The sequence below is a fragment of the Lepeophtheirus salmonis genome, chromosome 11 (genome assembly GCF_016086655.4).
Source record: "Lepeophtheirus salmonis chromosome 11, UVic_Lsal_1.4, whole genome shotgun sequence".
In the NCBI taxonomy this organism is placed as follows: Eukaryota; Metazoa; Arthropoda; class Copepoda; order Siphonostomatoida; family Caligidae; genus Lepeophtheirus; species Lepeophtheirus salmonis.
Window position 1 is genome coordinate 5620142 of NC_052141.2, and position 72089 is coordinate 5692230.

Here is a 72089-nt window from a genome sequence, read left to right on the forward strand (position 1 = left end):
AAAATTAAATTTGTGAAATTAAAAAAACTTATTTCTTTAATTATAACATTTCAAATATTAAAAACTTGGGACAGGTTGAAAAGAGTATATGTACATATATATAAATAGGTATTACTAATATATTTTATAGCATAGGTAAGTTCTGCATGCTTTATAGTATATAATTCGTCATAAAAATAGCACTACAAAAATATGTACATTTTAAAAACAAAAATATTCCAGGAATTGCATTTTTACAAATTATATTTATTAATTCTAATAATGTTTTTGTCGAATTTACTATGAGAATATTTTGTAACATTTTTGAACGAATGAAACGCAATTAATAATTTGTCAAAGGACTATATAATCTTTTTCTCCTATACTCGGATCTTTTTCTTAGAGCTAGGGGGGTTAGAAAATTTATTATTGTAGCCCCATGTGCGATACAGCAAATTCAAATGACTTATTAAACAAAATGGCCTTTTGTTTTTTTGCAACCAAAGGTTTAAAAAAAGTTAAAGCAGTCAAAATGGATCGTCACCATAGAAGAATGATAAGTTGATATATTTGATGGTTAACGGGGTCAAATTGGAGACAATTAAGTCTCTTAAACTTAAAAATAGGCTCTAAACTATCGATTTAATTCATGATATCTAGACTCATATCCCAAATTTGAATACAAGACCTTTATAATTGATTCAAATATGTAGCCCGTAGGCATAGAAGAAAATCTGGAAGGTTATTTCTCAAAATTAGTTATGGATGTACATTTGTATTCTACAACAAGGAATCATCAACAAATTATTCTTAGTAACACTTTCGATGTGGCACAAATTGCACTCAGCATATCGAAAATGGATCGTCAGATTTTTAAAAAAAATGAAAAATTGAAATACTTAATGGTTGAAAGAGGTCATATCGAGGTCCATACAAGGATCTCAAATCAAAATTGATTTTTAAAGTATAGCCATAAGCCTTGGGTATCTCAAATCATCCCAGAAATTTGAATAAAAAGCCTCTAATTGCCTCAAAGATGTATATGAAACATTGAACTGTATTAGGATAAATGTGGATTATTTTCGTTTCGTAATTTTTGTTCAAGATTGTTTTGATGTTGACTCACCACATATATAAGTCTTTTAAATCAAACAAAGCTTCACAAATATAGCACAAAGTTTTTTTGTATCTTAACTCATCCCAGGAATTTGAATGATATGCCTCGAATTGGCTCAAAAGTGTATATGAACCATTGAACTGTATTGGGATAAAGGTGGATTGTTTTCGTAATTTTTGTGCAAGATTGTTTTGATGTTGAAGCAGCACATATGATATCCAACAAGAGCCTCTCTTCCTCCCTGATCAAAGGGGTTTAAAAGAGAAAAGAATGTATGTCATAGTCCATAGGAGGTATCAAGTTACAGACATTCATATCTACGATTAGAACTTTACATAATATAACATTGCTCCTATACTCAGAGTAGGGCGGTTTGTTTTTCAACATTTTTGAATTTTGATAATGATTAGTTTGGAAAAGTTGTCAATTGGTAAGGCAATAAACTATGCAAAATTTCCTTTTCATACGATGTAATCTTTAGGACACACATCTAGTTCAAAGTTTGAAAGGAGACAACAGTTATTTATTTCCTCAATAAAGATTACAATATAGCATTAATCATTATTTTGCATAAATTAAGTATGATAGACATTATTCTAACCTATAAAAAATCTTTTTAAATTTTTTCCCTAAGTCTACCCTATGGATCGCAAAGAAGATTAACATAAGAAAATTTTGATTTTTACTTTCTGAAAATGCACGGATAATCAAAATCTTTTTTTTCTTTTTTTGTTCAACAGAACAAATTTAGAAGGAATCTTTTTCATACCTTTTTATAAGTTAAAAAATATCCATCAAAATTATTCAATGCAAAATAACTAAAAATGTATACCAAGTGAAGAGTTTTTGTCTTTTTTCATAATTTGATGGAGTTTTGTCACCTAAAGATGACATTGTAGACAGGGGCGTCCGCAAGGTGTGGGGTGGAGGGGCTGTACCCCCTCTCTAAATTAAATTTTTTTTTCTATTCACTATAAAATTTAATATTTGAAATTTTTTTCCAAAAAATTTAATTTTATTTGAAAAGCTGTAGATTTTTGAATTTTTGTTCGAAAACTTTTATTTTTAGAGAATAGATGTGAATTTTTGATTTTTTTTTCAAAAAATCTACATTTTTAATTTAATTTTTGAAATTTTTTTCCAAAAAAAATAATTTTTTTGTGAGCAGCATTAGATTTTTGATTTTTTCAAAAAGTTTTATTTTTAGAGAATATTTGTGGATTTTCGAAAAAAAAAAAAATTGATTATCGAAATTTATTTTTTGAAATTTTTTGCAAAACAAAAATATTTTTTTGTCAACTGTTGTGATTTTTTAACATACTTTTTCCAAAAAGTTCAATTTTTTGAGAATAGCAGTAGATTTTTGATATTTTTTCAAAAAATTTATATCTTTTAATTTTTGACATTTTTTGTTACCAGCTATAGATTTTCGATTTTTTTTTTTCTAAAAAGTTTTATTTTTAGAGAATAGCTTTGAATTTCTGAAATTTAATACTTGAAATCTAATTTTTGAAATTTTTTTCCCAAAAAAAAATATTTTTTTGTAAACAGCTGTGGATTTTTGAATTTTTTTAAGATTAACTGTGGATTTTCAACAAAAAAAAATTTCCAAACAATTTTATATTTGATTTTTTTTTTTTTTTTAAATCCAAAAAAGCCCCTAGTAAGAAAATTGCAATTTTGCGTAAGTCATTGTCATACCATATGACAACTTTTCCACAGTACCCGTATTTGAAATTTCGAAAAAAGTAAAAAAAACGAACCGCCCTAACTGATAGCCTCCCTGTGAAAATAAAAAATGTAGAAAATTAAACACTCCTAGTGAGCACCACCATCTTTTTTACATAGTATTATTAAAATAATAATAATTTCAGCTATGACGAATCGGACATTTCCTTCTCATATTATCATCATCATCAACCAGCAGAAGTAATAACCCTTTTTCTTTTCTTTTTTTCTCGTCCCCCCAAAAAAAAAAAAAAAAAAAAAATTAAGGCACTTTATATATATAAAGCTCATATAGACAGAATTATTGTTATTTCCAGTAACGGTCCCGACACCCTCTTCTTCTTCTTCTCTTCTTTTCCCTCCCTGCACACACATTATTTAACGAATTTTTAAAAAAAATAATATTATCCTCTCTTTGACTATAGTATTAACAACCACTATTTAAATAATTTCTTTGAATAGTTGGTAATCCACTTACCTTTTGCCGAAAAAACATCGGAATTATTTTTTTCTTTTTTTTTAATTTATGGCTAGTTTATAATCTATGAGTGACTTTATATACATATGTATATCGTGGATTCATTCATTCCTTTGGGAAAAGCTCCATTGGATAGGTGATGATTAGAGGGTTTTTTTGCAACTCTGATTTGCCTTATTTTAATTAAATTATTTTACTCCAAAATATAGTCAAAGGAAACTGCTATTTGTTAGATGAAAGTAAATTATATCCGAATTTTTCCTATATCCAATGTATTTAAACCCCCATAATTGATGGATTCTTATATAAATAATATAATTCTCGCAAATGTTTGCTATTAAAATGTGATATTTTTCTTTTAGGGGCACTCTTGATATGTCCCATACTATTGAATTATCTTTGTTCTACCACGCAACCTTTATTCCAAACAGGAATAGAAAAAAGTCTCGAAATTATTTGCCAAATAAGTCAATCATACCAAATGCTATTTATTTCTTAAGTAATCCCAAACTATCATTTCCATATTATTTCTCCCCAACTTTTTAAATTAAATTGTATTTTATTCACTATTGAATAGTAATATTGCTTGATAATATTTTATTAAAAGCGTAGCTATACATTTGTATATGATAGCCAAAATTTCTTCATAGCTATAATAAAATGGCTAATATATATATTATATATATGACAAGGGATCAGTAATAAATTGTATTCCTGTACTTTTGGAAACGGGGCATAAGTATCACTTTGAAATAGCCATGACGTATCAAGTGGGACGATGGAATCGACAGCTGACAACTAAATAAATAGAGTATTTTTGTGTTAGTGGGGTATTGTTGTGCGATTGAACTAAAGTGTTTGACCCGGCTTACAATTTGTACTTATAAAAGAAGAAAATCCTCATGGAAAGGCTTCATATTAATTTCTTCTCATCAGACTCGTGTATTTTCTTTAAGTTGATGCCCAAAAAGAGAAGAATAGTTGACTTTATGGGGATTTTGTACCTCATTTTTCTTCCATGTGAAGTATTTCATGAAGTCAAAAATTGGCTTTTGAGAGACCGTTGACTAAAAGTGTATTTTTCAACATCTACCAGTCAAATAATTCAATGGTATCAAAAATAAATATATATATATATCTGAAAAAAGTTATAAAAATCCTTTTTCTGACGTCTTAAATTTCTTGATAAACACTTAACATAGGCTTAAAATTACACTAATTAATCATAACATCAGATTTGGGGATCAATAAGATATAATTTGTGGCTATTATAGTTGAAATATTATAATTTCATTTTCGATAAAAGCTTCATTGAAGCAATTATTACTTTGAATGAATGAACTTTTGATACTAAAAATGGCCTCATTAACTTCGATGGGATATATGTATATAGGATAATAGCTGATATTAAATTTGTAGCAACGCGTATTCCTTAAATTAATAAATAGAAAATAGACAAAGCAAAAAAAAAAAATCACTTAAAAGTCAACAAATAAATCAAATTCACTAAACTTTAATTAAAAATTGATTAAAATAGCGGATGGTTTTAATAAAATACATTTTTGCAAAACAATAAGTTGCATTTATTCTGAAATATCTTTTAGGGGAATATTAATGCTGTTTCTAGCATTAAAAGTTATTTAAACAAAGCATTTTAATCAAAATCGGGGCTGCAGAAAATCCCAATTATCTAACGAAAGGTTACAATTTACCGTTTTTTAAACAATTGTCTCTTGTCAACAATATCAAAAAGTAAGCCCCCCGAAAGTTAGGAATATGTTTGTCAAGTCCTATGATCGGATAAAATACCATTCTACTCTCCTCTCCTAGTCGTCAGTAACACAAAATATTGGACGTTTAAGTAAAATAGAGTCCCCACAGGAAATAAGTTTGAATGTGTGTTTACGTATATCAACATCATCATGTGACGTTCCATCATTGCCACTCGGTACTTTTCATTTCTTTCTATATATTTTATTTTTTCCATTTGGAACACGTCAGTTGTTAGAAGCTGTAAAATATATGTATGGTTTAATAACAAGAGGGGTTTTTGATAGAGTAAAAAAACTGAAATCCTGCAACAAAAAAAAATCAATTAGTGAGTACTCACATTTTGACTACAGGGGGGGGGGAGGCTATATCTACTCATGTAAATTCTAAGCAATTTCTGTATGTAGAAAAAAGAAACTGCAAATTAAACAGGGTAACCCTGACATTTGGAAGAAAATTTTAGAGGATAGCATCTTAGCTGTCAAGACGTTTCATTAAATTAGCTGTGATAGGAAGGGAATACAGACAGGTTTTATGACGAGGTCGTTCCAGAATTATATAAGAACTTACACGTGTCCCTAGTGGTCCATTAAAATCTAAACACTTTGAATTTTAAACGTCAATAAAATATAATTTATTAACACACGATAGAGTTTCAACCAAATTAATATTATAAATAGATGTGTGGCTGTGGTCTCTTAATCATTAATGTAGCCCTCCTTAGCGGCCTAATAGCTTTGAGGGGCTCTGTATTTGGATGGCAGACACTGCAGGTATTCTCCTCTACGACGTTGGCATCAGGGTTGTGGGGGGGGGGGATGTCAAGTAAGAGTTATAAAGAACTTGAAAGACTGATTCAAAACTCTTTCAAAGGAGTGTTGCAATGAGGGAGATGTTTTGATAGCTTTCTGGAGATTTTGGTATGAAACCATGAGATCTCTTGCATGGGCCCTCATGGAATTGAAGGGAATTGGCCTGGGTTGTTTTCTTTAACTCCTTCGGATCTAATTTGGTCTTTTCGACAGATCCCTTCTTTCTCTCCAACGTTCCGGACTTGCTGACGGCGTAGACGGTGGTCCTGGATACAGCAAACTACTTGGAGTGTACGAATGAAAATTTGTCAATCACATACAAGCGTCATTTTCTAAACATGTACGCAAGCTATAGAGCTTGGGTTTGTTTTGCTTTGTAACTAATTGTTTATACTTTAATATACCGACTTATGAATTAATTTCAATTTCTGTTATTTTTTTTCTTTTCCTCCTAATTACTGTTCTGAACGTTGATTTGTTGAAATATAATTATCCTATTGTTAAGCTGTGAGCAATCCCTATTGGGAAGAATTTTCCAAGAGCAACGGGCCATTATTATCCGCCATACATTATTATTAAACTACAATGAACGACGTCTAATCCTTCAAAGAAGAAACACAATATATTCGTGACAATAAAAAGGACAGTTCAAATAATAAGCGATCCCTTGACCAAGACGAATTGTTGAACGAAGTACGGCGTACACCTATAGCATTATAATATGTATGTTAGGTGACTTCTTTAATTGGCTCTACACCTGCATGCACCTTTTTATTAGTACAAGTCACAATAGATCATTTTCTTCTTTTAAATCGTACTCTTTCTTTCCAAGTTGTAAAATTCGTCACAGAATGGTGGTGATGAGAGAAGGGAGGGGAAATATGATCAGAAGGTTGAATTCAAAGTCTTCTTACTCGGTGCCCACCTAAGGAATTAAAATATCCTAATCCCCTTCTCCATAGACGACTCTTTTAGAACAGTGACTCTCAAACTTTGATCCGTGTGTACTAGTGTTTTTACAAGGGCTCAGAAAAATAGGGGATCATATGATTCACAACAGTCTTGGACCACCTATATGACGACGATTTAAGAGGTGAAGCGTTCACCGATCACACTTTTACATTGCGAGATACACATAAATAAAGCCATCCATAGAAAAATAATTGATTTCTTTTCACTACACCTATTACAGGGAGCGGGGATCAAAGTGTCGCCTACTTTAAACCTTGATAACTTGAAGACGACATTATCAAATAAAAAACCGGTTACCAAATAGGAAATCTTTCTTGTCAGCTGACGATACGTAGTTCAGTTAGCATCATGCCGTCATCATATGAGGAGATAAAGAGCTACAAGTGGAACGAGGAGCTTTCGAGGTCCGCCGTAGTCATGGCATTGGTTAATAATGAAGGTGAAATCTCCAATTCAACGATTGCTTCAACCTTAGGAGTGAATTTACGGACTGTTCAGCGTATCCGTAAGAAGCTAAAGGACACCTGGGATGTTGATGCCACCATAAAGAGGGCACCCAAGGAGGAGGGCGCCGATAGGAAGGTCAGGAACACCGACTTTGTCGACAAGGTGAAGAAGATGGTTTAGGATGACCCTACCAGGTCCATGAAGGCCATAGCGAGGGATCTGGGCTGCCATGAGAAAACAATAAGGGACTGTGTATCTGAGGATTTAAGGTGCAGGAGCTACAAGATGCAGGTGGGCCAGATCTTGACCCAGAAGGCAAAGGACAACAGGATGATCAAGTCAACAAAATTGCTCAACAAGCTCAAGCACCCAAAGCATCCCGGGATGCTGTGGTTTTTCTCTGATGAAAAGAATTTCTGTCAAGATCAGAAGGTCAACAAGCAGAACAACAGGTGGATAGCCACCTGCACCACCCATGTGAGGAAGGTAATGAAGACCAAGTTCCCTGAAATGGTCATAATGTTCAGGGTGGTCAGCAGTGAAGGTCATGTTATGCCTCCCACATGTTTGAAACGGGTCTAAAGGTCAATACAGAGGTCTACCTGGATGTTATGGAGAAGGTGGTTCTGCCCTGGATCCAAGGGGTGGCCGGAGACAGGCCCTGGGTGTGGCAACAGGACTCAGCACCCTGCCATGTGTCCAAAATCTCCATGCAGTGGTTAACCGAGAACTGTTATGACGTCGTAACCAAAGATTTGTGGCCTCCTAACTCTCCCGACCTTAATCCTTTGGAATATTTTGTCTGGGGCTATGTTTAGAGACATACCAACAGACATCCCCATAGCACCAAGGCCAGCCTGATGGACTCCATCAAGGAGGTATTCGGCAACATGGACAATGAGATGGTCAGAAGAGCCTGCGGCCGGTTCAGAGGCCGTTATTGATGCCAACAGTGATTATATCGAATGAATGGCTACTCTATACCTATATGCTCGTCATAGTTTTGATTTTCAATAAAAAGTTAAAAAATGTATATTTTGTGTTGTTTTTTTGTAGAAAATATGTATATTAAGAATTCCATGTACCACGATTATGAACAGACATAACATACTAGTGAAAGCTCACATTTATCGTTGTCGCTAGAGGGAGCTCACATACCACTATTTTAGAAGATATTATGAGTGAAATTGCATCCCTATTCAAATCATAATATCCAATCCAAGGTTCATAGAAATACAAATTTAGACCATCGTGTAATGGGACTTACTATAATTTTCCCTCTGATGTATTGTACCGATAGGCAGATTTTGACGAAACACACTACCACTCATAGTCTATGACGTCACTATTGCTAGAATTTTCAATTTAATGTATTGTACCAACTGCTGGTAAGAAAAACAGATTGTGACAAAACACGCAACCATTCATCTGCTACTACGTCGTCAATATTAAAAGCGTCGTGGAAGTCAAACATAAGTCGTATACGCGTTATGGTATAACCTTATATTTCCATTAACCTTGATCCAATCATAGTGGATTTTAATACATTAACTATAGAATAGAAAGAGAGAGAGAAAAAAAAGAAAACAAAATGGTGGATCTTCTTTTCATGTCCTTAGTCCAACATTGAGTTGAGGGAATAATCATCTAACGTTTTACTCCTCTTGGTCTAGCTCGACTATGGTAAAAAAAATGAATAATTATCAGTTTACTCTTTCTCGATGCCCAAATGGCTACTTTTAATAACTACAAAACGAAAGACACTTCACACCAGCTCTTTATGTACTAGATATATATATAAGTGTTACTTGTAATCAAGGCTTTCAATGCTGTTTTCTCTGACGTCACGTCATCTCTTGTACACATGGTATCATGCAAATGATGTATACTGTATTATATACAAAAAAGTAGCACAAAGTAATTGAAAAATAACTACTTATAGGACATTATGTCGCGATTTTTATATTTGATTAAATACTAATCATCTATTATGTTGATATACAATATAATAATATTATAAACTACGAAGATCGTTTCCAGTTTCCAGCTCATTGTTTCTTTGTACATAATATGTATTGTGTCAATATAAAAACAATCTTGAACAAAAATCAAAGATAGGAAAAAATCCCAATTTATTTTTTACCTCATATATTTACAGAGTGGAGTTTTCAAATCCGGAACAAGTTAGGACTTCCATACTTTGGCAACCCTGAGATCTACGTTAACGAAAGTTTGCTCATCAAATTCAACTGACTAAACCGTATAAGTATAAATCCTTGAGATATTCTCCAAATACGAACAACGTGTGGTCATTATTGTGTGCTGGGTGCACGCCCAAGGCGATTATTGAGCTTACAAAGCTTCCCAAATCAACTATTACGATGATGTGAGGGATATCAATGAGTCCGATGGTTCGAGAATAGCTGCAAAAGAAAACACATAATCGTTTTGGGATAATAAATTATATTAAAATTATGGATTACATGATTTAAATGAATGGACATGTGGCCTCCTAGCTAGGCGGATCTGAATCCCTTGGACAACACTGTGTTGAGCGTCTAGGAAAAACGTACACATGGTACTGTTGACTCGATTTGAGCTTCCATTCTCGATGCAGTTGCCATAATGGACAATAAGTTCATCATCTATGCATGTACCAGATTTAGGACCAGGTCAGAGACTGTGGTTGAAACTAGAGGGGGTTAAAGTGATTGGCTTAACTATGGATGCCTACATGTAAGAGGTAAAGATTTCTGAATTGCTTAATGAACTTTGGTAAATACATTGTAGTAAACATTATCCTTAAATTTTCCGGATATGTAACATACAGCCCAATATTTCATTGGCAGATTTTAGTTAATTATAGGGGCTTATTATTCAATTTATTGGGTAGAGTTAAGATACCTAAGAATTTTAGCTACAGTTTAAAACCTTTATTTGATTTAATAGACTTATATTGGCCCCGATATGGTCACTTTCAACCCTAAAATACATCAATATCTCATTCTTTTAATGTGACAGACTATTTTGGCTACTTTAAGTGCAATTTACAACGCACCCAAAGGGTTAATAAAAGATTTGTTGATTGAAATTGACTATAATTCGACATTCAAGAATTCAAAATTCATCAGTTAAACATAAAATATTTTCTACGAGTATGTAAATATAAAAGAAAACGAAAATGAACGTAACACGACGTAGCTAAACTGATCGTCCGGTTGTGAGAAATTATTCTCTTAAAATCATTGTGCATAGGTTCGCGTCTTGGTCGTTCCTAGAGAAGGAAATATACTTAAGTTATTTGGACTTTAAAGACGATTCCTAGATTAGATTGAGTATATGTAATACTATAATGTTTACATATATACTTAGTCAGTGCAACAGACCTAAATACAACAAAGACATATCAGCTGAAATTGCTCCTAAAAAAACTACAAAGACTTATATTTACAACCAGTTATGCTAAACCTTTGTGGCCATGTTGAAAAAAGAAACCGTAAATCAATTTGTAGAATGTTTAAAAGGAGAGTAGATTATATATAATGAAGCTTCATTAGATAGGCCACAATCAGCTGTGAGGAGGGCATTGACAAGAATTACTCCGATATTGATCCTCAATTCTAATCAGAGTCCAACCAGTACTTACAATTATAATTCAACAACAAATTGTCTTTTACGAGCGCCCGCAAATATAAGAATGATAGTTAGTAGAAAAGGACGCTCACTCCTTAGGAAGTAAATAATAGTAATGACAACGACGTAGAAAAAGATTACTCAATCTTCATTTCTTTTCCAACTCAAAAAAACAGGCCAGCTAAAAAATCCACCCGATTTTTATCGCTAATTATAACTCCCGCGCAAATCCTCATTGACCATTGTTAGTCTCTGTCTTTTATGAGTGCATAAAATAGTTATTACTTTATATATAGATGTTCTGTCTCTAAGAAATACGCAATAATAATAACAGCTTTATAAAATAATAAACTCTGGTCAAGATGCAACTACAAAAAACCGCTCATCCTTACTTTGACATATTTTATACAGCTCTGTATGTCATCCACACTCAATTTTGATAATGACTATTCTTGCTTGTTTTTGTGTTGACGGGATATTTACGTTATTTGATTATTATTAAAGACAGTCTTTGTGAGCCCCCTCATTAACAGATAATTAAGGGGAGCGCCTCTTTCGATAAATAAGAGGATTTTGGCTTTGCAGGAAGGAAACAAAAGAAACATGTATAAATAAAAAAAAGATTATTTCTTTAAATTAAATCAACAGCTACTCCTATTCAAGAGTTACACACACAACAAGAAGTATTAATAAAAAGAAGAGCCTCAAGGCTCTTCAGGAAGATGTCAAACAAAATTATGTGTAGAGCGTAGATATTTAAGTACATACAACAACTACTGGCAGAGATCATTTCACTTAATACAACATAGTACAATGTACATATAAGGGCCAAGATAGTTACATAATGGGGCGAGAAACAAAGTCAGGGGTTTGTTATTACGAATCCAGGGCTGGGCTCCTGTGTGTTACTAGCTCCATTGTTATTTTAAAAGTATGTGATGATTCGGCAGAAGATTGGGAGGATTTTATATATTCTCGAGCATAGAGACAATGATTCAGAATGTCAGAACTCACTAACACACGTGCACGGAAAAATTCCCTGGAAAAAGGCTATATTGTAAAATTGCCCTTTGGAAAATTTCCCGCCATTTACTAACAAAGTCAAAATACATCCGCACAAAACTCATTTTGTGCAATGGTAAAGCCACCGAGCTGGTTAAAAACCCCGACCACCCCTTCACAAAGCACTTAAGCTCCCTCCAAATACCTCAAAATGAACCCCAGGCTCGTGGTTTTTAACCTGCTTGGTGTCTTTGCCGTAGCTTTTATCAACCCACGGGTCTGAGATTCATTTTGAAGGGGCCATAAATGTTTTGCAAAGTGTTGGCGGTGGTTTTCGACCAGCTTGGTAAACCCTGCAGTAATATTAATCTACTCATGGGCCAATGGTTCATTTTGGAGCTTTTGGAAGGGACATATAGGCTTCGTGAAGCAGCAGCGGTGGTTTTTAACCTGTTTGTTGTTTTTGCCGTAGCCTTAATCGATCCATGGATCTGGAGAAGTACTTGAAGGAAACCTAAATGGTTTGGTAAGTGGTGGCGGTAGTTTTTGACCTGTATGGAGTACCTGGCGTAGTCTTAAACTACCCATGGGATCGGGGTTCATTTTTAAGTATTCAGGGGCCCTTAAATGGTTTGTGAAGTGGGGATGTTGGTTTTTAAACTACTTAGTGTCCCTGTCATTGCACACAATAAGTTTTTCACACTAAAAAAGTTTCTCGAGGGCAATTTTCCCCAATGACAATTTTCTTCATTGAAATTTTTATCAATGCCAATTTTCCACTGTGAATATTCTCGAATGCAATTTTCCTAGAACCCTATAACATAACTGAACATGTTATCTACAAAATGAAAGATCCTTCCATTAAATGAGATGAGCTCCAACGATCATTTTCCCTGTAATAGAACATGAAGAGACGATCAGAAAGCGTGCGGCTTGGATATACAAATGGAAAAATATGAACTTTTACGAACGATGGATATATGCAGATCCAGGCATAGAGGGACATTTTGAAAGTCATTGAATTAATAGTATTAATATTCTATATTGCACTGAGGCAGGAGGCAAACTATGGATTCTTTTTTTTTACAATGACTTGGCCTATAATTAAGAAGATCACACGCAACAACCGTTTTTTCCTTCTTTTTAAAATTTTAAAGGTAGTTTTTTTTTTGGTACGAAACATGTCGACCAACCTCAAGTTTCCAACCTCAACGTGAAGATGGCAGTACTCATAAATCAAAGCTAGTTAAATCTATATAGCATCACTTACTTACCAAAGTTTCAGCTATTTCGGGCATTCAGTTGTTATCTAACAGTTGTTTGTGTGAGCGTTTAGTGAAAATAGACAAAATATCGAGCTGCCAATGAATGTTTATCTTGAAAGTGATACCTTTAAATAGATTCAAACAATAGCAGATATATAAAGGCAGGTTGTGTCAAAAATTGACTTGTCTAAGTCATTCCAACTCGAAGTGGAAGGAACCAAATATCGTGGAGACCATGTGCTTCAATTTGAGGTACCAAAAAGTCTGTTAAAGGTGGCGAATCGATTCTTTACGATCTCCGGCTACAGCCGCAATATTTTCTACGCTGCGAGCTGTACGTGGCCTATCAGACGACAGGACATCCCAGCAAGTTGCTCCCCCTTCAAATTTTTCGATTATTCTGCGAATTGTGGATTCTGAAGGTCCATTATATGGACCATAAGTTGGGCGTAATTTGCGAAAAACTTCATTCACAGAACGCTGATTTTCAGTGTACAATTGAACAATTTGTACACGTTGTTTTGGCGAATATCTTTCCATGAAGAATTGTAAAACAATATCGAGTAAAAATGACGTATGAATTTGACAGAACTCGCGCGCGCATGTCAAAAAATCCCTACTGGGAAAAACCACTCGTTTTGAATCATTCTTTACTAGCCGACACGTAGTTCCCTCCCCAGGGGTTGAATAATAATGACAACAACTAAGGAAAAGACAATTTACTCTCCAGATTGTCAACCAAACAAACACCCGGGAAAACCGGGGGAGCTACAAAAGATGTACTCCCAAATTGTAGCAATATTTATAATAACACTTGAAACCTTTTGATATAATTATCTACAACATAAAATGTTGTTTCTTCTATCTTTTTAGAGTGAACAATTCTATCGGGGCTTCCATCTTAATTCACATCATGGCGGATGTACGGTAATTATATATCATAGACAGTCACTGGTGTAAAATAAACACTTGTTCGTATACAATCAAGGTGAATAGTTGGAGAACTTACATATGTACTACCTATATATAAAACAACTTTGTGTGTGTAAGGCTTTTGAGACCTGAAGGCAAAGGGTAGTTGATGTAGTGACTGACACATTGATAATATTACTTATGACCTACGAAGAAAAAGAAAGAGCTATCAAGAAACTTGTTTTACTTATCCACTCGTTATGTACCTCCAAAAAAATCAAATAATATTTATATAATTATTGATTTGATTTCGTAATTATTATTATTATTATTTTTAATTTCTCCTAGCTTTAGAAGGTTTGCTCTGACGTCATACATTGCATAATAATTAAAGGAGACGCCATCTTGAGGACTTTAAGGAGCCGACATCAATAATGCTGACGTACCGTGGATATTAATGAAAACAGGGTTTTTTAAAACTTGGTTGTTGAGGGTCCCAAAATAGACAACGTCATAAATTGCGCAATAATTAGAGGAGACGCCATCTTGGGGGCTATAAATATGATATTTTTTACTAAATACCACTCTTTTCCTAAATATTAATGCAAAAGAGCTTCTCCTAAAATGACCGACATCAATGATGCTGATGACGTCACATGAAAATGCTCTATTGCCCGTTTTCACTGACGTCATAAATTGGATCATAATTGAAGGAGACGCCACCTTGGGGGCTATAAGGTGATATTCCTTGTTATATGTATATTACTATTTTCTTTAATAAAATGACAAAAAAAGGCTTTTCATTACTGGAAAACTTGGTTGTTTAAGCCCTCAAAATGAACGACATCAACAATGCCGATGATAACACTGGACGTCACTGACGTCATAAATTGCATTATAATAATTGAAGGAAACGCCATCTTGGGGACTATAAGCTGATATTTTTACTATATAAAATGGATAAATATTAGTGATGGTACGATTAATCGGGAATCGGAGGATTGGGTTTTGTTCTGGAATCGGGATGGGGAAAAATCATATTTAATTCGCGATTCCGAGTCTTATTTATTACTGGTATTTAATTCGTTATTACTTTTCTAAATTATGAAAAAAATGCCCCCCAAAAAAAAAAAAAAATTAAGGAATTTTTGCTTTTTACAAGAAAATTTTATATTTGAGATTTAATTCAATTTTTCAAATTTTTTACAAAACATTTAATTTTCTGTAAAGAACTATCTAAATACTTTGAAATTTTTCTTCCAAAATTTGAATTTTTGTTTCAAAACATTTTATATTGGAAATTTAATTTTAGAAATTTTTTCCAAAAAATTTTTTTTTTTGAGAACAGCTGGAACTTTTTATAAAAAATTCCTCAAAATTTAATATTAAAAACAAAAATTATTGTTTCTGTTTAGCTGCGGATTTTGGACATTTCTCTAAAAAAATTAATTTTTTGTAAATACCTCTGTATTGTGGAAAAAAAATCAAAAATAATTAATTTTTTGAGAATAACCATGGGGTTTTGAAAAAAAATCAATGTTCCTGGGATTTATTCTGGCGCAGAGGAAAATCAGGATGTAGTTTCGTTTGTGTTTTTTCCATGATTGAAACCAAAACAAAATATTAAAGAACTTAACCCCAATTTTTCTTAATAAATTCAAAAAATCTCGCTAAAAATTTCAAACTTGTAACTCTACTCCTTATTCTCCATTTTAAACCTTTAGGGTTTACAGATTTTGGTTAGGCGGACAGTATATGTTGGCAATTTAGATAGGCAAACCATAGTGCCCCTTGTTTGCTAATTAGAGTTGGATCGGTCTGAAAAAAACGAAAAGGACTACAATCGTATTAGTCCGGTCCTAATAAAATCTGTAAATCCAATTATCGGTCCTTTATGGTAACTAAAACAGCCGAAATGACGTAGTTACTAGTCGTTTCAGCCTTTCAAGATAACCTCTTTCAAAGAGAGAAGATACCTAAAGTTTAAAGTAGGAGATTTGCGGCTAGAACTTATTATTATACGTTCAACAAAGCGTTACTCTCTAATACAAAAATACCCCATCCATTTGTTGTCAGCTGTCGATTTTCTCGTCTCGCTTGATACGTCATGCCTTCTTCCTAATTTATTATTTTTGATAAATAAACGAAATAATAAATTATACTATACTAAAGCTTCATTTCCAAAAGTACAGGGATACAATTTCCTGTTCATCCCTCCTCGTATATATACATCTTATTATTTCTATGAAGAAATATTGGCCCATCATATAGATATACAAATGTATAGCTATGCTTTTAATATAATATTACTAATTAATATACAGTATCGAATCAAATACTATCTAGGATTATAATATTATTAATATATTTTAAAAATTGTGAATAAATAATTTAACAATGATAGTCTGAGAGTACTTCGTAAAATAGATAAATAGTGGATTGGGGACTTCTTTGGCTAGCAATCAAAAGGTTTTCTGTTTCTTTTTGGAGCAAAGGTTGCGTGATACAATAACGGCAAGGAGTTGTCTATCAATCATTAATTATATTCTTCGTTTTTATATTATTTAATCCTAGCTATGAGTGAAGAATAGCTAGAACTGTAGTACTGATAATAAACAAGGACGGATCCAACACTCTTGCTATTATGATTGAATTCTCAAAATAGGGATAAATAATTAATATGTTCTTGCAGGTGATCATAAAACTTCCCGAGGATTTCCTCAATTTTGACATACCTAAATGCTACCATCATCTCAAAATTGTAGAAATTAATAAACAACCTATCTAACCTCCTCTCCACAAGACACACATCAAACGCAATCATAGATTCATTAAGTATGAATTTATTTACACTTCAAAAGACCTTATGTATATTATTTTACTATTCATCAAATCACATCAAAGAAATGTAAGTTGTTATATGAAAAGTAATTTACTATTCGTGTAGATGGATAGATATACTCAAAAGTATGAATTATGATAAATAAGAATGATACCATGAGATGATGAATATTCAATACGATAATACCTGCTCTCTACGCAGTTCCGTCGTATATGTCAAAGCGACTACGAAGCCGTGAGGAGAAGGCGTGTGTGCGGAATCAGACATTTGGAATGTTGAGTGATACATACATACAAACAAACCCTTACAAACATACATAAATGATAAATAATAGGGATTGAACAACAGAGTGGATATTCGCTTTGCAGATTTTTATATTTTTCTTATTTTTTTATATACGTTTTTCTAATCATCATTGTAATAGTAGTAGGTATTCATCATGGATTGTAAAAAGATGAGGACTCGCGTTCGTTCAGAGGAGTAGGGGGTGGGAAGTTGATCCACGCGACTTTCTTTAGTGTGATATGTCTTACGATTATGGTTATTAAAACTGCCGCCTTTAGAGTGTTTAATTGATCTTTTTGATATAATATGTATATACATGGCGCTGTTGAAGGGTATTGGGGGGTGGTATTTACTAGGGGTTTTTTTTGTTTGTTTTTTTGTGAGTGAACTGTATGTATTAAGACTTTTTTCATTTTATATTATACGAAAAGTGGGGAGGAGGGAAAAAACATCTCTTTAATTTTGTTTTAAAAATAGTTGATCTTTTTTCCCATAAAATAAATATCATTTTGCAGTTTGTCAAAAAACGAAGAGTAAGGAGGGGGGGAGAGAAAAAGTGTTTGAATATATATTCTGTGTAAAAGGAGGCAAACAGCGGCGTTATTCATGGAATTTATATATTTGTGTGTGTCTATTGGGAAAAAAAACATGTATGTTTAAGCAGCATTTATAAGAAATAATCCAAGAAAATGGTTGTTTTTTCAAAAGGAACTATTTTAATCCTTTCGTCGTTCAGTATATATACATATATATCCAAATGAGCCCTTAAAACTTATATGGCAGCAATATAACAACGATAACAATAAGTTTCCTTCCTCGAATGACAAAGAAAATAATAATAATAATAGTTATAATAATCATAATAATATAATTGAATATAAAGTCTTTTCTTAAAGAAGGAAAAAAATGCTTAATTTTTTTTTTGTAATAATATAATTTCTGTTTTGTTTAGTTGTGTGTTTTTGTTTGTTTTTTCATTGAAACTGTCCCGTAAACATACCACCAATGTTCTCAAATCCATGAGCGGTTGTGGCAGCTGCTGAATGGTGATGCGACGACGCAGGATGATGATGGTGGTGGTGGTGATGTGGATGGGTATGATGAGGTGGCGGATGATGGCCGTGCCCCAGCATGGATAACATATCTCCTAGTTCATGTTGATGAGGGGCTGGTGCGGCTACTGCAGCTGAATGTCCTCCTAGCTCTAAACCCGTTGCCTGTCCATTCCCTTGCCAATGCCACATGGATGGAGAGGAAGAAATGACGGCGTTGTTGTTATTGTTAGCATTAGCAGCAGAGTTCGTGACGTTGTTGTTGCTACTCGTATTATTAGAATTATTGGAGTTCCCTCCAGGACGATATCCCGGAGAACGACTTGGACTAAGATTACTACTATAATGATATCCTTCCGTATGAGCAGGTTGCTGTTGGTTCTGCTGCTGTGGCCAGGCACCGGCGGATCCCACACTTTGAGGAGGAGTAGGAGTCCCTGAATTTTTACCTACTGAGGTTCTGCCATGCAGCGAAGGACCAGGTGACCCATAGGGAGCCACTGGGGAAGGCGTAGGATCGTATGAATATTGTTGTTGCGTTGAGGAATAATTATTGGAGGAGGAAGAAGAAGAATTGTAATCGACACTATTTTGGCGATAATCACTCACATTCGGCCCAGGAGGCTGAGAAGCCGCCACCTGAGCTGATGAAGCGTCTAGACCAGTGTTATTGTTCGAGGCTTTGGTCGCAGTTGAGTTTGTACAGACTATATATTCTATGTCATCAGTGTAGGGATTTAAAAATGCGAATGCAGAGGTTCGAAGCCAAATCCATTCACCAGACTTTGTTCGAAACCTATACATAAAGTTCATCACTTGACCCTTCATTTTCACAACTTGATCAAAGCTCTCTTTCATGTGCACTTGGTCTTCGGAATGTATGAATTCAAAGCAAATTTTTCCCAAGAGTTCGTGAGGAGTGTAGCCTAGTAAACTCAACACCCTTTGATCACAAAACGAAAACTTTCCTTCCATGTTATGACGAGACACAAACTCTGCCGTACTCTCAGGAGAGGAAAGATCATGCGTGTTGGGCATGGAAGTGACTTGAAGACGCCCAATGGCAACAAGGCAACAGGAACTACCCCCAGAAGCACCATGAAGTTCTTCTTCAGCATGTCGATCCATGGGTATACCCTGTGGCGGCCAATTTTTGATATAACCAGTACAATGGACAACGGCATAATCTGAACTATTGTTATCACGGGAATTACGTCCTAAGGAATTGCGATTCCGCACTCGATTCATATAGCCCATAGACTCTGGACTCACATTCCCAAGCCGCATGCGGCAAATGAATCCTCGCCGCGAACCCATACAAAGGCGCATAGAACTCTGACTCCCTTCTTTTTTCACAGTCCCGGTCTTTAAGTCTAGTATCCGACCATTATGTCCCGCATCCTGAGTAGACAACTGCTCCCTCACTTTCTCCGCATCTTCCGGATGCACATGATCATAGACAGAGCTCCCAAACCAATCCGCCTGACCGTGATTCAACACTGGCGTCACAGAGTCAGAGACGTAGATCACACGACCCAAATCGCAGGAAACCACAAAGAGAAACCCGTCCGCCGCCTCCAATATCAGGTGTTTGAGTTCGTTGTCTGTGAGGAAGGAGGGCTTGTAGGCGGTTTCGTTTTGCGTGGGGGTCGTGGAAATGCCGCGAAGGGACTTGATGTGAGCTACGGCCATGCGCAGGATCGTTAGTTTATCTGGCTTGCGAGCCAATGCGTTGCAGGTGGGGACCATGTCACTCAGTTCCGTGATGTAGGCGGACATCTTGTTTCGCCGACGTCGCTCGATCTCGCAATGGTTTTCTCGAGCGTACTTTTCCTTATCATTGGGATTGGAGGGAGTGTGTCCCGGAGGAGGGGCTTCTTCAGCGTCCAGGCGCCCATATTTAGGGCAGAGGCTCTCGTCCTCCTCCAAATGCCGCTTACTTTGATAAGGAGGGACAATTGCTGCTGCCGCTGCCGCCGCAGCAGCTGCGGCCATAGAAGAACTCGTTTGGGCTTGCTGCGGATGTCCGTAGTGCTCGTGGGTCAGAGCAGGTCCGAAATCTCCCAGGGAATTGTTCCAACCGCTGGCCGCCAGGGCGAACAATTTGTTGGGATCCTCTTCCGGGAGAGGGATCCGAAACTATCTTAAGCGGGATGCGTAGGCAACTAATCACTCATCCACTCACGGAGGGAGTGAGGACCTGAAGTTACTACTCCTAATAAGTCCATTCTCACATGGAATTAAGCCCTTAATCCCCACTATATTTATAATAATAAGAGAACTAATACAGACTCGAATATTATTCTATATCGATTCCTTCAAATAATAATAATAATATTGTTCAACAAGAAGAAGGGATTTGTGTCAAATGATTCAAAAAAAAAAGAAGAGAGAAATCCCTCTCTCCAACACACTGATATGAATGACGCCACAAAGAAGACTGAAAGCTCCGGCTTCTATTCACTATGAAAAAATTAGAAAAACTGCTTTAATCGCCCCCTTTCAACAACACTGACGCGGAACGGCACACACACGCTATTTGACTAGTATGACGCAGCCGAGTCTGCCAACTCACACCAAAACATTCACAAAAGCGCACGCTTCTCACTCCTCTACACTACAACACACACACTCTCGAATCAGACATCCTCCTCCTCTTCTTCTTCTTTTTAATAACTCTCTTTCTCTTCTTCCCCCTCTCCCTCGTTCTCCTTCTTTTATTTCTTCCTTTAGGTTTTTTTAAAGCTTAAAAACAAACTAGGGAAACGGGCTTCATATGAAGATACATCGTCGTATAACTATATTTTTTCTACGGCAGGTGTCGCTTTTATAACACAATAGATGACGTCACTACATCATTTTCTCTTACATCATAAGTAGCAAGGTGTGTCAGCAAGGATGTTCAGTCCTCATCTCTAAAAATTTACTTGCAAAGGGGATGACGTCATTGGGACCCCCAAGTACAGGAATATCACGATGAAGAATCATTTGAAAAACCCTAATAGAGCGTGAATAAATAAGGAATCAGGGGAAACAACAAATTTCAATCCATTCTCTTTATATATATTAATACGTTCACTTAAAGGACTCAAGAGAGTCCTTCACATTGACTACCCAAATAAATACATTCACTGACGTCACAATAAATAGAAAGAGAGAGTTACTTAATAAATCCCCTATGTTTGCCCTACGATTTTTTTGTTGTCCAATTTTGTTTTAAGCATGTCGACTTTTTCTCTCCTTCCCAGAGTTTACCTTGTACTTTCAGGGTAAATTCATAAAGGCTGCATAGTTAATTATGCAGTAATATACAATGCCCCTAGCGGATAAATGAAATATCCATGCAAACATTACTTTATACAAATATTTATCACGTGGTACTTCTTTCCCTACTCTGTTTTAAAGCTTTAGGTATTTTCTCGTCTATATATATATATATTAATATGATAGTCAGACATACCATCACCAAAGAATACATTATAAAATGAAATATCGTCATCAGCACACACCACCCCAACTCACAGAGAGTATATGCCATTTTCTAATAAATAACTCATTTCATCCCCATGGTCTCATTTCATATACATATATACACACATAACATATTGGTTTCTGATCCCTCTCATTCATTTCGACTCCTATCTTTAAATACTATACATTTTATTTACCTATCAATGAGATGCTTACTTTATATATACTTTGGTTACTTAGTTATAGGTCAACGCACCATTCCTCTCCTCAAACCTACCCTGTACATGTTTTTTTCAATCCTACTACTAAAATTAAAAATGCATCAAAAACGTTATACTACAAGTAACAAACATCTTATAAGATATAGACGAGAAAAAACAATCATTTGATATTATGAGAATATTGCACTAGGGTCTATCCATCTACATATACAATAATAAGTATATAATATTATCTATGGACTATGTATACAGCCTTAAATCTAGATAAGGAAATAAATAATTTTTTACCATGTAGAATACATCCAGTTAGCTAGCAAATATGAAATACATTTATAATATAATATATTCTATCAAAGCGAATCATCAACATCTTTCAAATACTTTATACAGATTTGGCAGATCTGCAATTTGTACAAAGGTAGTGTCTTCGGCACAAGTTTTCGAAGGTTTGAGATTCTGTTTAGCTGCTGGGTAGACAATATGCTCAATCACTTTTTTCCATCTATCCTCATCATAATTCTCATCGTTGCTTTGCTCAGAATCGTACTGAGAGTGGTTCTCTGGAGTGACGGCATATAATTTTGCAGTCTCTAGACTAAAACTTCTGAAAGAATATGAAAAAAATACATGATAATCTAGTTTTGAACTAATTCCGAACCTGAAACAATCCTCTTCCTCATCCCAATTCACCTCTGTTGCAAGTTTCATTAAATAAACGGGTATTTTCCCAAAGAATGGAACATACTGCTCAAGTATGATGGGTAATGTATGGAGACGGCCATCTTGATCAATTTCAATTGAAAAATAATCATCCAACATTTCAGCTTTTTCGATCAAAAATTTTGAGACGTATTCTGCCAATTCATTTTTATCTCCATCCTCGGATGACCATCCCACATCCTCATCTTCTAATGCTATAAGGCTAAGCTCCTTTATTGAGGGAGGAGGATTCAATTTGATAGCTCCAAAGTTGCCAAAGTCCTTTAATATTAATTGATAAAATAGTTCTACAGTGAGCCGAGTTGTGTTGACTAAAAATAATTTAGTATTATGCTGAAGCAACGCTTGCTCTCGATTCACACAGCCCACAAAGGTATGATTTGAAATCAAGTCTCGAAGGCCTTTGTGTGATTTGGAATTAATCTCGTCTCTAAGACTTTTAAGACTATTTAGTTTAATTTCACGTCTCTCCACCTCAACAACTTTAGAAACAAAATCGGTTGCATCATCATTGGTTTTGGTTGTACATCCTTTCACTGAAGGCTCACTAATGGATCGTGAAAGATATTTGTCCAGTTTTTGTGCAGTCGAGTCAGTACGAATAAAGGTCTTTTGGAGTTGTGGACTATCAGTTTTATCAAGTTTGCTAGTGGAAGGAACAGGTGCTCCAGGAAGAAGAGATTGAGCATAAAATGTTCTGGAAGAATTAGATCCCAATAGTTTTGCGTCGACTGCCCTCTGAATCCTATCAACAATTTCATCTTGATTCAAAAACTGAACTTCACTCTTGGTGGGATGAACATTCACATCCACATTTTGGGACTCTATTTCAAGGGACAAGTACACAAATGGATGAGTTCCTTTGGGCAAATAAGCCCCATAAACTGCAATTAACGCCTTCCGAATAGCACTTGAGTCCACTAAACGATGGTTGATAAACAGAAGCATGGTAAACTTTTTCAAATTATAATTCGCATTGGATACAAAACCCTGGGCTGAAATAATTATTTGATACACACTAAAATATAAATATACGATAGCCTTCATCAAGAGACCAACATACCTTTGAACTGAAACTCAGAATCATCTATTTGAAGTTCGATTAATTCTTTGGCTATATTCGAACCATAAATCTGTCCGATATTTGCTTCAGGGCTAGAGTTCGGTACTGTTCGTACAGTCACAGAGCTGTCGCCCTTTTTCTTTAGAGTGAAACTAACTCTACTATTATGAATGGCATATTTGGAGACGACGTCAGATATGCGGTTATATTCCTCGCTATAATTTTTCAGGGCTCTTTTTCTACTAGCCAAGTTATGGAACAAATTTTCTACAATGATTTGAGTACCCTGGTTGGCTGCAGTTGGTTTTGGCTGAGAAACCAGTTTGCTATCCTCATAGGTTGCCTTATAACCAACTAGGAATATAAATATTACAAAATTACTTTCAATCAAAAAATAACTTATAGGATCCGTTAACTACCATTAGAGTCCGCAGTTTTCGTGATAATTGTAAGGAGAGCGACATGACTAATACTCGCTAAGGCTTCACCTCTAAATCCATAAGTTGCTATAGAACTTAGATCCTCAAACTTTGACAATTTACTTGTAGTAAACCTTTCAGCAACTATTTCTAAATCCTCTTTCCTTATTCCAGTTCCATCATCCGAGATTTGAAGTAATTCAAGTCCACCCTTCTCGACTATTACCGATATATTATTGGCTTTAGCATCAAGGGAATTTTCCAACATTTCCTTTAATGCATTTGCAGGCCTTTGAATGACTTCACCCGCAGCAATCCGATTCACTACGACTTCGTCCAGACGCAGTATCTTCCCAGGGGAATTCATTTCGAATCTAATAAAAAAAACAAGTTTTGATCAATGTAAAATTGATCAAAAGTATGAATGTATCATGAGTTTTAAATGGCAGCAAAGACCCATAATTCGAATTTTAATTATACATTTATTACTATATAAAGAAGACACTTCAATTCAGGTAACAGTCTATAATAATTTTCTTTCATATAATCATTGAGTAAAATCAAATCAAAATAATATTATTTTTCCGTCAACATTTCGTCAAATTATTATTTTCAAGGTGCTGTTCCTTCACAGAAAGAGCAATAGCATCTAAAAAATCTGTGAGTTTAATCAAACAATTGGAGGAATTGTATTTTCGAAACATAGCAGAAGCGGCCAGAAAGGGTAATTTCTTAAGAGTTCTTCCACTGAGTCCCTCACAACTTTCCGCGACTGTCATTAATAGTCGACTTGACTCATTTCGATAGATCTTATATGAGGAGAGGGGTAAACATTTTTCCTGAAGTTCAACGATCCCTTTATTCATCAACTCCTCAATGGAAATCTGAAGAATTTGATAAATAGCATTTTTAGATGGATGACCAATATAATGTTTGATATCTGCTCTATCCACAAAAGCATTATCTATTGATCCAGTTATATTTGAGGTGGTGAATATCACAACATTAGGGTACTGTTTGATACTATCAAGAGCCGTAAGCATTGCGTTAACAACGCGTAGTGCGTCCCCTGGCTCCGTCCCTCCAGACTTTCGAGATGTAGCCAAACTCTCCACTTCATCTATGAGCACACAGACGAGTGCATCCGAATCTTCCACCATTTCTCGAATTTTTTCAAACATTTGATGCACTAACTTCCCTGACTCGGAAAACCACTTTGAGAAGAGGGAATGTGAATTGATTTCAACTAATTGTCCATGGGTATAGCGAGAACCCATGCGTATGCTTAGCTTATGAGCTAACGCGCGGCACAGAGACGTTTTCCCTGTGCCAGGGGGTCCGTGTAATAGTACAACACGATTCCAAGAGATCTTATTGGGGTCCACGCCCTTATCAGAGAAGCGGAGAGCCGTATGCGCAAAGTTGAGCAGTTTGGACTTGATGTCATCGTCGTAGATTAAACTCTCCCATTGATGATGCAACTCCGCAGAGGGGAGCATCCAATGCACGGCAGCGGGAGTTGGATTTTCAGACTCATCATTCATATTCTCGTAGGAGGATCCGTGCTCGTCCAATTCGAAAGTATAGATGCGAAGACTCGCCTCGGATACTCGAACTCCTCCATCGCTCAGGGATTCCTTCTCTTCAGAAAACACCGTGATGGCATCGATACAAGAGGAAAGGAAAGGATCCTCTGGAACGAGAAAAGGCGTTCTTGTCCATTAAAATATTATTAAATATTGTTAAATATCTCAGAGTTGAACCATGACGTCATACTAAACTCCCTTACCTTTAAAAGAGACGACTTCCAATGAGCCATTCTCACTCACGACCAAGTTAGAGGATTTTAAGTGATCACGGATACTAGTTTCGATTCCTGTAATGGAGGCCGTTGTCGAAGATTTCAGAGAAACTTCCACATGGAGGATGGGTAGTACGGCGCCGTTCATGATTAATTTATAATAATACCTACTCAACAGACACTTGACTATTCAAAAAAATGCCCGCTCGTTCGTGTTAGTAAACACGCTGACGTCATAGAAATTCATCTGTGGCACAGCTTATTAGCTAGATAAGCTCCTAACTTTTCAATTGATCATTGTTTAGATATTATTATAGACTATATTATTTTAAATTTCCCGCTTGCAATTGAATGCCAATAAAAATCTTTGTGGGGGCTCATTAAGTTACTTTATTAGTCATTCGAGAGAACAACATATGAAGTGAATATTGTAAGAAAAGTCCAAATTTAGTTTTTGTGGACTGTATTTCACATGTTTATAAATTTTGAATACATACAACTTGGACAACAAAAGATTTTTCCCTTTCCTTTGCATAATTCATATTGTGAATCCTATTAACAGGATGAATTCACAGAGTTTGAATGCTGCACACGTCGTTACCTTTTTTTGTGTCCCGCAACCTTTCATCCAAAAAAAAAGCAGAAAAAGGCTCGAAATTTATAATCCAACACAATATTTAATTCCTATACGCCTACAGTATTATAATATTACTTTGTAATATTATTAGTATTTCTGTATGATGGCCAAAATGTCAAGATGCCCAATATATATACGAGGAGTGAGCACACGTTCGATGCTACATGCTCACGCCTGCAATATTTCATTAATACGGCTACATTGTTGTTTCTTAGTTCAAAATATGTTTATGATATACATCATGGAACACTATATACAGAGCACCCGGTGACTCGTTTTCACATATTCAGACATGATACTGACGGACACACATTGATAGAGGACATTATCTACTGATAAAGATCACAAAATAGATTATAAGAGGAAGAATATCTTGTTGGCTAACAGCATATACTTTTTACATATTTCCAATCCCTAATCAGAACAACAATTGGCATGGATGGATGAAGTTCTAACTGAAAATGAACAACTAAAGGGGGGGGGGAATACATTTTTGTAATGAAAAAACTAAACTAAGTTTAGAACTTTGAAAAGGAAAACCGTTGCAGTGTTTCTTCTTTTTTTGTCCATGATAGCATTGATAGGTCATGGGCGGTGTTGTTCACTTATACTCTGAAGTAAGCATTCTAATTTTCTTGTAAATTGTTTTAAAAATGCATAAAAAAATAAATATACATGCATGAATTTAAATACATTTATAATATTTGTCCTGCACCAATATTAATTTAAATGTGGAAAGTTTACTTCATAGCTAAAAAGTCTTATATTTACTAAAAGTCTTTGAGTCTTTCAGTCCTTGGGACAGTTCCCTGAAACCGTCAGTCCTTCGGACTGTTAATACTAGAAAAACTGATCTTTATAAGTTTTAGGACTTATATGCCCGGACTGAACTAGACCGGGCCAAGATTGAACTAGACTACAGTCTTTAGTCCTAAATAAGGACTCCCACAACACTAGTGACAACTTGATTTAATAAATTAAAATGTCGTATCGAGTGTGCATGGCTACAGCTCAGGGCGCCATATTAAAAGAAAAAAAAGGGAGGACATATATTTATGCTTGTAAGCAAGTTTGTGCCTGGTTCAGTGGTTTTATCACTCCCAGTCTTGGTTCATTCATTTCAACGGTTTCGGTCTCGGGTTCTTGGTTATATAGGTTCAATTTGGTAACAAGTACATAAAACAATATGCGTCACTAGAAAATTGGGGCCGAGGACAAAATATTGGATACAAATAAGGCCGTAGCTACTTTATATAAAGAATGCCCTAGCTCCAGCAGGGGGCCGAAAGCTAAGGTAGCTTAAGACAATGGATTTCAAAGTGGGGGGGGCACAGGAAGATGGAAAATTGAGGATTGTTTTCAGTCTACACATACATAGTTTCGTATAAAGGGGGCCTCATCTAAAAATGTATTAGTTTAGGGAGTTTTGGGATAGTAAAGTTAGAAAAACCCTGGCTTAAGAAATAATATAGGGGCTGACAAGCTTAATAGTGGACCTGGATACATAGTCCACCCCACACCTTCCCTCTTTTATTTACACCGTCAGGTGTCTATAACCACTTTTCCATAATCATAAGGAGCCCTTAGTTATTTGAAACTCAGGTACAACTATCCTCCTGGCGACGTAAAAAAATCATTGGAAAACGCTGCAATTGCATACTAAAAAAAAAAAAAAAACCACCAGATTATTGACTTATTAATTAAAGCTTATTATAATAACATATATATTGTATTTTTTATACATTCTATAAAGGAACAAAAGCACAAGAACCGAGACCCCAATATATTGCGGTCTCGGTTCGACTTTGTCGATTCCGATACTAGCAGTTCAAGAACTAGAACCGCTAGACCGATAAAGACACAACCTTGCTAGTAAGTCCTAAGCATTTTTTGGTGTACGAGTTTTGTTGTTGGCAACATGAGCAATGTTTTTTTTATTTATTTCCTCAAGTTGTTATTATCAGGGATACTTATCGGTTGCATTTTTTAGCTTACTCGTTTTTTTGGAGTTGGCAATCTGAAGAGTGAATTTTCTTTTCCTAAACTGCTATAATTGCACAGAGGGAAATTTTTCTAAAAATCAAGGTTAATATAAATAAAAGGTTAGACCATCATGTAATCGGACTTGCTAGAATTTTCAATTTGATGTATCATACCGACTGCTCGGCAAGTCAGATAGATTTTGACAAAACACGCAACCACTCATACACTATGACGTTAATGTTAAAAAGCATGGTGGAGGTCAATCATCAGTCGTAGACGGGTTTTGGTATACCGTTAAATGAATTAAAGACAATAATCGAATTTATCTATGAGTGCAGAATCCAAAAATGATCTCAGTTTTTTTTCTCAGTCATCTGAATTCTAAAATATCTGGGATTATAGAAATTCAGCACTGTTATAGTTCAGAGTCTTTTTTATCCGTAAAACAATCACTGATTTAAAAGTAGGATTAATAAAACTTATGAAAAAATGTATTTGTTTTACATTTGGATATAGTTTCATTTTTAGGTTGAAAAATTATGAAGAACGATAGTCTTCTTTCGACCCTTATAACTTGTTCATAATGCATAGTGATGAGGAATGTTATAAAATTCAATATATAATAATAAAAAAAGATCTATTTACTAGCAAATATTCAACATTATCATCATATTTTTACCCCCATATCAATGCTAATTTCATGACGTCATTCCCCGTAAAGGGGAAGATCGAGGTAATCAAAGGAAGATACTCCTAAATTGATCATCTATCTCAAGGGATGTTTGAATTCAGATTCCGAATAACTCAGGTAAATCCTGATGGCATTTTTGATGGACCCTTTCCTCACGTTGCTGCCCTTAAGCAGCCCAGAGATTGCCGTGCCTGGATGAGTGGCAATAGATAGTTTACAGCCAGCTATGAACCTTACAGTCCAGATTTTATCAGATCTTGTTGAATAAGCTGTTCACTCAGTCTTCCCCACTTCATCAAAGCCCTTGATCACGTCATAAACTGTTGATTTTGGATATTTTAAGAAGGAAATTATCTCCTGTGCGAAGTGAACCGCGCGGCGAGCTTCGATGATGAAAATTCTCCTGACTTTTTTCATATTTTGACGGCGAGATACTAATAAAAATCTGTAAATAAGTTCGAGAGATTTGCCTTGTCGCAAGTTTTGAAATTTTATCACATAACCTCTACAAGTCTCAAAATTTACCTTTAAAGTTATTCCGAGAATGTAGTTTGTCTACCCTGTCTACTTTAATTATTATATTAGGTCAACTTCTAGTCGGTCCTCCCTACGTATAGTATTTAACTTCTTTCTTTTTTTTTATGTGGGAGAAAAAGAAAAGAAATCCGCAATGGCTCGCGAGGTAATGAGCTGAAAATTGCAACAAGAGTAGGAAGAGGAACAACTACTACTAAGAGACAGAATGAGTAGGAAACTAAATAGTAATAATAAATAAATATTATAAATAATAAGGGGAGGTTGGAGCTGAGGAAACTTTGCGATCGCTCGAACATGGTGGTTAAACATTGAAATGTTATTGTTGTCCTACTACTACTACTACTACGTGTTTATTATGTAGTGAATGAAAAGAAAAGGGAGAGAGAAAGAAAGAGAAGGAAAAGAAAAGAGAAAGAATTAAAGAAAGAAAGGAAGTAAGTTTATTATTTGATGAGTGAATAATTCGGAATCACAAACAATTATTTTAAGTAAGATGGCGACTCGAATGACTGACTCTCGAGTCGACCTACACAACACTTAGGTGATTAGTCCACACATAAATATCCGCTTCCCATTAATAGAGACCTCATCATGGGTTCCAAGTCCGTGTGTCACACCCGTTCGGAGCTGTTGGAGCTCTGTCGTCACTTGCGTCAAGAGAAGCTCTTTGTGGAGAATGAAAAAGCCTCACTCCGGGATTTGAACGAAAGAGTCAAAAAGGCATCGCAGGATTTGGCGCTGTCTGCATGGACCGCTCGAGCACAACGCGTTAATCTGGATGAACTTCTTCTCAAGGCTGGGGATCCTTCGTCTTCCGTCCTTCGAGCCAATCTAGTTAAAAAAACACATTTCCAAGACGCTTACAAAATGCTCCAGCATCACGAAGTAATCTATTTTACTCTTCCAGGGCTTTACAAAGTGTGTCTGGACGTCAATTCCATCTCCAAATGCTAGAGGCAACCAGCGGAAGTTCCATACTTGCAACCTTTTCTTAATTAGGCGTTATATATCATCATGAATGAAAGGGGATTTGAAGTGTAAAACACCGGTTCGTAATTGACCAAGACATTATAGCATTATTAGAACGTTTTCACGCCCCTTAGCATTCTTCATCTCTCCCATTTTAGGGAGCCAAGTGAGACCAACAAATGAAAGGATATATCTCAACCCTCTATTCCCTAGTTTTATTGTAAATATATCTGACCCTAATATCTATTACAAATAGAACAATCATATTTGGACCTTACACTGAGCAAAGAGTTTCTAATTATGCTACTTTTCTCGTCTCTAAGGTGTAATTTGGATTATTTTCAAATACCACTGTTGATCATTCACTTCAATTGATTCGTATTTTTTATTTTTTTATTCATAAAAGCCATTTGATTGATTCAAAATCTGTTCATTTTATGTAGGTCAAATATCAACTTTGAGCAGCCCTCAATTATAATGCAATTTATGAATGTTAGTGAAAATGCTCTATAAATTGGTTTTTTGGCAACAAGCCGCTTTAAATATTTTATTATTTTAGTCTTATTGAAACTCTTCAGTTAACATAGAAGTACTGGATGACTCCATACAAGATTTGGAGGGATTGTTGTATGAATAACTATATTTCCCATTGTTTTGGTCAATTAACTACCGGTTTTAAAAAAGGCCCTTGCTTTTGCTCACTCTATGTATTTCAAATCTGGAGTTGTAATTTAGACAATTACCACTTCCAAAGATCTTGAAAATAGGCGGAAGTCTCATTATGTATGGAAGTTGTAGTGTTTTTACATGGAACGACTACAAGTACTTGATACTCTATAAGAGACGAATACACAACCTTCTAAACATAATGAGACTTTCCATCTACGTAGAAGATCTTCCTAATGGCTACTTGTTCCGAATAACAAATCTAAAGAGTCAAGATCTCTGTCTCTCTACTCTAGTAATATATAATTCGCCTTGATTTGCTTCGAAAAGTTATTTCCTGGTTATTAAAGTCTTGCAATGATTGCATTTCAACTGTCCGCTGTTGTTGTCTCCACTTTCGAGATATATAAGAAAATATGACGTGCAGACATCATTATAAACCATGCCCAGAATCCCTTTCATTATAAATACATTTCTCTCTTACAGATTTTATACACAGAATTCCTTAAAACGCTTCGACAAAAACCCAAACTCCTGGGTCAAGTTTTGTCAGTGGGTTGTAAACGTAACATTCCAGGATTAGAAGAAGTTGAATGTGCGACTTTTTCGGGATTATACGGATCCTGTTTTATGGCAGAGGATGAAGTCCTTACGCTTGAGCTACTTCATCATTTGATGTCTGCGCAATTGGCTTCATCACCTAATCCTAGAAAGATTTTAAGGGCGGGCAAATGTTCGTTTAGTCGGATTTATAAAGTACGTGTTCATTTCCTCTATTTTTCAAGTTGGGCAGGAAGAAGGGCTTATATAAAATAACTAAGATGAGTGTATTTGTGTGTGTCTAATATTTGCAGCAAAGAAGAAAAAAAAGTATTCATTCATTTGATAAATTTAATATTAAATAGGTCACACAGACACAACTTTTTCACACCTTTAAAAATGATTCACAATGAGACATTTACTTTAATGAGCTAAAATAATCCCTGCATTATTTCAGGTGGCTCGTCAAAAAGAGTTGCAATTTTAAAGTTATAAAAACGCCCATGAGTGATATCACTTCAACTGAAGCTTCCCCCTCTTTTTTTTTTTTTTTTTTTTTTTCACAATCATATTAAGTTGTAATTCCCGATTCCAATTCTACATCCGATTTTGACATTATTTATAACGGTTCTAGGACACTCCTGAAAATCTTATTGTCATATGGGCACTGCCCAAAAAAATAATACATATATATATAGGAAATGAGGATTCATACTGCAATACTATTTAATTATCTATTAGACACTACTCTAATGGCAAACCCATGTTGATATCTATAAGGTCAGATACAACCTTGGGATAGAGGAGTGTCAATCAGGACTTGACCAGATATATAGAAGCTCCAATAGATTTGATATAAACGATTGATTCATTCGCATTGGCAATTGAATCTCAATCATTGATTGATTGACTTTTTCTCTTCTTTAAGCATTATTTATCTTTCTAATTTATTTGTTTAATTACACAGGGGAACAATTAGAAGGAAATTTTGTACAAATGAGTTGAAGATAATAATAGAATTTATCTATGAACGCAGAATCCAAAACGGATCTCAGTTTTTCTCTCCTCAGTCATCTTAATTCTGAAATTATGGTAATTTGGGACTATTATCGTTTAGAGTCATTTTTACCCGTAAAACAATCCCCAAATTAAAAGTAGGATTAATAAAACTTTTGTAAAAGTGTTTTTTATGATTAAAAAGGGTTTTTATTGATTCTGTATCTTGCTCTGAACTCAAATATATATTTCCATTTTTACACTGAAAAATATTTTTCATCACTTTGTATTATCAATAAGTTATGAGAGTGCCGTTTTCATCGTTTTTTACCCTAAAAATGTAAATATATCGAGTTCAGAACAAGATACAGAATCAATAAAACACTTTAATTGGGAGTTTCAATAAGAACTCTTCCATAAAAAACTTTTTTACGGAAGAGTTTTTATTGAAAATCCCAAACTGGTGACCCAGACATGATAGGTAGAAGCGGCCAAGTTCTAGAAGTCTCTCAAGTGGTAGGGTAAGCTAAAATGATCCTGTTTTGGCTTGAGAACTCCAAGTCCTGGTTTTACCGACTTTAGGCTCAATTTTGCAGTATGCAAGGTCTCAGAAGAGAGTGGAAAATATCACCATTTGTTGTCGGCTGTGGATGACAAAGTTCTTGATGTATTGGAAGATGAGGAGGAGGAGGAGAGTTTGGGTGATACTTCTTACTCCGTAGATTCATAAAACTGACTAACTTTATTCTAGTAAAATCTACAAATATAATTATTATTAAATACTAAAGTCCTTAAGGGGAGAAACTGTCATATTTACCGATGTAGCTATTCGCTACATATATTTAATTATTTATTAAAAGAAAGATTCCAATACATTGATTAATTATTATTTTTATTTTTTCCAGTCTTTTATTGAGGAAATATTCTCCACCAAATTATTTTTAACCACTGCGCTTTTTGAGCCCATTTTATCTTTATTAACTGAGGATGAGATTTTCTTAGATATTGATCCGTCGAAGGCTCTTATAAGGTTTGAACCTAGGAAATCAATTGTTATTCAATCTAATTTATTTTGAAAACTCATCTATTTTTCAGGTTTCCTCCATCTGAAAGAAAAAAGAAATTTGGAATAGAGGGGACACCCGAGTATCAAAAACGATTGAAGGATCATCGAGAATTCATCATAAAAAAACTGGAAAATATTACACGTAAATTCATAAATGGAATACAGGATAACATACGCTCATTCCCTCCGTCTCTAAGTCGACTTCTTAGAGCGATGTACAGCCTTCTCATAAAGTCGTTTGAACTGAAAGAAGTTCATGCCATCTGCTTTGACGCTATATTTTATTTATTCATATGCCCTGCAATTGTTGATCCGAATCCTGTAGGGATTATTGATACTCCTGTCTCCTATATTGCAAGATCAAATTTGATGCAGGTTGCTCATATTCTGCAAGTTTTGTGCATGCAAAAATGGGAGGAAATTGATCCTAAGCATATGGATCTTTTCTCAAGATTTGATAAGGACTCCATGTCCTCAATTTTTGAAAATATTTTAGAGCTTGGACTCTCAAATAACGAAGAGAGCATTAGGAAGCCTTTGACGGAGAGTAATACGTTTGCAGGTATGGGAATGAGTGCTGGGACTGCGGCTGCTAGTAATTTTGGATTTAATGATGGCTCAAAACTTTCACGTTTGGCTGTTCTTATGACAAAGTCACAACTTAATCAACTTGTGTTATTTCTTAGACACATTAGAGATATAAATAATGAAAACAAGTGCGATAACTTATTACCGTCCAGTATGGCCAATGAATTAACTGCTCTTCTTGCTCCTCTGCCGGAAATTATTCCAGGTGGACTTAATGGTGTACATGAAAATAAGATGGAAGAGATCCCCGTGAGTAAATCAAGTCAATCGAAAAACTCTTTATCTGCACGTTTATCAGCTATGAAAAACGGCTCAAATTCGCATGAGAGTCACCCCCCTTGAAAACAATTTTCATCATAGATTACATCAAGAAGCTGATAATGTCTTAGTTATTCCATTGTTTGATCCTAGTACGAGCTATGATCTCCCTGGTCTTTTATCTGAAGAACAAGTATTATCCCGAAGTCGTCAAAACTCACGGGTTCGAATGACTCTTCCTAATTCAGATGGATCAGGAAATGAAGTGCTTGAGAAAAGAACACGGTTTTCTTTGAGCCAGGATGAAGGAAGTATTGGTAATACATCGGATAATTTGGAAGCAATTTCTGAGGCTGCTTCTAATCATTCAGCGACGTCTAGTTTGGAGGATGGAGATGATCAAGAGGACGAGGATAATCCTATTATTGATAACTTATCTGACATGGTTTCTGCAAATGTAAGTGGACGTGGCACACCCAATGTAAGTGGACGTGATACTCCATCAAGTCAAGTTGAAGGAGTTCCAGATGATGATGAAGTAATAAGGTCGGGGCGAAACGAGGGTGAAGAAGACGAAGCAAGGGGTGCCATAGGTGGTATGGTTGGACTAAGAACTGGACAAGCTTCTCGGGGGCATCGCCACATACCTCCAAATAAGTCTGGACAAGCTGACTTGGAAGAAAAGTTTGGTCGTTTCGAAATTAAACCTCAAATAAAGTCACGAGGAAGTGGAGTAGGTCTCGCTGGAGAGGGTGGTGATGAAACTGTGTCATTAATATCTGACACATGGTCTACTGATGTGCTAGCTAGTGATACGGAGACTCTTGGCGAAATCCTTACGACTAGCTCTGATCGATTTCCCCACAACAATCAGAATTTCGCTGATATGGATCCCTTTTCCCGAAATCTCATCCTAGAAGAATTTGCAACCTCTTCCTCTGCTGGGGCTGCTGCTGCTCTACCACAACGAATGTCAGGAATTCAACCGTCTATGCCATCAGATTCAACTTCTGTTAATTTATTAGATGTTGGAGATACAGCCTCTGAGGCATGGAGTATTGATGTCCTGGATGGAGATAGGGAGAGCCTTTGTTTGGGGGAATTAGATATTGAATATATCTCAAGCACTGTATCAGCTGAGGATAATCAATACATGGAAGGTATTTCTCAGAGTGGACGAAACACAGATATACTATTAGTTGATGATAATTCTCCTGTTGCTAATAGAGCAGAGGCAAGAGGTAATAATTTATCACGCCCTTCTAGAGATGCAGCCATTGAACAATGGGCTTGCTCCTCTGGGGTCGGAAATATTGAGCATCAAGATGGAGCTATAAGACGTGGAAGTGATAGTTCCAGCTCAGCGGCAGTTGCTGCACAGTCCCCCACGTCCTCAAAGTTACCTCTTGGGATGGAGAAAGCTCCACTTGAAGACCCAAATCAAGCAACACTGAGTTCCCACCTAAGTGCAGCTTCTATTGCATCCTCAAGCGGAAGCTCAGGTGATGCTGCTGATTCCAATATTAATGCAAGCTCAAGAAAAAATGTTTTAGTTCCTTCATCCAGCACTGGAGCGATTCCCAAATGTGCTAATCCTGATAAAAAGTCTGGAAGATCTGAGAAATTTTCATTCAAAAATTGGAAACTGCCCAAAATAAGTAGAAGCAGAAGTTCCGTTGAGAGTCTTCGCTCAAGTTCAGATAAATGTTTCAGCTCACATAGCAATAGTTTAGACAATCCAAGTCATTCAGTGGATGGCCCTCCACTGGGATCTTTGCAACGTTCACATGAATCCTCTGACGATATTTTAAATAAATACAGAAACAAAAAACCCGTGGCAGTTGGTAATTTAATTGACATAACCGATTCTCTAGCTGAAGAGGAAGTTGACCCTCGACTCATAATTGATCACAATAATTTGGAGAATTGCTATGCATTCCAAGATGCGAAGCGTAAATTGCGCCTTACACTTTCTTCCGTTGATTTGTCAATGATGCCTGATATATGTCATGCCTCTTCAGTTGAACCTGAGGTTATATGGCTCCTCAAGGTTCAGTTATCAGAAGCCCTTAACCTACAGGACCGCAACTTCATCGCTCAACTTCATGAAACCCTCAGGTGCCTCAGCTTATTCAAAAAAGACGGTGTATCACGGATACTGAATTCCCTCAAAGAAGAATATAAGCGCCGTGCTCCTTACATGGCGTATCTTGTTCGCTGTCGTCAAGGTCTTCTCTGTACCCTATCTCGTCAAGAGCGTCTTTTATCTCGAATGAACATCGATCGAGACGTCTGTGCCTCCTACCTTGTCTATGTCGTTGTTCGCATCTTTCTTGAAAATCGAGAGAAAAGGCTGCATCACTTTGTGCAGGAATTTAAGGAACTTACAGTTCCTGATGAGAAAACAGCCCTCATGAATTCATTCCTTGCACTCATGAATAAAGAACTTGAACATGACCCAATTTGGTCATCTGTCTGCTCCACGGAACAATTGAAACTAAGTAACATAGCAATAGAGAGATCCATAACCTCACACATATATTTCCATGCCATGTATCCTAATGGAGAGGCGGATATTAATCGGGATGAAGTTCTTTCTGAGCATATCCGAAAACTTGGAGAAATCATTACTCCATCTCATAAATGTCTAAGAATCCCACGTCAATATCATTATGAACAACCCTGGCCCTCGGCACAGGCTGAAATCCGTCGTCTCGCTGCCTTCAAAACACCGGCTGATAAAGTTTCTTGTATTAAAAGGGCCTCTCAGACCATAATGAATCTACTAAGTCTTGGGAGCTCTAAGGGTGTACCTGCCGCAGATGATTTCATCCCCGTATTGGTCTTTATCCTTATTAAAGCAAATCCTCCAAGTCTTCTTTCAACCGTACAGTACGTTGAAAATTTCTACGGGGAGAGGCTCTGTGGTGAGGATGAATACTGGTGGGTACAGACGGTGTCGGCAATTGAATTCATTAAGACTATGGATTATTAGGCTTCTCAGTATTGTTGTTCATTTGTATTACTACTATTTATGTTGTAGATTAATGTTATTATTAATTATAATTATGTTATGAGTCGATCTAAAGCCCAAAATAAAGCCTGGATTACTGTAATTAAATGATGATAGCGATGCTAATATTAATAATGAATTATGACGACCATGTTAAATTATTAGTAATAATATTATGACCCGATATGTTATTATTTGTTAGATGAGAAACTACTTCGTGATTTTAATATAAAATAAAGCCTTTTATGTAACGATTCATTTAGGAGTACGCTCTGTACATATTCAATCCCATTCTTTTATTTAATTCTATATTCTGATTCAGCAAGCATTTTAAAGTAGTTGTGTCGTTCCTTATTTAGAACTACAGTCCCATCCAATTTAGTCTTGCATATCGGTGCCCCGTAGTTTTACCTTAAAACGTTTCACCTTAGGATATTTTGCCTTAATATATAAATAAATTAAGTTTATATTTGGTTATTGATTATTTTTTTGGTGAAATGAATTTTCCCTGTAAATTTTTTAAAATCAAAATATCCAATATTTATTACTATTAAATGTTTGAGTCATGTTTTTGCCTCACATTATGCTTGTTCATCAATCCACGAGTCTTTTCTACTATAAATAATCCATCATGTCTAATGGCAATTACTAACGGAGAAGTGATTAGCAATTTTTCTATTCGAATTGTTGCCGTGTTTTTTTTCCTTATTTTTCCCAAATTTATTTCCCATTTTGTCTCTAGTTTGAATTCATTACATAGTGAGATTTTGTAGGTATTGCAATTTTGGGGCATGATTCTATCATTTTTCCATCAGAAAACAATCATTTAATGCATTTTATAGCAATACACAAGACATATTTTGATTAAAAAATTCCAAGGGAACATCAATTTTATCTAAAAATAAGAAAAACCAAGGATCAATCTCAATTATTTATATATTAAGGCGAGATATCCTTGGGGCACAATTATCTAGCACCGTTCATATCAGTCCTAAAACTTATAAATTTCGACCATAAGGACATATAAAGTACCGGCATTAAGCCTGGACGTGACCGAATGAATAATCACTGCTATCTACATTGCTACTGGTTCCTGAACTGTCCTTAAATCCTATAATTCAGTACTTCATGAAACACCAGTGCTGATACTTTGTTTAAAAAGTAGGACATTTGACTGAAAATTATGACAAAAGATTTCATTTAAAAATATTTTAGAACAATAAATATTTTAATCAATTACAATATAATAAATTTTGATATATGGAGACTGACTCTGAACGTATTATATATAGTTGCGTCAAGTAAAGAAATCTACAATTGCTACTACTAATTTGTTGAAAGACAAAAAGCGCGTCTAATCTGATAATATCACAAGATGAATATCTGCTTAAAATAATGATTAGATAATATTATGTCCTCTCCATTTCGGAGGATAAATTGTGTTCTTTGCAAGGAGCTCCACAGCTAACTTCCAGTAATGTACCTCCTATTAAAGTTGACCAACTCACAAAACAATGAGTAAATATTATATTCTTAATAGGACTTGCATTTAAATACATTGAAAGCCCTTGTAAATGACTTAAATATCCCAAAAAAGTAAGCCTAATACGTCTTAATACTTAAATATACTCGGTCCATGCCTAGTAAAAGTATCTGCATGCTAGATGGCGCTTACGTTGTTATGAGGTCCCTCAGTTGTCGTTACATCTCTTCTGCATTCTATTTATTGTTTATATTTTATAAAAACATCTAAATTATATTATTACACGTAGCAGTCGAATGGACATAAGATGCGTATCTTTGTCACTGTTGGCACAACTCAGTTCGACGCCTTGATTTCTGCAGTTCTCTTCGACCCAGATTTAAACTCTGTATTCATTGAAAAGAATGTGACTCATCTCACTCTTCAAGTTGGGAATTCAAAATTTTCCTCAGATATTAAAAAAGGTAATTACTCATTATTTGAATTTATAAGTGGTTTATTAAATTCATTCCTATTTTTATCTCTTTAAGGTACATTCAGATCGATCGAGCTCTACAAATTCAGCTCCAACATTTTACCCGACATTGAAGAGGCAGATCTAGTCATATCTCACGCGGGTGCAGGGTCATGCTTTGAAGTACTCTGTGCCAATAAACCCCTCCTTATTGTTGTGAATGAAGCCTTGATGGGTAATCATCAAAATGAACTTGCCGACAAGTTGAAATCCTACGCGGCAGTCTCTTCAATTGACCGCTTGGCTCAGACACTTAAAGACTATCCATTTACAAAGGAGCCCTTTCCTGAAGGAAATCCAAAAGCATTTTCTGACTTTATTGAGTCTATTTTCTGAATCAATTTATTATTTATTACAAAGACAATGTCGTCCCTTGCTCAATCCATTAAGGCAACATCCCTCAATATCCTAACTTCAATCCTCTTTCGAATCATTACATTTATTCTGAATATTTTCATTCTTAGACATACTTCCAAGGATGTCCTTGGAATTGTGAACGTTCGATTTAATTTGCTCGATGATACCATTCTATTTTTGAGTCGCGAGGCTTTCCGAAGGTCATGTTTAAAAATCCCCGTGGGGCATCGCTGGAAACGTATTATTAATGTAATTTGGTTAGGAGTACCAATTACCTTATTTTGGTCATGTTTATTGGGCTCCATTTGGATCAAACTACTGACTCTTCCGAAGAACTTTGAGGATCAGTATATCAGTGGGGTTTACTATATTATTTGCTCAACATGGATACAAAGTTTCTCCGAAGTATTTTTCGTAATTGGTCAAGCATATTTTTTCGCAAAGTTGAGAGCAACTGCGGATTTCTTATGGATATTAGTGCGATGTCTTGTTTTTGCTTCTGCTGTGTATACAAACCCGGATTCAGCCATTGCTTGGGGAGGAAAGTCCCATTTCATCGCTACGTTATGTTATACATTGATTTATGTTTTATATTTTACTTGGTACTCGAGGTTTCGACCCACGGAGCGCCGAGATCCCTTTCCTTTCAAATCCATTAAAGAATTCATACCGCAAAAGGGAGGATTTGAGTGGGAAAGACTTCGATTGGCTCTAAGTTTCTACAAACAAGGAATGCTCAAAATGATATTAACTGAAGGAGAACGATATTTGATGACATTTTTTGATCTATTGAACTTTGCAGAGCAAGGAGTTTTTGACGCTGTGAGTAATTTAGGGTCTTTGGCCGCTCGATTTGTATTTAGAAATATCGAAGAAGGTGCATTTCTGTACTTTAATCAAATTCTGAGTCGAAATGCAGATACGAGAGGGGAAGTCTCAAAGGATCAAAAGGAAAAAGAAAAGGAGGCTGGAAAACATTTATATCTTCTTTTAAGAGGCATGACTCTCATTGGACTCATCTTCGTGACCTTTGGTTTTTCATACTCTCATTTTCTATTACATCTATACGGTGGAATCAATCTGAGCTCAGGTGTGGGACCCTTTCTGCTTCGAACCCACTGCGTCCTTGTTTTATTTCTTGCCATTAATGGAGTTGCAGAGTGTTTTGTCTTTGCCAAAATGTCTCAATCTGAGATTGACTCCTTCAATTTTAAAATGATTTGCATCAGTGGGATTTTCCTCTCCTCTGCAATCGTTTTTGTTAAGATTTTCGGAGCTCCTGGATTCATATTCGCGAATATATTCAACTTTGCTCTCAGGATTACTCACCACACGTTCTTCATTTCCAACAAATTCAGTGATGGTCTTAATCCTATAAGAGGAATGTTTCCACCAAAAGACATTATTTTTGTACTTTTTTTGTCAGGGATTATTTGCTCCTTGTCGGAAGTACTCATTTATCCGTCTTCGCAGCTAGTTCATTTGTTATGTGGAGGGATTGTGTTCATACTAACTCTTTACATCATTGCCTCAAAAGAAGATCATTTGCGCTCAATCTTTGTGAACAAATGGAATAAAAAGTTTAAAAAGTTGTAATATTGTAGTTATATTTATTTAATTATATTTGTCTTTTATTACCATAAAATGAAATGAAAAATACACATGACTTTGCACTTTCTCTTGCATTCAACTGGTTCTGCATTCCTATACTTATAATTTATTTAACAATGCATAAGTATCTATGATTATATAGTATTAAATCTTGATATTTAGTTACACTTTAAAAAGAAAACAAAAACTAATTCATGGGGGAAGTATCAAATATTACATTTGAAGTGATTGAAGAGAATCTATAAAATCGATCGCAGTATGACGTACATTTAGCCTGTTAATTATTTAGATTCATTAGAATATTTTCAAGGCCCTAGAGCAAAGTAGATAACATTGATAAGTGAAATATATATTTAATCTGTACGAGTTGCAATTTCTCCGATATGAAATGCTTTAGTTAATTACAATATTTGCCGTTCTAATAAACAGATATAGATTTATATTATAATTTCATTATCATGTGTTATTTAGTAATAGAGCCATTTTAAGGGCCTAAACAACCAAGTTTTATAATAATGAAAACGCCTTCTTCTCTATTAATATTAAGGAAAATAGTGAACTATTGGATCATGTCAAAAAAGAACCAACAAATAAAAGGACTTTAACCTTACTCTCTATCTACAAATTATCACATTATTGTCTTGTTTATTATATATCAGGACCTACCTAATATGTGTTACGAATATGATAATACATCGTTATAGAATCTTATTCCCTTTGTGTAGATAAAGATGAGCTATTACTATAGAAATAAAAAGATATTTCCCTCTAATTATCCTACTTTTATCTTCTCTAATCTATCTAAACAGAAGAAGAAAAAAAATCCTTTTATCTAGTAAAATATCAACTATAAGCCACCAAAATTGTGTATACTTCAATTATGATGCAATTTATGACGTTTGCAAAAACGCTATGGGTATTTGAACTATATAAAGTAGGACAAAATACTTATATTTTAGTAATTTGTAGTCAAATAGTACAAAATTACTCCGTTAACTTTTGATCATCCATGATCCTCATCCCAAGAACTATAAATCCTTCATTTAAATTTTTTTTTTCTCATTTTTTGGTTGCAACTTGTACAATTTGCTTATAAAAGTTACAATTTGTATAAAATTGCAACATGTCCCATAATTTTATAGAGTATGCTCATCCATACACAGAAAGATAATTCGCAATATTATGATATAATATTCTTTGCATAATAAATGACTCTACTCTCTATGTCGTTTTCTGTTTCTATTGTGACGTTTTGATAAAGTTATCGATTTCTGTGCCTGAAATATTGAAAAAAGTTCATCGTCCGGCCCTCCTTCTTCCTCATATTATATCTTGTGAAATGACGAGTCTAAATGTTACGATGAATAAATTAATATTAAAATCAGTATCCTCATTTGCCTTTTTATCAGTTGTTAAATACTTTGGATAATGCGTAGACCACACAATGGCTGCGAGCTTCAATGATATTCAAGTGGTACAAGTCCTATCCGGTGTACACCAAAGTGATATTAATTCAGTGGATGTATCTTCTTTTGGAAAAGAGGACTTACTTGTCACTGGATCCAGGTTTGGATTATATTAGTTTTACTGTCTATTTTTAATCAATTAATGACTTTAATATTGAATTGTAGTGATCAAACTGTGAGATTATGGAAGAGGCTCGGTCAGGACTCTCTTTTCCTCGAATCTGATAGCAAGCTCCTTGTTAGGCACAACTATAGTGTCAATGAAGTTCGTTTTTCACCACAAGGTACGATGGTTGCCTCTGGATCCACTGATGGAACTGCTATTATAACAGAGCCTCGGGTGATATTATAAACTTTTATTTGTAAGAATGACTAAGAAAATATCATTTTCAATCTATTGCAGACAGCCCAGAAGCTCTTTACTTTTGTTCAGCCCACAACACACTCTGCCATCCGTGTTTGTCGATTCTCTCCCGACTCATCTCGCCTCATTACGACTGGTGACGACGAAACCATTTGCATTTGGGACATTCGTTCTAGAAGTTTGTCTCTTACAATTAAATACCATGAAGCAACCATTTTCGCTGCGGACTTTACATCGGATTCCTGTTATCTCATTTCATGTGATGCAAACGGAGTTATATGTCTCTGGGATTGTGATTCACAAAATGAAAGACCTCTGGTTGTGGTAAAAGAAGCTCATGACTTGGGTGTACTTTCATGTGACTTTGCTCCCTTGAGAAATGATGAGTATTTGTCGAACGCATACACATTAGCAACTGGAGGAAATGATGATGTGATCAGACTGTGGAAGATTTATACTGGACTAAAAAAACATAAAATTGAATTGATTCATACTCTTTCTGGTCATCCAGGAGCTTGTGTCATGTCTCTTAGATTTTCCCCAATTAAAGGTTCAAATCTTCTAATATCTACTGGAGGTGACAAACTTGCTCGTCTATGGGATACAGTAAATTTTTCTCATTTATTTGAAATGAATATCAACTAACTCCATTTTTATGTAGTCTGGGAATAAGTGTATTGCTGTACTCAACCATCACACACGTTATGTGACATCCTCGGTTTTTCTTCGTCATGGGCAATTTCTGATTACTGGTTCAAATGATCGAACAGCAGTTATTTGGGATTTAAATATAGACAACTCAACAACAGTTCTAGATCAAGATTACATTTCATGTGAAAAAAGTATCAATCGTAGGAATGAAGAGATATATCAGTTACTCATGAACAATGAGTTTCTTGAGGCCACTTTAGAAGCATCCTTGTCGGGTAGAGCTAATTTGACACTTTTCATCCAATTTTTATTTACAACCTAACAGTTTATTATCATTTATAATAGGTCACCACTCTGACATCAATAATCTTATATTCATATCACAAAACCAACTGATCAGTTGTAGTTCCGACAAAACTGTTCGACATTGGTATCTATCTTCTTCTCCAGATTTTTCCATGTTGATTAAATCTACTGAATTAAATCAGACATGCAAAACAGATAAATTGATATACGATGTGGATTTTTGTCACAGTTCCAAGATATTGGTTAGTGGAGATGGAAAAATTCGACATATGTCTGAAGAAATTGAAATTATAGGATCTCTACCAGTTGAGGAATTATTTGGTGTAATTCGTTCATGCCGAATTACTTTGGATTGCAAATTTGTCCTGTCTGGGGGGAGATGATGATAGGATTTATGTTTGGGACGTTGAATCTTTACAAAAAATCGAGTAAGTAGTTTTGAAATATGTATGATTATTTTTAATTATGCAAATCTTTAGATCCTATGAAGGACATGAAGGAACAATTTTTTTTATCGATTTTGTTCCTTTTAAAGATGGTGTATATCGCATTGTGTCAGGTTGTGCAATGGGAGAGTTGAAGTATTGGATTTTTAATCCATATGGGGATCAAAAATCTCAAACATTGACATATGTTGAGGAAGCACATGATTTGGGAGTAAATTGTGGGGCTTTTAGACATCAAAATGGTAAGTTTGAAGTCAGAAATTGTAATTGACACTATGAAATTAGATTCAATGTCGTGGCGGAACAGCTCAGATGATTGATATTATACCTAATATCATTTCAGAATCCAAATGCGAGGAGTACTATCTTGCTACTGGGGGAAATGATTGCTTGATAAAGATTTGGAAAGTGGATAATGCTCACATCCAGCCTCATAAGAGTCTGAGTGGACACGGAGGAGTTATAATGTCTGTTTCTTTCTCAAAAGTAATCTCAAGCTCAATGACTTGATCAAATGATATATTATCTTATTAATTTGTTGTTTTCTTATTTAAGGGAGATAGTCGACAATTAATGGTATCCACTTCTGGTGACAAAACAGTACGTCTATGGGATGGATTTGATTTTCAAGTTCTACGTGTACTAGAAACGCAATGTCGTTATGTTCCTTGCAGTGCCTTTAGTCAACCCTTATTTGAATTAGATGGATCTAAATATATGTATCTGGCCACTGGCTCAAATGATGAGTTTATATCACTTTGGAAACTAAGTGGTTCTCTCGTAGATGAGAATATCCAATCATTTCACCACACAGATGTAAAAATGAAATAAACTAATTGATAGATTCAATAAATATTGTTCATATTTCAGATGAAAAAATGGTCCATCTCAGATGTTTCTGTTTGGATAAACTCACTCAAGATCAAGGGATTTAACAGTCATATATTTTCAGAATCCTTTGAGAGTTTACGACTTGACGGAGCTCAATTAGCACACTTAACAAGAGAAGATTTATTATCCAAGTTCCCAGAGACTTTTTCCGAACCCTCTGCTGCAGAAAACGTTTTTCAAACCATACAATGGAGGAGAAACAAAATATCAAATCCTCTTTCAGAGCCCACGGCTCCAAGTTATTCCAAAGTTTTCCCACCTTCTTTAGTGAATGATGAAACGGAAATCCCTTCCGATCTAATTTGTCCCATCACCCATGAAATTATGATCCATCCTGTCAGTTGCTCGGATGGTTTCGTATATGAAAAAACAGCCATTGAGGAATGGCTCATCAGCAGGAAACGAACAAGTCCTATGACAAATCTAATTATCCATGACGTCAGTCTCACCTTCAACAGACAAATTCATAGAAAAATACAGGATTTTTTATCAAAAGACTGAAAATAAACCCTTCACATTGTATCCATTAGAAGTACACACCCATCCTTGGCCGCACGTTACAATTACTCTCCGAATACAACACACCTACACTATACATTTCAAATCTCTCAGCGTGAATAGTAACATTAAAATTGAAATCCTTGATTAATTTAATTTGTATAATATTGTCAAAATAAAACCCCAATAATTACTTTTTTATAGGATAAATATCGTATCAACTTGAATAATTAATTTTAGATATATGTATCACATTGTATATTAAATTTACTTCAACGAACACGTAGAACGGATTCAGAATATCCCCTAAAACATAATTGATATGAAATCCGTGCTCTAAATAATAAGACCAATTGCATTGAATAAAAACAATAAAACGCTCTTTATATTTTCATACACGCTCAAACAATTGCATATTGCTCATAGAGTAATTCTCGAACACGATAATATTCTGAACATAACGAACCCTCAATTGTTATTCTGCCAGAATCATGTCGTCTCAACGCCACAAAACCATCTCCACAAAATAAAACGCCTCCTTGAAACTCTGATGAGATTCCATTTTTGGTTAAAATGGCCTTAAAGTCTGATAGCTTAAGTTCGTTTACAAACGTTGCCTGATGATTACATTGAAGATCCAAAGGAGCTGAGTCTAATTGTGGAATACGAGGTTTTTTAAGAGATGGCTCTTCGAAGGCATCATCCTCTTCATCCGGAATGATATCTGCTGAATCATCTGTTAAGAGGTTAATAACTCCGTCCACCCAGGCCAGTTGACTCCCATCTTTACCAGTACTGTATTCCAGGCTTTTAACGAGAGACTCCGTTAAACGCACTTGATAAATAAAGGACTCTGTCGTGACGTCTAAAACTTCCCCGTTCTCAGGTGAATAGACATCGATTCTTTGTTGGTCACCCTTTAAGGCAATTTGCTCACAAAAGTTTTTTAGAGTGTCACACTTTTCCGGCGTACCACGAACAACGATGACTTTCCGAGGTTTGATCTAAAAATATTAAAATATATATGTAATAATACATTCATGACAGGGCTTACTTGTTGCAAAAGTTTCAAGATGGAATCTCCCTCAGATCGTCCCTCAAAGTCAATGAATTGAATTTGAGCTTTAATATGAAAGGAATGCTTTGACGTTACACATTTAGTGGGAACCTCACTTTGGATATTGGATCTATCATCTTTGATCTCATTATTTTGCTTAACATTAGAATTTTCCGTGCTTTGAGAAATATCTAACCAATCCTCAGACCTCACAATTTCACCATAGTCATCCCATCGAATCTATAAAAAAATAATGGAATTACAGTTAGATTATCACCAAGGAGATAATTAATTACTACCTTTTCTTCATGAGTAGGGAAAATAGGGAATTTAGCCTTCATAGACCTAAAAAACCCTGTTTTCCCTTTGGGGACATCATTAGCATTCATTGGATCATTTTTCATTATGATATCATGCTTTTTCCCGGAGATTTCCATTTCATCATCTGAACTCTCATCACCACCATTTAACACAGAAGTTAATGACTTTTTAACAATGAGTTCGTCACGATGCTTGTTATACTCCTCTAACTCTGTTCCCGTTAACTCGACACGCTTTTTAATTTCTAACTCTATGGTCCGTCCACTTCCTTTGGTCATAAGATCATAGGCTAACGTATTTGCTGGTGATCGGGATGTAAGAATAATTGAGTTCTTGGGATTTGTGCACCACTGTATAAATAGTTCTCGAGAATAACCCGACTCCATGTCTGGCATGCTCGCAAGCACTACTTTCGGGGATGGTACTTTATTAACCTCATTCATGGAATGACAAAGCTTTAAGTGTTTGAATTGGAAGGGATTGTTTCTCTTCCCCTCAAAGGTCTTCATTAATTTCTCAGACATCCATTCGATCTGAGATTTTGCAAATTCGACAACACTATAACTGAAGTTATTGACGAGTGCAAGGGAATAAGCTAATAAACCAGAGTCTCTATTTTGCCACAATTGATCTACCATATGAGCCAGCTCCAAGACTCTTCCTGCCGTATCTGTACAAATAAGAACATTCCCGTTGTTCCGCAAAGTTTGTAAAATGTTTGTCATTATTTTTTCATCACGAACTCGTCGTCGGAGTTGATGACAACCGATATTAAAGGCATCCGTTATGAGTATTGAGGGTCTAAGTAGTTTGTCTAAGTCACAGCCATTGAGATGTCTCTCTTTTTTGTGGTTAAAGTCCACGGCATAAATAATATCTTCTTCACCGTCTTTGACGATCTTCCATATGGTACCACCGATCATATGGCCAGCAGGGATGGGTGTGATAGAAATCCCTTCTCCCTTACCTAAAAATTAAGTTGAACAAAATTAAAATCAGAAGAATTGTGGACCGTCAACAACACAAAAGCGTGCTAGAATGATTACATTTGCAATCTTGGACGAGTAATTATCGACATTATTATTAGATTATATAATCTTTTTCCATATAGTAGAAATGGAAATAATAAGGTATTTCTCTCTAATTAACCTTCTTTTATCGTCTCTAATTGATTTTTTTTTAAAAGTACAATTTTTTACATTTCATAGGGATTTTATGTACATATTATGTACTTTGCTTATATTCAAATATCACTATTTATCATAGGCATCAATTAGTATTAGTTGCTAAGTCTTTTTTAATCCTTAAAGCCATTTGATGATGTTTGATCAATACTTATAGGAAAATATAGAGCCTTCAAAACTGGGTTTCCTTCAATTATGACGTAATCCTCAATTTCTATCAATTGAGAATTATTCTTATTAACCTTTATAAACGGCCGCAAATTGGATTTAAAGTAGTAAAAATGGATTGTCACAGTAAAAAAAATGATATATAAAGAGATTTCAAGGTTAAAAGGAGCCAACATCCGTCCTTAAATCAAATATATGCTCTAAACTATAGCCACTCATCCTAATAATTAACTCGAAAATACGTCTATGAAATATTGGGCCGTATATTGCTTGATTTAAGTAAATCATCATCACCTTTAAGAGCAAAGGTTTGATTATACTTGAGCTGCGTTATTTTATCAAAAGCAGAGTCCACTTCATCCAGAGTAAAGAGATCAAAGTCCTCTTGCTTCCGTTGCGCCTCGTAGACGTCATACATGAACATTTGACCCATTTTATGGACGGGAACAGTTGCAAATATGGAGCAGGAGAGTCCCAGTTTACCAACGGCGTAGGGCAGCGCTCCCAGATGATCTGTGAGATGAAAACATAGTTTATTAATAAGAGCGGCATATATTCGTAATTAAGAGTGCATTGCCTAGATCTGGGTAGGAAAGAAGAACGGCGTCTATTTTGGAAGCGACTTTCTTGATCTCCTTTTTGAGTTTGGAGTTGAAGAATGGGTCCCATCCCACATCCAGGAGGAAGTTGTAATCATCCACTTCCAGGAGATAGCAATGAGGTCCCTCAGAGCGGCCCCCGCTTAAGGGGCACATTTTGATGATGGAAGTCATGGCAGGATGCGTTTAGGAAGAGGAGTGTGACACCGCTCCTTAACCAACTATGGACCAAATACCGGCGGATCGTGCGATTTCAATCCACACCGTGTACACACAACAACCAAATCTTTCTTCTCGGTTTTATTTATTATTATTTTTAATAGCTCTAAAGTTCGAACTTTGAAGTTCGGAATTAACCGTTGACACCACTAGCATTACTCATACTATCTACTACTACTATTAAATTGCATCATAATTGATGGAGATGCCTTGTTGAGGGCTTTTAGCACACTTATATTTTACTACATAAAATGTACAAATTTATTGATGCAACCCCTTCAAATGTCTTTAAGAATACAAAAGACTTTCATATAATCTGAGTAATATGTACTGAAAATCCCTACAAATGACAAGATTTGTACAATTATTATTTATTTTGATCGATGGGCGAAGATCAAAGTCGGATAATTAGAGAAAAATATCTTATTTCGTTCATAATAATATTACTTAATGTTAATCTACACGATGGAAATAAGATTGTATAACGATGTAATATCATATTTGTAAGACATTTAATGTCTGATATGTAATAAAACTAGAAAATAAATGGATAATTTGTTGATAGATAGTAAGGTTCAAGTCCTTTTATTTGTTGGTTCGTTTTTGACATGATCCAATACTTGACTATTTTCCTCAATAGGAATGACAAAAGGATTTTATTGCAGTAAAACTTAGTTATGTATGCCTCTCCCAAAAAGACGGACATGGCCTTAAAAATAAAATAAATGACTCAACACCTTCATTGAATACGACTTGAAGCCAATGGTCAACAGTGATATTTGAATATAATTAAAGTATTATGTTCTGAAAATTGCTAAATTTCTACAATTTTTATTCATTTTTGATCGATTAGGAACGATCAAAGTAGGATTATTATAGAAAAATATATCATTGTTTTCTTTGTAATAGTTTAAAAAGGGTTTTTATAGCAACATGACTTTAAAAATAAGAAAGACATAATAACCGCATTGAATACTATTTAATGCCAAAGTAATGTGTACTAATAGTTCCTCAGGGGTGTCCGCATAAGGTGGGTTGGAGGGGCTGTAGCCCCACCCCAATTAAGGAATATTTCATTCTCCCAAAAAAATTAATATTTGTTTAAACAGCTATAGATTTTTGAAATAAATATTTTTTTCTGAAATTTTATGTGAAATTTAATTTTTGAAATTTTTTCCCAAAAAATTTAATATTATAATTTTTTTTCCAATTTTTTTTTTGAACAGCTCTGGATTTTTGAAATTTTCTTTCAATAATTTTCTCATATTGATTTTTTTTTTTGTGAGCAGCTGTGAATTTTTGAAATTTTTTTTTCAAAAAATTTAATCTTTTGCTTTTAGAAATTTATTTTCCAAAAATTCCAAAAACCAAGCCCTTTTTTTATTTTTCATTTTATCGATGAGGTACGAGAAAAGTAAGTTAATTACTCATTTGTGCAAAATATCATATTTCCCCCATTGTTATAATTAATTAATTGGCTACATTTTAATAATAAGATTGCATAACGATTTAATAGCATATTTTTAATACGTTTAGTGTCAATTAATATAGAATAAACGAGGGTTATATTTTTGATGAAGACTAAAATTTAAATCCTTTTATTTCTTGGTCCCATTTTGACACAAAATAGTCCACCATTTTCTTTAATACTAATAAAAAAGTGGTTTCATTGTTACTTATAAAACATGGTTTTTTATGTCCCCAAAATGGTCGACATCCACAATACTGACGTTACATGAAAACACTCTATAAAATTGTTTAACTATATGAAGCAAAATTAACAAGGCACTTATTATAATAATTACACTATGCAACAAAATAAAGTTCTTGGAACGCCCGCAGACTGAAATTCACATTTATTAATGTTATTTAAGCCGTAAAACACGAATAGGACCATTAAAACGTTTTATCTATGAAGGGTTGGCCTTTAAAGCCTTTTTTTTTAAGAATCAAGTTTTTAGTGTATGCCTAAGATTCAGTGCCATATTTCGACATGAAAAAACGATATATATGAAAATCAAAGTATGTAAATAATAAATTGTTAAAAACATTTCAACATTTAAAAAATGAATTATTTATGACGTATTCTTGATTACATTGAATAAAAAATGTATATAATCACGAAAAAAATGGAGTAAAATAAAGGACCTTACTTAGATGCTTATATCTTTATTATGTTTTCTTCAAATGCTTTATATCATAGCTGAACTTATAGAATATACCTTATATGTATTTCAATTTTAAAGAAATGGCCTTTAAAAAAGATCGATTTTGATTCATGTTTGGTCAATTAAGGATATAATATTTATATTCAATAGGACATATTTTTATAAATTTATAAGAAAAAAGTTCCCGAACGCCCGCAACCAGATTTAAAAAGATATATTGGCAGGTTCGTGACTTGAATGTTTCTTTGGGGGCAGCGGTTGACTAGTTTATAACTTTTTTTTATAGGGATAACATATTTATTTATGAAAATAATATTTACATTCTATAGAAATGTCGAATGACTTTAATCTTTTCGAGTATAAAATTAAACACTTTTTGACATAATTTTTAAAATTTGAGAGAATGTTTTACAAATTTTTTTTTTTGTCTACATTAATTGCCTGTTTTAACATTCATTATGGTCTGTTATTAAATATAATAGCAAAATAATTTCATTTTTTGAGAAATTTATTATAGACTACAGCCACTGTTTTATGCACAAAATATTCTAAATTGGCAGAAAATCGAGGAGAATAATCCCCTCGACTCCCACATAAGCCATCCGAGCCGTAGAAACAACTTTCAGCTAGAAAGCCGTAAAATTTTGGTATTAGTGGCGCTATATATATATATTGTTTTTTGACGAGTTGTGACCATAGTCATGATATATTAGCCTGTTCCGAAATGATTGAGATATGTTCGTTTGAAGAGAAAAGAAAATAGTTAGCTATACAATTCCAACAGCATCGATTTTATCATTAATTGTACAGTGGAAAAATATTCCATAGTTATTTAGAGGCTAAATAGCTAATGCCTTCATACCACATTTGCTCATATTTCTCCATTCGTCGGTGAACATGGAGACTGATACGCTACAAACTGAGCAAAACAGTGTCTGAGATCCACACCAACCTCACTATTATGGTATGTCAATTTTAAGCTCGAGAAAGGTGTCTCACCAGGATGTCCATGGGACAAGGACACCCAACAACATCACCCAAGTCAAGGACTTTGTAAAAAACAAACCCCATTTAAGCGTTCGAGAGGTCTCAGCAAGCTTTCCCTACCACCCACAGCAATTTTTAGAATCCTGACTGATGATCCTCGCTTCAAAAACCTCCTCAGTGTGTGGGTACCCCATTCTTTCTCTCAGGCCAACAAGGATGTTCGAGTTATCTGGTGTAGGGCCCTGAGTAAGCTCTTCCAGGACCACGGGAAGCAGCTTTTGGAGTCCCATCTTTTTGTGGAGGACGAGTCCAGGCTCTTCTGAAGGTCTTGCTCTGGGATTACGATTTTGATAGCCATGAAGACCTCCCACGCGGCGTTCAGCGGTTGATGAAGTTAGTGAACAAAGATAACTACTGCCACAACGTTATCCCAGCCGTAGGAGACTTTGTGACATGATTGAGTACTTTTTTAAGCGTTTGAATATAATTTCTCGTCTTACTGGGCAGTATAAGTAATTTCGACCTACCACCCGGTTCCTACGTTACTACTTGTAGTAAGGAACCTACATGTCGCAGAAAATAAGATAGTTGATCAATCCATTCAATACTTGAAAATATTATAGTGTCACTCTATACAGTCCCTGGACTAGCTCAATACAGAGGATAGAAAATATATAAAACCAAGGAGAGGATGATCTATAGAGTTGTATGAAATATGACCAAGAATGAGTGTGGGACTTTTTTTTGTTATTTGATTTTTTCTTCTCAAGAATTAAATAATAATGGTGGCAGCTTTAGAAAAAATAATCCATTCAAATCTGAACACTGACTAATTCAATAATTAATCAAGGTTGAGTGATTGAAATTAATCATATTTTGATATAATAAAAAGCATAAATAATTAGTTACAAAACAAAACAAACATAACCTCTTTATCGAGAAAATGAAACATGAACATGATCAACAAATTTCAATTCGCACACTTCAAGTAGTTGAGCGTCTCAAAGACAAACGTCTACGTCGTCAGCATGTTCGAACCGTCGGAGAGGAAGAAAGGCTCTGTCAAAAAGGCCAAACTGGACCCAGAGGAGTTAAATAAAACAGACCAGGCCAGTCCCATCAATTCCATGAGGGCCCATGCAAAAGATTTCAGGGTTTCAGACCATAATGTCTAGAGAACTATCAAAAAAGTGGGTGGAAAAACCTTTGCTAGGGTGGAAAGGCCATTTTTGACACCAGAAAATGAGATAAAAACATCTCCTCCATTACAAGACTCCATTGAAAGAGTATTGAAGTAGCCTTTGAGTTCTTTTTAACTATTACTTGCCACTTTTGTCCCCCCCTAAAGGCCTGATGCCAACCCAGGGCTTTACCACTTTGGGTACATGTCGAGAGGAGGGTCTGCAGTGTTCGCCGTCAAAACACTTACGCCCTCAAAGGGCGTCCACATTAATGATTAGAGAGCTGAGACACAGATCTATTTATAATATTTATTTTTTTCTAATGAATCTAATCTTTATTCTAGTTCTAATTTTAATGGACCTCTCGGTAGAAATAAAAGGATATGGAGTGCCTCCATCCTATATGTCCTTGGGATATAAGAAGTGGGATTTGTGTTTATTTCTTTCCTCTGACAGCTGCTTGGAGCTGATCTAATATACCAGTCATGACAGCTAAGCTGTTTTCCTCTAAAACATTCTTCAAATTGTTAGGTTTACCTATTTTCGGATTTATTTATTTACGTACAAAAAGTGTATACTACTAACAGCCCTATCTTATTATTAAAGCAAAGTTCATCGACGCCTAATAACTACGAGCAATCCTGGAGAGTCGTTTATTAAAAAGTAAACTAAGAAGCCGTTGAATATAATTAAACGTTGAAGCCCAGAATTTAAAAAAAAATAACAAAACATAAAACATTATGTTTTGGTTTCCAAATTAAAAAAGTGGGAGTTTGTTAATTTAAAAAAATAAGATAAAAAAGTAACATTATCCACTACATTGGATTATTCTACAATGTTATATCTATGTCTCATGTTTCATTACAAATCCTAAAGCTTCATTCATAAAGTATCAATTAGCTTTGTAGATAGTGACTGGATCATATTAATTGTGATTATATAATAGATTCTCTAGTCAGTCCCTCTCCTCTCTTAAATCTTTTTTTTTTAAATTGTCGGATCTTTTTTACCATTAAACGGTCGAAAGTAGAGCCCTATACGAAGAGTTACGTCACGAGATTTCAGCGTCCCCTTGTGACAGATATCAATTGCCTCCCAAAATTCACTTGATACAATAAATGAATACTTAAAAAATAATTTGATCGAGCTTAATTATTATGAAAAAATGGATTAATTACTTTAATAATAATTTTTTTAACTTACTGTATTTCGCTTACACATTCTTCGTCTTCCGAAAGTAGAAGAAGCTATTCTATTTTCTTTAATAATCGCAGTTTGCATTCGTAAATGTATGGACATTCGTATACTAACATACTTGCACACAGTAAAAAAAATAAAATTTCATGACATTTGGAACAGCACCTTCAGTTATTGAGTGAACAATTTTTTTAAATTTTTTTGAATTGATTTACATCAGATTTGAATAAAGCCTCTATTTTTACGAATTGATCCAAACAGTTCTTGGTGCAGTAGATTAATTGGACAACATATAATTCCTCAAGGTCTCTTAACTGAAGTGAATTCTCAATGGTTTTATTAGACCAAAGGCGGATTTTGGAATGTGAAGACTTGGAACTTAAAATTTTTATATGGTTTGAATTAAATACTGAAGAAAGGCGCATTTTTAAAGACTTAAACTTTGATTCAGCGTCACAAATTTTGACATCCTTCTCCTTCAACTTCTTTTTTAATTCCTTTATTTCTGCTTCATAATCTCCAAGTTGGATTTGTATGTTGGTATTTATTTCTTTTAGATGTTTTACCCCAGGAGAAATATCTGTAATACAGCATACAATGATTATTTTCTAAAGATAAAGTAACTAATGAAAAAAAAAAAGAAAAATCATTATAAGAAGTTTCATCTTCTATTGTTGGTGAAATTAGATGCATGTCCACTAAGTCTTTTTATCTATTTTCGGAAGCGGAGGTTCCAAATAAGGAGTAAATTATGTATGATCCTGAAATTGTGAAGATCTTTTTTTTTACCTGAAGTTCAAAGTAAAAAAGTTGCTTGAGATTTCCTTCATGATTATATTTTCTTAGCATCAGCAATGTTCTCTCGAATGAAAATGGGTTTGCTGGAGTTTTTTGGTGAGCCTTGGTTATAAATTTATTGAGAAAGTCCGCCAGTTATGTGACTAGGTTTTTTCTTTGGGGAGGTAATGGTAGTGGGTGGGCTTTTTGACAAATTTGGTGGTCAATTAAAATCTAAACACTTTGAATTTTAAACTTCAACAAGATATAATTTATTAATTAACAAATGAATTTTTAACAAACTTAATTCTATAAATAAATGTATATCTGAGCTCTCTTAATAATTAATGTAGCCGTCCTTAGCGACAATCATGGCTTCCAAAATTTGCGTAATTTTACACAGATTATGAAAATAGTAAAAAAGAAAAAAATTGTGCATCATTAGGAGGGTTCTACGGCTCTTCAAAGATTTGTAAAAATTTAAGTCTTCACAGATTTAAACCGTATGTCTAAAATAATACAAAAATGAATTTTGAGTTATTTTATGATTAAAAAAAGAATGGGGAGAATGGGCACTCGGTAGAGTTCAAAACTTCAGCCTATGGTCATTTTCTGGTGTGAACTTGGGCTTTGACCTTGCCCCTCGAAATGTAATGACCTTTTACTGTGACTATATATAATCTTAGTAGTACCAAAAGTGATCAAAATCGATCTGTAACTTTTATCATTATATTTTATTTTATTAAATAATAATCTGCTGCTGTTTCTGCAGTTTTAGCAGACTTTGGCTTAGTTTCTGTTGAAAATTTAACTCTGGTCATGAATAAAAACAAGAGTCACAAGTCCCATGTGAACTTTGGAATCCGAAGGGAACCTGTTGCAATCAGTACAGACATCGCAACTCGTACATAGCATATAAGATTTTAATTTTTTTTGGGATGAGGCTTTTCTAAAAAGTGTTGAGCGAGTTGTATCGAAAAATTGTATAGAAGCTTCAAAAGCTTTTGAAAGAGTTGCATTTACTTTGATGAACGAAAGGACAAAACTCAGATAAGGGATAATAATAAGGGACCGTTACCCTCGCAATGAAGTTATAGAAGATCACGTCTCAGTTTCATCAGAACTTGGATAATTTTATTTGGGACACACAATGCCAAGTCGTGTTACAAGGACGGCCATTTTTACTTGGATCACAAATTTTTCAGAGGGACAAGCTTGGAATTTATGTGTCATAATTTCCGTTGGATGTGAAAAAACCACAACTAACACCAGTTGATTCAATATTTAGAGATACCGTTATAATAGTGCATTTTTATGCTTCATACCAATGAGTTACCCCTTCGTTATTTATTTTTGAGTTTTGATGATGGCACTTTGGGTCCTAAAGAATATTTGCGACCAATTAGAAAACGATTGGCTGGCTGTGAAAAGGAAACTGCCGAAGAATGTGGTCGATCAACTAAGTACAGATCAAAAAGATTTATATAAAATTTCCTGAGCTGGCAAACTGTAAATTGTTTACTCAGACTTTACGCAAGTAATCATAATCCATCAAAAATTAGAAAGTGCTTGTCAACTACGAGCTTAAAGTCAACCCTCCGGTTTGGTTCCTAATCAAGCAAAAAAGGTCTTTTAAGGATGGACCTAGCACTTGCTATTTACACAAAATTTAATAATTTTTGGGGAAAAAATTGGAAAATTTAATGAAATTTCAAATATGAAATTTTTTAGTTAATATCCGAAATTCCTTAATTTGGGGGGAAGGGCTACACCTCCTCTAGCCCATGTCCTGCGAACGCCCCTTTATATACAAATCTAACGATCAATTATGAAATTATCAAAGGGCCACAATATGTGGACTCACATAAAGGGTATTACAAACTGTTTATAAGTGAATCTTTACCAAATTATGACAGAAATTAATTACAGAATGACAATCATATCATTATCTACATAAATTTTCGTAACAATCTGTTATGATGCTATCTACTCACTCAACCTCTACATCAACTATTCCCATCAATGATTTCAATACTTCATTAAATATTAAATCCAAGCCAAAAATAACATTCCCTAAAGCTTGCCCTTGAGGTATTAGTATCATCAATATCAATTCACGTACATTTGTGAAGAGTTTAACATCTAAATGGATCCCCAAAACAAATACCCAATTAGATGATGAAGAAGACTTCAATAAAAGTTATGATTCTAAGTAGAGATTCACTTCACAGCAAGGTGTCAAATATGTATTGTATTTTCTAGACAATAGACATGATATTGTTACGTTTTTGGAGACTGTTTGTTCCTTAATATGTTTACCACATAAATATAGATACACACATGAGAGCGATATGATCCTTGATTGAATTTCTTCTCCAATTAATTTATGATTGAGGATTTATGGATGTATATACACATTCCTAACTCAACAATATCCCTTCATCCACTTAAATGCATCATTCCTTGACAGTCTCCTCAAAAACACTTATATACGAAACATACCACAAGGGATTAAACGATATGTTGTGGCACGATGATTTAATTAGTACTAGGGGATATAACATGACGACAGTTTGTAATATTTCCTTGGAAATACTCTTTCGAAAACAGAAATACTTGAGGTTTATCTCCCTTCCTATAAATCACATCATGAGGATAGTATAGTCGCTAGCCCATTTGTTTCTGAAGCACCCAATCTAATGGTACACATTTTATTATTTTCAATCCGGAATTATATTGGGGGTTGTGAACTTCTGAACAAGAAAGTGCTACCTTGGGGAAGCACTTAGTCCGGAGACAACTTTGTTTTCACTAAAGACAGAGCTCCATGTCATCGGCCCGCTAAGATCCAGGCTTTCCTGAGAGACAACTTTCCGGACTTTTGGGATCTCAACATGTAGCATCCCTCCTCCAACTCCTTGGACAACTCTATCTAAGCACATCTAGTGGAGAGGGTCTTTGCTACTCCTCAAAGGAGTGTCTTGTCTTTAGAGGCTTCCATCAAGAAGGTGTAGACCAAGCTTGAGTCTGACTACATAGTCAATGTCTGCAAGGGATTTAGGTCTCGTATTGAGGCAATCATTAGAGCTGAGGGCTCATATATTGAATAAAAGTTGTGCTGAGCACTATTTTCAGATGATTTGGTTAAATAAATGTCCTCACAAAACCCTTTGTTTAAATTTTACTAAGATAACTCTGTGGTTACAAGGTGGAGATTTTAAATCCAGATCAAGCTTAGACCTCAATCACGTTGGCAACACTGGCATCTATGTTTATCAAAGTGTGCTTTCTCAGTTTTAACCCACAAAACTGTATAACAAAAAATACAAAATCCTTGAGATGTCCTCCTAAGACGAACAGCATGAGGTCATTATTGTGTCCCTCCGTTCTGGAGACATGCCCAAGGAGATTATTGAGTTTACGAAACTGCCTTCAATCAACGACGTTGCCAATGTTTTCATTGAGTCTGATGGATCGATAAGATCTGCAGGGAAGACTCATGATCCTTCTGAGAGCAAAAAATCCACTCTAGGCACAAAATATCCAAACTTCTAAAAGCAAAAGATACATCCTTGGCCCAGCCTTGAAGTGAATGATGTTCTCACTAAATAATAATAATACGTACAGTATCCCTGAGATGAATAAGAAGAAGATTTCTTACATAAAATAGATCTAGCATATGTAATATAAAATGAGGGGTTTATTTATCTGTATTTGTTGTCATCATCTGGGAGTTAAATCCTCTGATTTATTATTATCATTACTCATTATGTATGATGATTATACAACTACTAATTAAGCCTATAATTCATTTGTATATTTTTCATAAGTGTATATTGTATAGAGGAAGGCATCCCCTCGCAAATACACTGTGTGTATTTTTTTGTCAGCAGTCGATATTTCTATTTCCCTACTCAGTGTTCTGAACGTTGAATGGTTGAATTAGAGTTAGCTCCTTTTATGTTGTAAATAATTCCGGCCCATGATTGAATAATAAGGACTGTTTGATGTGCAAGAATGACCACTAGTGCACCCTCTATCCAATCAAAACCTGACATGATCCCAAATTTTAAGTCAAAAGTTACAGCGTACTCCATTGCATCATTTTCTTGTGATATAAGCCTTGTATTAAGCTTAGATCTTTCCCATTCCTTCATGTTTTGAGTCATAATTATCTTTTAAAATCCTATTGAGTTTGAAAAAGTGTATTACAAAATTATTATTAGTTAATATAATTGCTCGACTCAACCTCAGAAACGGGGGCATGTCTTGATGACTGTTTTCCTTTGTCATATTCCGGAATTCCTCTCGGATTCTGGACATCAGCTCGGATTTTTTTTTGCGGGAGCATCTGCTGGAGAGTATCTCAACAGCGTCTCACACGATTAATATTATGGGGTTGAGGTCCAGTGAGCTTGGAGGTCAAACACTCGGTCCAACAAACTCCAAAATAATATGGAACAGCGTATTTCAATGCACAACGCGCCCAGAAGAAATTATTCTCTTGAAATCAATGTGCATAGGTTCGATTTGAATGGTTCATCCATCAATATTCTGATCTCTCTGGGAGAGTAACCTTATTTTGTGATAAGACGCGCTTCTGTTGACTCATAATCACCTCCTGACTCTTTCAGTTCCTTCCTGAATCTCCACACATCGGGCCTGTCCAGGTTTTATACGTTTGGAATTTCTACATACTCTCGTCCGGCGCAGATTGCAACTTATGTTGTCTCCGATATGGCCTCTTTTAACCATAAAATATGCATGCACAGGGTTTCAAAGTTTCCTTGTTCAACAACGCTCGCAGTCTGTACATACTCACAAAAGGATGTCATTCCTTATCAGTTTGATGTGTCTTCACATTCCGGAAAATCCTTACAATTCATCCTACATAATATTCGATTTAATATTCCTTATTTTTATAATTTATAAGCATTTCCATCTATTACCTCTCGGCTACATTGTTACCTAACCTAATTCAAAGGTATTTTGAATCATTTCTATTCCCAAGCGTAGGTACCATCAACCTACACCCTACTTTTCTTCTTCCACAGGTATCTCAAAGGCATATTTTAAGTTAAAGTTAGTCACAAAATATGGTTTTATAGAACGTAACGTCATCATGGCGGCGTTTTAAACTCTATCAAAAGGGACAATATTTATGGGTGTTTTATGACAGTAATTGAAAATGTAATAGTATTCAACATGAGGTAGAATGAGAAACTCTCCTCTTTCCACGAGACATGTAATGGTAAGTCAACGTAAAAACAATCTCGAAATAAAATCAAGAATTGGAGAAAATCTCTCTATATTTTTTTACTTCATAAATTTCATAGATATATTTGAGTCAATTATAGGCCTAAAATTCAGCTGACTGGAATGAGTGTAGATACCCAAGAATTTAAACTATAGTATAGAGCCTTTCTTTGATTTATGAAACTTATATTTAAGTGCAATTTTTGGGTCTTTCAAGTGGTTTATAAGAGTAATTGGTAATCGAAATTGAGGAGAATTCGTCATTGAAGAATGCAAATGTAATCCACATTCAATTTTGTGAAAAATAATTCCAGCTTGCTTTTGTGTTTATAGGCTACATATTCTGTTTTTTAACTTTTCTGGGTAGTTTTTTTTTTGTTAAATTCATGTAATGTCTGGATTTTATGAGGGATAAATAGCCAAAAACTATTTCAAATGAGAGTCAAAATTTCAAATAAAGTGTCTTTAAAAAAATATCTCAAATACAATATTTTCTATGAGAAAGAAGCAGGAATCAAAGGTTGCTACTCATCACTTCGTTACCTTTATTGTATATTGTTCTTAAAAAAGAATCATAAAAAAAGGCCCAAGATCAGTTGGTAGTAAGGCAATTGTTACCAACTGTGGAATTATTATTTCATAATAAATTGATGGGGATTCCTCACGGATTAATAAAAAGTAGTTATCATTCAAACAATCTACGTTCAGAAGACTGATTAGGGGAAAAGAAGCAGAAAAATCATCGACAGCTGACAACAAAATACAGTTCTCATGCCGTGTTACGTCTTCTTACATTCGTTAATTTCAATATATTAACCTCTCCCAACCTCTAAAACAAATATTGATTCGTATCACTTTGTTGGAAATCAAGATATAGTCAACCCAAAGCTATAAATCAAGTTGTGAAACAAAGTCCACGTGATTCATATTTCCCCAAATATAGTTGGCTAAAAGTAATTTTTTTGCTCACTAGGGGCATGGAGTATACTTTATTGTTACTCTATAACTAAAGCTGTGGGCATCCAGTTGAGATAAATAACTGTTTTTGAGATTAGAAAATAAAAAGCGGTTGCTGCGTGTGCTCTTTTTTCTTTTTTGTTCATTATTTACCGAATTATTTTGATGATAACGTTTCCCTCTAATAATAATGAATCTATCGTTTGACAACTACTTCTATGCAATATTGAATATAATTTATATTAATATTGACATGTTTTAAAAAATTTTCCCAACGCATGGATTGCAAATAATGGGATCTCCATCTATCCATTGTTCCGAGGAGTTCATATTTCCCATTTGGATATCCTAGCCACACGCCTTCTGATCCTCTTTTCATGTTCTATTCAAGAGATTTGTCTATTTTTACCTACTAAGTGGACCTCATCTACATTAATTGAAGGCTAGTTCAGAGTACAGATGTCTTTTCACATCAAGGTATTTGACAGGAACTTCTCAGGGGGTCCGCAGGGAGTTAGTTGGTTGTAGTCCCCCCCCCCAAAAAAAAACAAAAAAACTTCAGGACTTTTTGCTTTTTAATATAATTTTTTTTTGTTCTTTTTAATTTTTTTTGTGAATAACCATGATTTTTTGATTTATTTTCGAAAAAAAAATTATTTTTTTCGAAAAAAATTAATATTCGAAATTGAATTTTTGAAACTTTTGAAAGAAAAAAAATAATAATAATATTTGAAATTTAATTTTTGAAATTTTTTTCACAAAAAATAAATTTTTTATTGAAGTTTTTTTAGAAAAATGTACGATTGAAATTTTGTGTGAATAGCTATGGATTTTTGAAATTTAAAAAAATAAAAATAAAAACCAAGCCCCCCTTCCCCTCACAAAAACAAAATGTAATCCTTATCCTTATAACCTTCGGAAGCCCTACTTTTTACCTCGTGAGTCTTTGCCTCTATGCTCAATAATTCATGAATTCCTCCAGTTCTTCTAGGTAATTATTATACAAAACTATAAGAACTAAGGGGTTCAATAAAAAGACTGAAAGACTCAGTGAGAAACTGAAAGAGTTATCATCTTCCTCCATCCAATGCTCCTTCATTGAAATTGTTATCTAGTTATAACCAAGTAACCCTCAATTCACCATTTTAATTACGTCAACAAGGTGAATCCTGACTGAAAGAAAATATCATGAGGGAAATGTCCTAATATGATAAAATGACGTCATTCCTGGGTTTTTAAAAGGATAGATCTTGCTTGGGAAAAGAATTGTGAGGAATAGTTTCAAACTAAGAGACTCGATTGGTCACTTGGTTTATAGCTTTGGGTCACCCTAACATAAGAACATTTTGTTACATTAAAGACATGGGTTTAAAGGCAATTAGGAAAGTTACATTTTTCAAAAATTCCACGAGGACTAACAAATAATTCTTTTTATTTTTAGGGAAATTTTTTTTTCTTCGTCTTTATCCACACTCACTGGATTAAATTTCTTCTTTCTGTGAGTGATTCTTTTAACGAATTAACTATTATTTAGTTATTCAGACCTCAAAAGACAAACGAATAGACATTCATCCTCCTACTCTTCAAGAAGTAAATGTGGCTTGTCAACATAAAAACAAGCTGGAATGAAGCTAGTACAAAGTATCAATCAATTATCTATTAAAAAAGTATCATAAATATTCCTTTGGAGGCTCCACAATTTGCAAATTAGTGGTGTAGCTGTGCACTGTCTAACGTGTCCTCTAATGTACAGGGTGGTCCAGATAAATTCAGAAAATCTTTAAAGGTTCATAACGAACAAACTAGATAATGACATCCACTTCTACTTGCCAACCTCCCCAATACGATGCTGGAAACTTAGTAAGGCATGTACCAAGTATCATTCGTCTGTGGTGGCCTGGAAGAAGTCCATTACCCATACAATGCCAAAGCTTGATCTGCACGATGCCACTCGGACATGCCAAAGCTTCTGGCACTGTGTGGCCGAGGTTATCGAAAGATGCGGATCTCATTATAAATAATTGAATGTCATTAAATTTAGCATTGAAATAATAATTAAATAATGGTTGGATCCCATCTAATTCGTTCGTTATAAGTCTTTAAAGAATTTCACTATTTATCTGGACCACACTGTATATCATAAACATAATTTGATCTAAGAAATGCCAATGTATTCGTATTGGTGAAACTAGTATAAGCCTGCCCGTTCCACGGACGCATGGGGGATGATAATCAAAGTGTGATGTGATGTTTGTTTCGAAATGTATCGATGTTTCTACCCAATATAGAAAAATGATGTTCTCTTAATTAATCAAGGAAAAATATTACCAAAGTAACATGTCAAATCCATTATACTATTGAACAGATTCAATTCTCTAAAGTATTCATTTGAATTGCAGCAATCCAAGACGAATTAACTGGTTAATACAATCTCCCCTTCATGTAACTACCTCAAAAATTATTGAACATATTGAATCCTCATAAATGTTTATTTGAATTGTAAGCAATCCCAAAGGAATCAACTGGCTAATGCAATCTTCCCTTCCCTTCTAATTTTTAATAGTAGATTTTAGAAGAAAAAATGTTGCTAGGGAGAAATAACGGAGGAGGAGGAAGATTCAAAAGTTTATTTTTGCATATTCAGGATATTGCAAGTTTGTGCATATAACATCAAACATGTATACAGGGTGCACCTCTGATGTATATCATAATCATATTTGATTATATTATGAATAATAATGTAATCGTATTTATGAAATTTTGCAGGCGTGCGCATGTATAACCAGAGCACTGCTTCTCTTTGCATATCATAGCTCATATCTATTTACTGTATATGGTAAGATTGGAATATTCAATCAACGCTGGCATATACAGGTGTGCGCGTCCCTAATTGCACTGCAGAAAATTGTCAGTGTAGAAAATTGTCATTAGGAAAATTTCCGTCATTTATTACCAAAATCAAAATACCTAGCCCCAAAACTTATTTTGTCCAATGGCAGGTCCCCCCAGCAGGTTAAAAACCACTGCCACCACTTCACAAAACATGTAGGCCCCTTCAAATACTTCAAAATAAAATTCAGGTCCATGGGTTGATTAAGGCTGCAGAAAAGATAAAGTAGGATAAAAACCATTGCCGCTGATTTCTGACAGTTTAACTGACTGGATTATATCATCTTTAACAACGAAGCCTAGTATTTTTGTATTCTTTTTTCGTACTCTGATGATATCCTCATATACAAAACAGAAACTCAATACTTCACTTATTTAACCTTTGCAACACATATTGTAAAATAGGTTTGGTCCTTACAATCCCTTAACATTTTGAAAATTCTGCTTGCATCATAATGGGTTCCAAAATACCCTTTTAAAATGGTTTTAAACGTGTATGTAATATAAAGTAAATACACTTATTAAGTTATTAACTTCTAGTGGTAGTAACCGGCATTGCCTGGAGTAATTAGGCGTCGGCTTACCGATATACTTTGCTCTAATAACATTTCAGAAAACTCCTCAAGAAATCCCCAGTTTTACTCTCTCTTTTTCATGAGTACACTCACACGTAGCTACTCAATACTTATATCAATTCATATCCCCTCAAGAATTAAAAAATTCTAATAAGTGTTTGAGAAAAAAAAATATAATCTCATGTGATGACGGATGAATACTTTAGTCTCTGGAGCGCTCACCAACAAAAACACGTTAGTATATACATACAAAACGCCTGCGACAGTTCATTTTTACAGGTGTGCGCGTCTAAAACTGAACACTCCTTTAAATTTTACAGCATGCACATATTGGGGATTTTATGTAGTTAAAACGTGTTTATACTTCGAGGCAAGGGTCTTGACTAGTGATAAACAAAACTCCAGCAAAATCTAAATAGCAACCGTCAAACAACATAATATAGAGAGACGTGGAGTCGCAATTTTGGAACTTTCCGCGCGGGGCAATAGAACTATTATTGTAAATTGTTCACAGTTTAGAAAACTAATGTGGAGTAAAAAGGAAGAATCATCGACAGCTGACAACAAAATACATGGTATATTTATGTCATGGATCCAATAACTCGCTTCTTGTGTAAAACCTTACAATGTGATATATATATATGTACTTCACAAAAAAAAAAAAAAGATTTTATTATAAAATATATACTAATTTCGATTAACAATTTACTTATATATTTTATTTATATTAAATCAGTCGTGACACCATCAAAAGTCCTTCTCTCTCTACTCCCATTCCTTCCATCCCCATCATCAGAACTCTTCCGAACCTGTGTGCCCTGAATCACAAGCGTCGGACTCTCCACCTCAATATTTGTTTCAAAAATTGGTTGACCGACTTGGAGATTGGAGAGGTTTATATTTGGAAAGAGGCTCTCATAGAGGACAGACTTCCCAGAGATGAAACTATCGTGTATGAGCTTCCTTGTCTCTTCGTCCTCGATTTCCAGGATACGTGCATCGGCTACAATTTGAGGAGATGGACGGGAAGCGGAGGAATGAAGGAATATCAGAATAAGAAGATTGATGAAGAGGCTCTAAGTAGAAATGATAATATTTTAGATAGGTGTTTTTGAATTATTAGGAGGGACGTCCTCAGCATTTGTTGCACCCCTAAATATCCAAATTTTTGAAAAATTCATTCTTTAAATCCCCCGATTTTTTTTTTTAATGGGCAGCTATCGATTTTTGAACTTTATTTCCAAAATAATTTGATATTTGAAATTTTTTTCCACAATTTTTTTCTTTTTTGAATAGCTGTCGATAATGTGATATTTTTTTTTGGAAAAAATTCAATATTTGAATTTTTTTTTTTTTTTTAAATTATTTCTCAAAAATTAAATTTTTGTGAACAGTTGTCAATTTTTCAAATTTTTTCCCCGAAAATTTAATTTTATGTGAATGGCTATAGATTTTTGAATTTTATTTCCAAAAAAAATTCAAACTTTGAAATGTTTTTCCAAAAAATTAAATTTTATTTGAATAGCAGAGAAATTTGAAATTTTTTTTGGGAAAAATTCAAAATTTCTTTTCAAAAATTAAATTTTTTGTAATCAACTGTCGATTCTGAATTATTTTTTCTCAAAATTAAATTTTTTGTAAATAGCTATGGATTTTTGAATTTTATTCCCAAAAAAATTAAATATTTGAAATCTTTTCCAAAATAATTAAATATTTGAAATTTTTTTCAAAAATATTAAATATTTGAAATTTTTTCCAAAAAATTCAAAAATTATTTTTTGTAAATAACTGTGAATTTTTTTTTTCAAAAAAAAAAATTATATATTTGGAATTTTGTTTCGAAATTTTTTCTCAAAATATCGATTTTTTTGTTAACAGCTGTGAATTTTTGAATTTTTTTTTTGAATAGCTAAGGATTTTTCAATTTAATATTTGAAATTTAATTTGTGATAAGTTAAAGGCAAGATTTTTTTTTTTCAAACATATTCCAAAAATATAATCCTGAGGACGCATTTGATTCGACACTCACTACTTTGAAAGTTGTGTTCACCATGATTGCTTGGCTTTGAACAGTTTATGAGTAGATATTATAATTTGAGAATATCTTTTACGTAACAAAGGGTATTAATGCACCTCAAACACTGACCAAACTCCTAGAGCAAAGAATCACGACTAATGAAGCTAGTAGGAGGACTTTAAATGCTTTATTTCGTTATAGATATTTCTCATTTTTGTTTATTACAGGCCCACGGAGATATGTGTCTTATAAGTCCTAATCAACAACAAGGTCATTTCAAAGCTCCCACACTACTAAAGCAAGTACCAAGATGCAATTAGAAAAAGACCTCGAAATTCTTCAGACTTGATTCAATGTATATCATTTCATATTTTGGGCTTTTAACAGTTGTAACTTGTATAATTCTTATTCTTAAAATACCTTATTCAATTAATTGAGGCATTTTAATAAACAAATACTAATTGATAACATCATTTCATTTTAATCCATTTAAAATATGTATTAACTATGTAATTATGAATATAATTGTAAAAAATATGACAATGGACGAGTGCAATTTTTTTGTAATTGCAATCTGAAGTGTGTGTTGTTATATTTTCCTTAAGCTGTTGTCAATATTCTTTTACTCTTCAAAAAAGAGAACATATAAGTATTAAGTAATCGCTAATGGGTGAAAGACAAAGATTAACAATGAAGATGTGTTGCAGAGTTATATATGTACAGGGGCGTCCGCAGGAAGTCGGCTAAGGGGTTGTAGCCTTCCTCCCAAATGAAGAAATCTTTGATTTTTCTAAGAAAATGAAATATTTGATTTTTTCTGACCTTTATATTTGAAATTTGATTTTTTTCTAAGAACTTTATATATGTAATTTAATTATATTTTTTAAAAAATTAAAAAAAAAATTTATAAACAAAATTTTTTTGAAAAAAAAATTCAAAAATTAAATTTTTTTGAGACGTATTTCGAAAATACATAGTTATTTAGAAAAAATATATTTTTTTTTTTAAATTAATTTTTTTGAATTTTTTTTTGAAAAATCAAATATTCCATTTTCTAGTAAAAATGAAAAATTCCTTATTTTTTAAATATATTTTTAAGGTATTTTTTAAGGTCTTACAAAAGTAATAAACAGTTAAATCCCAGTAATAATAAATAGGAATTGGAATTGCAAATTAAACATTACTTTCTCCAAGCTGTTAGCGATTCCAGAAAAAAACCCGATTCTCAAATTCTGATGAATCGTCCCATTTCTACAAATAATGTTATTTAAAGTCTGTTAAAAAAATAAAGAAAAAGAAAAGAGAAACTTGAATGTCTTATTGTATCCACTTTATTCAGGGTCAATGGCAAAATAACCAAATTAAAAAGACAATAAATTATGGTAATATTAGTACCAGATGTTGTATTTTAACTGAGTGAGTGGGCTCATGACGTCATCTTATCAATTAATTAAAATGGGTTTGAAAAGTGATAATAGTTATATTAACAAAAAGAAGTGTCGTTAATCAACAAAAAAGCAAGCTAGAATGATTTTTCTCAAAATGGGAGTGTAGATAACATTTGTATTCTTCGACGAATTCCTCTGTAAATTGAACTTAGAGTAGCCATAATTGACTATAACAAGAAAAGACTACTACAAAATTGACATATTTTTTGTTGAAAAGAGCCAAAACGGGGAGAATATAAGTCTTTTAATTTTTATAAATGTCCTACATTGTTATACGAAAATTATTCTGGAGAAAATTGCCATTAGAAACGCCAAGTAGGTTAAAAATCACTACCAACATATAACAATCATTTAGACCCCTCCAAATACTTCAAAATGACCCTGTGGCTCATGATTATTAAACTGGATAAGCTTCTTTGCCGTAGTCTTATCAACACATAGGCCTACAGTTTATTTTCAAGTATGTTTAGGGAGCTTAAATGTTCTTTGAAGTTATGGTGGTAGTTTCTAACCTGCTTGGTATCTTCGGCGTAGCCTTTATCCCCCCTGGGGTTTATTTTGAAGGATACTAAATGATTTGTCAAATGGTGGTGGGGGTTTTTAACCTGCTGGGTGGCCCTGTCGTAGTCTTAAACAACCTATGGGCCCAGGGTTCATTTTGAAGTTATGGAGGGGCTTAAGATCTTTGTGAAGTGGGCGGTGGTTTTTAACTTACTTGATGGACCTCCCCTAGTGTTAATCAACCCATGGGCCCGGGGTTGATTTAGAAGTTATGGAGGAGGTTTAAAATCTTTGTGAAGTGGACAATGGTTTTTAACATGCTTGATAGACCTCCCGTAGTCTTAATCAACCCATGGGCCCATGTTTTGGAGCTATGGGAAGGGGCTTAAATTCTTTTTGAAGTTGCAGCGGTGGATTTTAACCTGCATTGTGTCCCTTCAGTAGTCTTAAAAAACCATGGGCTTGAGGTACATTTGATAGTATTTAAAGGGGGCCAAAATGGTTTGTGAAGTGGCATTGGTACTTTTTAACCAGCTTTGTGTTCCCGGCATTGCACAAAACAAGTTTTGGGCCGAGGTATTGTTATTATGTTAATAATTGACGGGAAAATTTTCCCAGTGACAATTTGCCATACTGACAATTTTCTGTGCACGGTTTACCGTAGAGAATATATTGAGTGCCAAAGTTTTAGTTGATGGTGCTCCAATAGTGGATTAGTCAGCTGTTTTTTTTTTTGGGGGGGGCAAAGTTATATTATGAATAGAATCTTGTTAGGTATGAATATTTATCGCTTATTAGTTATCAGTCCTAACTAAAATGTTTAAATATCGCATGGATGGTTAATGCCATGCTTATGCAATTTTGTCAGATGATGGATGAAACGTTTTGGTTCAATAATTTAGGTTTCAATGATGCACTAAAAGTACTGTTTGGAGAATTAAAACGGTTATTCGAGAATTGAATAATACATCCTTAATGTTAATTATTTTTTTATTTCAAAAAAGACGAGGAAAGCAAAACAAAACACAAAAATTAATAGAAGTTGTAGCACACACATAAAAATTATAATTTAAAATGAACAAAAATATTTTTACCCGGTCCTAGACAAAAATTTATGATTTATTTGAAATAAAAAAGATCTTTTTTTATGTCCTTAAAAATAAAGGAGTTAATATGGGATAGATGGTTCAAACTAACTATAGACAATTTCCGATTTTTCGGTCCAGACCGTGGTCTCAGACCGTAGACCGATTTTTTTTTGGTCTAAAAAGAAAATCTCAAAAGTACATGATAAGTTCTAGAAAAAATACTTTATACATATAAAAGACGGTAGGATCAAAATTAATAATGGCTATTTATATTTAAAATTCGTATAACGTCATTGTACTCGAAAAAACCTATGATGTCATATTATAAACAATTTATCTGTACAATCAGTATATACGGATTTTTTGGGGACCAAACTAGACCGATTTTTTTCCTTTAGACTGATGTAAACCGAACTTTCCCTTTGGACCGATCTAGACCGAATTTATTATGAGACCGGTCCGGATCGACCTTTTTTGTTGGACGGAACTAATTTTTCCAACAAAAAATGTAACGGTCTCAGACCGGTCTAGGATTTCCAGACCGAAACTCAACCCTAATAATAATAGTAACCATAACTGATAATTCCCGCCACAACCTCTTTATTCAAAATTATAATACGTCATAACTCAAATGTACGTCATACATAAAGTTATTCTATTATTTGTAGGATCATTTCATGTTTTCTTTCCTTACAATAATCAATTTGATTGCTTTACTGCCCCCGGCAATAGCTGAAATGAAACGCTGCGACGATAGCACCCTGAAGCAATCTATAGTTATTTATGGTTCTGTGGTGTTCTAGGAACACCACCAACAGACGGAAGTGACGGACCGGAGTAAAGCCAATAGGAAGACCTTTTGATTAGGGGTACAATCATACACTAAATATATATTCTACAAGGGAAATCACTTAAAAAGGATGTACATAGACATAACTATTAAAATATATCAACACGTAAAACAAAAGATACATTATTAC

At 34.5% G+C, this 72089-nt stretch overlaps 8 protein-coding genes and 1 long non-coding RNA gene across 9 annotated transcripts; 4 read left to right on the plus strand and 5 right to left on the minus strand.

The window, feature by feature from the left end:
* Window positions 1–17313: 17313 nt before the first annotated feature.
* On the minus strand, window positions 17314–20774 carry LOC121125942 (aryl hydrocarbon receptor nuclear translocator homolog). Its single transcript, XM_040721211.2, has one exon. It carries the CDS (start codon window positions 20287–20289, stop codon window positions 18217–18219), a length of 2073 nt encoding a protein of 690 aa, XP_040577145.1. The 5' UTR covers window positions 20290–20774; the 3' UTR covers window positions 17314–18216.
* A 1537-nt stretch (window positions 20775–22311) lies between these two features.
* On the minus strand, window positions 22312–24635 carry Mlh1 (DNA mismatch repair ATPase Mlh1). Its single transcript, XM_040721212.2, has 4 exons — window positions 24189–24635; window positions 23770–24123; window positions 22645–23701; window positions 22312–22590 (listed from the first exon to the last, which is right to left on the minus strand). Exons 1-4 carry the CDS (start codon window positions 24553–24555, stop codon window positions 22350–22352), a joined length of 2019 nt encoding a protein of 672 aa, XP_040577146.1. The 5' UTR covers window positions 24556–24635; the 3' UTR covers window positions 22312–22349.
* A 15-nt stretch (window positions 24636–24650) lies between these two features.
* On the minus strand, window positions 24651–26250 carry pch2 (pachytene checkpoint 2 protein). The gene is made up of 2 exons (XM_040721213.2): window positions 25978–26250; window positions 24651–25881 (listed from the first exon to the last, which is right to left on the minus strand). Exons 1-2 carry the CDS (start codon window positions 26135–26137, stop codon window positions 24776–24778), a joined length of 1266 nt encoding a protein of 421 aa, XP_040577147.1. The 5' UTR covers window positions 26138–26250; the 3' UTR covers window positions 24651–24775.
* Window positions 26251–30228: 3978 nt separating this feature from the next.
* Window positions 30229–38191, plus strand: Gapvd1 (GTPase activating protein and VPS9 domains 1). Its single transcript, XM_040721214.2, is given in 6 exon segments — window positions 30229–30325; window positions 30419–30722; window positions 31959–32228; window positions 33914–34038; window positions 34104–34986; window positions 34988–38191. Coding segments are annotated over 5 exon segments (4500 nt in total). The 5' UTR covers window positions 30229–30325; window positions 30419–30428; the 3' UTR covers window positions 37916–38191.
* A 1425-nt stretch (window positions 38192–39616) lies between these two features.
* Alg13 (Alg13 UDP-N-acetylglucosaminyltransferase subunit) lies at window positions 39617–41977 on the plus strand. The gene is made up of 2 exons (XM_040721236.2): window positions 39617–39880; window positions 39947–41977. Exons 1-2 carry the CDS (start codon window positions 39724–39726, stop codon window positions 40264–40266), a joined length of 477 nt encoding a protein of 158 aa, XP_040577170.1. The 5' UTR covers window positions 39617–39723; the 3' UTR covers window positions 40267–41977.
* LOC121125962 (man(5)GlcNAc(2)-PP-dolichol translocation protein RFT1) lies at window positions 40294–41977 on the plus strand. Its single transcript, XM_040721235.2, has one exon. The coding sequence runs from the start codon at window positions 40294–40296 to the stop codon at window positions 41881–41883; it is 1590 nt and encodes a 529-aa protein (XP_040577169.1). The 3' UTR covers window positions 41884–41977.
* A 1120-nt stretch (window positions 41978–43097) lies between these two features.
* Window positions 43098–46660, plus strand: LOC121125812 (WD repeat, SAM and U-box domain-containing protein 1-like). The gene is given in 10 exon segments (XM_040721052.2): window positions 43098–43464; window positions 43530–43704; window positions 43768–44334; window positions 44390–44654; window positions 44725–45056; window positions 45058–45113; window positions 45165–45373; window positions 45475–45617; window positions 45687–45947; window positions 46002–46660. Coding segments are annotated over 10 exon segments (2652 nt in total). The 5' UTR covers window positions 43098–43342; the 3' UTR covers window positions 46524–46660.
* A 213-nt stretch (window positions 46661–46873) lies between these two features.
* Window positions 46874–50244, minus strand: Cpsf100 (cleavage and polyadenylation specificity factor subunit 2). Its single transcript, XM_040721053.2, has 5 exons — window positions 49828–50244; window positions 49545–49763; window positions 47877–48865; window positions 47575–47817; window positions 46874–47524 (listed from the first exon to the last, which is right to left on the minus strand). The coding sequence occupies exons 1-5, from the start codon at window positions 50021–50023 to the stop codon at window positions 46922–46924; spliced, it is 2250 nt and encodes a 749-aa protein (XP_040576987.1). The 5' UTR covers window positions 50024–50244; the 3' UTR covers window positions 46874–46921.
* A 16466-nt stretch (window positions 50245–66710) lies between these two features.
* Window positions 66711–68220, minus strand: LOC121126392 (uncharacterized). Its single transcript, XR_011782167.1, has 2 exons — window positions 68085–68220; window positions 66711–67131 (listed from the first exon to the last, which is right to left on the minus strand). It is a non-coding gene; the product is annotated as an uncharacterized lncRNA (long non-coding RNA).
* Window positions 68221–72089: the final 3869 nt, after the last annotated feature.

What these genes read in the sequence shown, in the direction of transcription:
- LOC121125942 (XM_040721211.2), bottom strand. Translation starts at nt 20,289, where the DNA reads ATGGCCGCAGCTGCTGCGGCGGCAGCGGCAGCAGCAATTGTCCCTCCT.
- Mlh1 (XM_040721212.2), bottom strand. Translation starts at nt 24,555, where the DNA reads ATGAATTCCCCTGGGAAGATACTGCGTCTGGACGAAGTCGTAGTGAAT. An exon ending in GAAAACTGCGGACTCTAATG is followed by an intron (nt 24,124 to 24,188) that starts GTAGTTAACGGA and finishes TTATATTCCTAG; the next exon opens with TTGGTTATAAGGCAACCTAT. An exon ending in GAGGAAGAGGATTGTTTCAG is followed by an intron (nt 22,591 to 22,644) that starts GTTCGGAATTAG and finishes ATATTCTTTCAG; the next exon opens with AAGTTTTAGTCTAGAGACTG.
- pch2 (XM_040721213.2), bottom strand. Translation starts at nt 26,137, where the DNA reads ATGAACGGCGCCGTACTACCCATCCTCCATGTGGAAGTTTCTCTGAAA. An exon ending in GGAAGTCGTCTCTTTTAAAG is followed by an intron (nt 25,882 to 25,977) that starts GTAAGGGAGTTT and finishes TTCTCGTTCCAG; the next exon opens with AGGATCCTTTCCTTTCCTCT.
- Alg13 (XM_040721236.2), top strand. Translation starts at nt 39,724, where the DNA reads ATGCGTATCTTTGTCACTGTTGGCACAACTCAGTTCGACGCCTTGATT. An exon ending in TTCCTCAGATATTAAAAAAG is followed by an intron (nt 39,881 to 39,946) that starts GTAATTACTCAT and finishes TATCTCTTTAAG; the next exon opens with GTACATTCAGATCGATCGAG.
- LOC121125962 (XM_040721235.2), top strand. Translation starts at nt 40,294, where the DNA reads ATGTCGTCCCTTGCTCAATCCATTAAGGCAACATCCCTCAATATCCTA.
- Cpsf100 (XM_040721053.2), bottom strand. Translation starts at nt 50,023, where the DNA reads ATGACTTCCATCATCAAAATGTGCCCCTTAAGCGGGGGCCGCTCTGAG. An exon ending in TCTTTCCTACCCAGATCTAG is followed by an intron (nt 49,764 to 49,827) that starts GCAATGCACTCT and finishes TTCATCTCACAG; the next exon opens with ATCATCTGGGAGCGCTGCCC. An exon ending in TCCCTACTCATGAAGAAAAG is followed by an intron (nt 47,818 to 47,876) that starts GTAGTAATTAAT and finishes ATTTTTTTATAG; the next exon opens with ATTCGATGGGATGACTATGG.